We start from the raw sequence: 72,089 nt of genomic DNA on the forward strand, positions 1-72,089 counted from the left end.
TTTTGATAGATCATTCTAGTGCATGAACTAAAAACCGAAGCTGATCCAAATCAAAAGTGGACTACATTGCATCAAACGGTGGCGATTAAATGCCCACCATTAAAAACTTCGTGCGGGCCATAAAAGTTTTGGATCAAGCTACCTTTTGTATTTTCCCTTCATTCAGTTTTGTGTGACTTTATCAACAGATTGGATGGAAATAAACATCACGGTGGGCCCCGGTAAGTTTTTAACCGCATGCTTTCAATCACCACCGTTTCTTATGGCGTGGTCCACCTGAGATTTGAATCTGCCTTATGTTTGAGCCCATGCTATGAAATGAGTTGACAAAACGTACGGACTGCGTGGATATACAACACATATATCTAGGTGGGCCCCGCAGTCGTGGCCTAGCCGAAGTGGGTGTTTGGCCTGCCTCACACAATCTGCTTTCATCTTTCCCATCTGACATGTCAGCTGTGGGAATATCTAAGCCGTGCAAAAGGTCAGCAACACCAGCAGAGATCAGCTGAAGTGAAAAAACAGGCCGTTCCACTAATGAAAAAGGCTGCACAACCAAATCAATGGACGGTTGATCGTTTGACTTGATATATTAGCTGTGGCCGACATAATGAGTGGACCGGCCTGATTTTTGGGAAACATAACTTTTATTTGCTCGTATCCTACATGTGGGATACATTAGTGAAATGATGGGATAGGTTCTGTAGAACTTTTTTCTTAGATCATGTTTGGAAACCATGAATTCTATGCTGGACAATGGAAAAGGGCGAAAAATTCCTTTAGAGCCTCTTTGGATCATATCAAATCACAGCAATATAACGTGTAGTAAAAAGTAATAATAGCTTTTATTACTGTATTCAAAAGTAAAATTGAGTACTGAACCCATATAATACTTCTCTTCCATCTTCACATCCATTGTATAAAGTTATTTTCAATTATTATATGCACTTGGATGTAATTTCATTCTTGTGTATTATATCCACACCATCATCTATTTCATAATATTGCATGTCTCAAAAAATGAAGAAGATTTAACACTTTCGTGAACTTCAAGAAGTTTTCAATGGCAAATGTCCAGTCCCTACAGCGAGTTGTGGTCTCGTCTTTGTTGGATTTGTATTTATCTTATTTTTTTTGTTGCATTGTATAAATTGAATATACAAGATGAGTGGACCATGTGGATATAATATATACATTATGGTGGGGCGAAGAAATTAAGTGTAACATCCTGAATTTTCACAATTTTGGATTTAAAAAAAATAAATTTTAATATAATTAATTTATGTTATCATTTACTAACTAGTAACTCTCGATATTATTCTATACGCAGGTGGTACCAGTAAAGAACCACACAAACTTAATTAATCGGCTGTAGGAAGCCAGCAAAGCCGTCTAATAAAGTAAACGTTAAATATACTCTCGTGGTTTCTTTGTTCAGGGTCCAAATCTAGCCGACATATCACTGACTAATAAAGACCCATTTAAACCCAAAAGCAAATCAACACAGTTACTCCTTTGGCCTAAGAACCAATAGTTTGGAATGATTAGGACCGAATCACCTTTTTCGCTAATTGCAAATAGCCCACATTAAGAACTTGGCTAATCCACAACCTAATCATTGCGCGCAAGAAATCTCACTACCCAATTCATTCCATAAATGCCTTGATTATCTGAATAAGCTTTACACCGCTTGTTAGTGGCCCACTAAACCCAAAAATATAGAAAGACGTTCTTCTTAGTGGGCTTGACGTCCATCGTGGGACATTGAGTCGAAGTCGCGTCTCGAATCACTCAACTTAGGCCCATAAGCCAAGTGCATGAGATGTGCGAATGCTTTAAGTGAAAATTTGAAATTTAAGTGAAACTAGTCCATTGCTCTTTTGCAAAGTTGTAACTTTCAGACCGTCGATTTATGGCCAAAGTCGGGGTACCGACTAAAGACATTTCCCAACACATATTTGTATAACCACGGCATCGACTGATCATCGGTGACTGTCAATCTAAGTTAGGGCCTTCTTGGTTAATCAGCATGCCCGATCATCGTATGTTTGCGTCTAAACATATATCGCCTTGTGGGGCACCTATTCCATGACTTAGATTGCCCTATATGCCTTCCATTGGGTCCCATTAATGGGAAACAACCTCCCCTAGGGTTTATAAAATGAATAAATTAAGGGTCATTAGGGCCATCTGTGCACTTCTACACTATAAAACCCATTTTAGTTTATGCCCCCTCTCCCCATACGCATTTTCCTTTGCCAAATGAGAGAAAGATAGAGAATGAAGAAGAGAATAATAGTAAGAGTATGAGCAGAGAGGCTTTGGTGTTTCCCTTCATCGGTTTCCTCCAATCAAAGCTCTGACCTCGATCATTTTCCTCCGTCGAATCCACTGCACTCGTGATTGGGAGGTAAGAAACAAACATACTCCTAACATAGGTTTTTTTTATTTATGATGAATTTCATATACTTTTTGGTGTTCGTATATGCAATTGGATTTTTCCAAATCCCTAACCCCATGAGCTTAAAATCGAAAATTTATTCTTAAAGGTGTGGACCATTATTTGTATGTTATCTTTTATCGACTCTTGAGGGTCTTAGTCAATGATTATTACTTGCAGATGAATTTATGCATACTAATATGCTAACATTTTAATTTTGCTATAATATATGCTATTAGTTGGATATGGATGTTGCATGTTTGATGAAATGTTTAAGTGGTAGAATGTGTTGCTTTGTCGATTCTCATATACTTGATTTATTGCCAAAGTGATTGTATTACTTTATGTATGCCCACCTGTTTGATTTAATGCTTTAGTGAACGTAATACCTTATGAATGCTTAGGTGTCCGATGAAATGCTTGAATTGTTGTGTAGTGAAACTTATGCTACAATTGTGTGATGTAGAGTTTAGTCCATAGAAATAATTATGATTGCTAAGATGTTGGGTCAGTCGATAAATCACCCAAATTAAGGGTTGACCCAAGTTAGGTCGGCCACTATAGGCTTGTTCGATCGACGTAGGCCGAACACGGACAACCAACAGTAGTTGGACTACACAAGATACTTGCACCCAATGTCGGGGTTCTCTCGTGTCAATCAAATTAATCCATTAGTCGACTGATCATGTATGCTTACAATGTATGACACGATCAAATTGAATATAAAATACCCCGTTCCCGGTAGATAGTTCTATTCATAACCGCTAGTGCGATATGATCCCACAAAGACTCATGAGTAGGGCATGGTGGTATCAGATACTATGTTCGAGCTGTTGGCTTATGCCGGGATGACGATCCTCCCTATAGTTACCAGTGAGCACTGATAGAGGTGAAAGATTGTTAATCGAACGACCTCCGTCAAATTACTCGGTCGATAGTTCCGTGCCATAGTGCCATTTGAACGACCCAGGCATGAATAGAATTGAGTGACTGTTGAGGGTCAAATATTGCATATCAGACCCACAACTAGGAATTGAGTAATCAAACTTGGTGCTTGGGTGACGACTCATACCGGGTTGATACTCATACCTTTGGGTATAATGTCGTACATTTTGAATTATTGATTTGTAATATGAACGGGTGATACCTAAATTTGGATCAAGTGAGATTGGTGAGTAGTCGCTACATGCCGAACCATGTGATCCGGATAAGGACTTGAGATATAACGTCGGTATCCTAGCTTCGCCAATATGCTGGATAAATGGAACTTAATAATTATTCGACTAACATACACATTGCATTAGATAATATTTCGTGATTTGGTGTTGGATTCGTTTGTGAGGGAGTATTGACATTTGCGAAATAAGAGTTAAAGTCGCTCGTGAGGGAGTGTTAGGTTATAAGACGCATGTATCATTTCATAATCTTATTCATGCATTTAGTAAGGGTATTAAGAATTGTTTAATTTTTTATTTTATCATTACTTGCGTTGATTGAGTTGATAACATGCGTAACTTAGAACTAATGGAACCACTGAATTAGCTACTCACTCTTACATGGAACAGTGTTTTAAAACACCAACCAGGCATATAATTGATGCAGGTACTAGTGAGGTCTTAAACGGGTAGGTTTAGATCGGCTTGTGCCACCACCATTATGTTTTAGAGAATTGGGCTTAAACTAAAAGCTTTACACTTTAACCGTAATGGGTATGTATATTGTGGCTTATATAATCCTTATTTTGGGTGATCATCACTTTTGAAATTATATTTTTGACTGTTAGTCCTATATTTCTGAACATTTTGTTATCTCTATTTCGTTTTGGATCCGCTAAGTGAATTTTTACTTTGATTATCTGTATGTGGAATGAATATGAATTAGAATGAGGACACATGTGTATTTTATTAAATTAACACACGAAACTCATAACCAGAGTCTACGTACTTGGGTGCCAATTTTCAAGGCGTTATACTAAGCTACATTACCACCTTTTGCCTATTCATGTCATGAGGTGATTCCAAAGGATTCTAATGATTTGACAAGTTGGCAATATCCAATAGAAGAAAAAAAGTAATGATATGAGTTTTACTCCACATTATTGTGGTTTCTAGTAATCCAAATATACCTGTAATTCAATCGTTTGTATTGTTTGGAAAGTAGAGAAAATGATGTGTTGACATGTTTAGTTTCGTGTAAATATTGATAAATCAGCGGCAATAAAAGCATAATAATTACTTGTGCTTCTTGTTTATAAATAGTTCGAATTACACATTAAAAATAGGACAAAACTCAAACTTTTTCCAAGCCAAAACTCTATAAGCCCCACTATAATGAATGCATTCGATCTAAAGCTCAAGTGGACCATACCACATAAAAACAAAGGATTCAATGTCGGCGTCATTATTCCAAACTTCGTGTGGTGTGGTCCACCTGAGCTTTGGTTCAACTCTATTTTTTTCCTCATGGTTTAAAAAAATAAGGCAAAATGAATGAATAGTGTGAATATAACACATACATTCCCGTGGGGGCTATAAAATTTTGCCACGTGGACATAATACCTAAGGAGAGACGTCGTGCCTATCGACATCATTATTGGCAAGAAATTTCTAAATAAATAATCATTATTAGCAAGAAGTCTCTCTTAGATCACTTTGAAGAGATGATCTTAACCATTCGTGTGTTGATTTGAAGAGCAAATTCATGCTGCAAATTAAGGATGTCAATGGGGCGACCTTGGGCTTGAAAAATCAAAATTTTGAATAGTCCCGGCTTGAAATCGTTCAAAATTCGGGCTGATACCTACTGTAGGTCTAGCCTATTAGCAGCCCTACTATAAATGCACATGTCACACAAGAGCATGATGTGTGCAATTCATAAGGTGAGGCAGACGGTAAACATGCCCCCACTAATCAACCAGACCGGTTAGAACGTGGCTAAATACAGGGCTATCAATGGGTCAGGCTAGCCTGTTGGGCTTAAGCCTGGCTCACTTTTGATTAGTGGGTAATGGTAGCATGCAAGCATTTATACCATAACATGGACCATCAAACTATGTCGCTCACTTACATTGACAGGGCAACAATATATTCATGGCTCACTTCAAGTGTTGAAAAGAGGAGGTTCGAGATGCACTTCTCAAAGGCCACATGTGTAAGATCCAAACCATCCACCACCTATTCCAATGATGTCCCTCAAGGCCCGTTTGGCCGGGTGGATTAGAAGGGATTCCCTTGTCCTGAGTCTAAGCTCGATTGAACCCTAAAACATGTTGGGCTTTCAAGCTCAGGTTCAACAATCAGATCTGCCTACAAGTAAGGTACTCTAAACCTAGATGGCCCCAACTAGGGTTGCAATGCCCACCTTGACCTTGCCCTAATCTACCCTGGGCCTCAATCCTGGGTTAACGTATTAAAATTGTGACACCAAAATCACTATAGGCTTGTTTAAGAGCTTGGATTGGAGGGACTTGGAATTCTATGGTGAATATCTACTGTAGTTAAATTCGAATAATTAAATTAGCTTTCATATACCAAATGAGTGTGTGTGTGTGTGTGTGTGTGTGTGTGTGTGTGTGTGTGTGTGATATTTGATGTAATGATTGTAATAAGCTAATTAAAATATATACTTTCGCAAAAAAAGAGAAAAATTCCGAGTTGTAGGTGGGCTACAAATGCGGGGGTTACGAAAAAACGACTTAACAATATTTTTTAACCATCCATTTAGATGTTCAACATTTGGATGGTTTCGATCAATCTATTGATGTAAATTTAGTGTTGTCGCCGATAATTGAATTATTTTGGATATCATCATCTTGTCATATGTCCAATAAATTAGTAGTGTAGAGATATTTTTGTGACGTGTGCAACTCTCATCCCTTAAGAAGAAGTCAACAAATGCATTTCCTTTGGATTATCAAAGGAATCTTAGCATTTTGCTTATATTTTAGAACACACTAAAATGATAGATTTGGAATACCTCCAATTCCATTAAACTCCAAATTTAGGGCTGCCAAACTTCAAAAGGAAGTTATTTGGATTTGAAATACACTCATTTACCACCAAATTCAAGGTGCCAAACGGGGTCTATGGTTTTATTCCCTCTTTTAAGCCCATATAATCCATGTTTTAGGTAAGCAAAGGAGGCCTAATTACTAGTTGACCCTTGAAGAAGTATTTTTGATATTTTCCTCATGTAAAGATGGTTTTTAGGACATGTTATATGGGGTTAAGTTAATGATTTTGGAGTTGGGGTTTTTCTTTTTGCACAAGAGGATTTCAATGGGGAGGTTTTCTTCCTGAAAGCTAGATTCAAGGCTCTAGGAATTTTTTCTTAGGGTGTCCAATGTAAGAAGATCTATTGCTAGTATTACAATGGTGGGGGTTTTTTTTTTTGTTTTATTATTATCATTATTATTATTTTAAATTTAAATATTAGATTCATGAGTGCTTTTATTGTATTTTTTAAAAAGGTATTCCATTCGTCGCTCCTTTTTGTCTCTCATGGATCTAATGATTTTTTTTTGAACTATTAACCATAGATATATCCCAAATGGTGAATCATGTATATCTAGTGTTCTGATATGATTATATGTCAATCACAAACATTAAGCATCCGTTGGACAATAATTTTATGGGGAAACCTCTTGAAGAATCTTTCCCATTCACCAGTTTCACCGAATCATTTCAAGGGAGTGGGCCAAAATTTAAAGCGGATCCAAAACTCAACTTGGCCATTGGGAAGAAAACAGATGGTATTGAATGCTCACCATTGACTCTCTCTGACTTCTGTTTCAAACATTTCAGGAACCTTGGTAAAAAACGTGGGCCAATCCTAATGTTTGTGACAAATCCTTCCCTTCCATCGGTTTCATTTTGGAGGGTCCCACAGAAAAAAAAAAAAAAAAAAAGTCAAATCCAAAACATTCAATGATCACCATTGAATGTACTTGGTTTATCCAAGCCGTCCATCCATCTTTCCACCTCATTTTAATGGTTGATTACAAAATTAAAGTACATAAAAAGCTTAAAGTACATCACAACATAACGGTGGTCATAGCCATTCGTTAATAAGGTGCTTATGGTGAAAGAAGAGGCGATTCTACGATAATGGTTTAAAATAGGGGTTTTTGGTCGACGCGGCCATATATAGAAAAATCCCAGTCAGAAGACGAGTTTCAACGGATCAAAGGTTAGGATTATTCAACCAATCTTGTTTTTTTTTTTGGATGGTGGCTCAGCGACTGCGTATTAGGCGTCATACGTAGCCAGAGTATCAAACAACTCCTTTCACTGCTCTCTCTCACCGTCATTTCTTTAATTGGGTTTGCTGTTGTATGCATACCGTTTGATTGATTTTGTTTTTATATATTTGCAATGGAATTAAAAAAAATAAATCCTTACTTTGTATTTTGATTGGATCCGATTTTGATTTTATTGGAATCCCGAAACGGATTTCTAGTTGTGGGAAAAAAGAATAACGATCCGTGTCCTGCACACAACCTGTTCGATGGAATGCTCATGAGTAGATCTTCACATCAAGCTTCAAAGAGGAGGGATATATGCAGAGATGTTGAAGAGGTGAGCTTCAAAACGCGCAAACTCGGCACACACTTGTGTGATCTGGGCCATGCATCAGGTGGGGCTCAACATGAGCGTGCTCTTTACTAAAAACCAAGATGGTTCAATCGCCGGGTGGGCCTGAGTTTTTCATTGATTACAGGCCGTTGGTGATTTTATTTCTAACTGTCCATTGTCTTTATCAACCTGTAGTGGTTGTTCGCAGTCTCGATTCACCCCTTCAATCCCACCTCAAACAAATCATCACAGCATTGCTCAATAGGACTTACAGGATCCGTGAGCTGAGGCTTTCAACAGTGTACTTGGTTTTTTTTTTTTTTTTTTTTTTTTCCAGTTTTGACAAATGGGCCCAGGGTTAGTTAATCCTGACCGTTGGTCTGTTGGGCTCATACTGTGGATTGGCCATTGCCAAAGATCTCTTTAGCTGGAATATCCTTGCCACTTATCTTGGGACCTTTCCTTTTTTTTTTTTTTTCAGTTGAATGTGGAGTTTATGCTGTATTTATATTCTAAACCATCAATTTTCAGGCCACAAATCAAAAGGTTAGGATTGTCCCACTGAGGAGATTTTTGGGGCATGGCCTATCTGCAGTGTGACGCAACGGACCAATTGTCCACGGTCCCTACTTTCTAGAAATGAAACCCAATTATACTTAGCAAAGACTCGTCTTGAGGATTCTGCACTTCTTCCACATCAGAACTGAGTCAGATGTCCAGAGGGATCTTGGCACAATATGGTCTCGATATTGTTCTCAAATTCTTGTTAGCAGAGTAGATACGAATTAAACCATAGGCCATGTTGTAATATGTGCAGTGGGTCCCACAATTTGGATGATCTAGATCGGTGTCTATGGATGCCAAGTGTATTATGGACGAGGCATTGCGATTTGGTGAAAGAGAACTGAACACCTGCAGGCAAGGTACTGCGACTTGTGGTACCTTACAATCTTTCCCGCCAACATCCTGCGTTTGTAGGACACTAGAGCCATGAAAACAGCAGGCCCCACCATGAAGATCACCTGGCATAGGTGGGCAAACTGTTGGAATTAGTGGACAACTGATGGTCCAATCCAACGTACAAATGTGGCCCACCTAGTGAGCAAATCAGCTTGATTTTTGACTGATCTTCATGGTTGGGGCCATTGTTTCAATGGTACTGATTTCATAAACAAGTGGCATGCTAGTGAGAAAGATGGTCACTACCACTGTTGTGATGCTATTGCCCACAGGTGATCAGTCCTTGTGGTGAAGTCGGATATATTTAGACAACATGATTCAAAGTTTTGCTGGTGTAGCTGAAATTTTGTTTCCTATGATACCCAGATGCTTAGAATTGTTATTCTGTTTGTTCTGCATAGTTTTTAGTGTTATGTCAACTATATATGTGGTGAACTGTATGGTGATCAAGACCATTAACCTGGTGGGCTGCCTTGTGGATGGGTATGCGCCCTCTGTGCAGGGCCATAGGCATGATAATCCCATAAAAGGCTGTTTGGATGCACCCTCTGAAGGGGTGTTTGAGGTTAAATGCTGTTTTGATCCAAAAGGCAATTGATGTTGTGCATTTGTAAGCACTTTGCAAACCCCCATATCATCTCCCGCTTGACAAAATAGGTGCTAATATGTCAACTCAGGATTTGTCCGAGTCGATCGAAGAAGTAGGCTTGAAACCCCCTTTCGAGAAGTGCATCCAAACACACCCTTTATTGGACAACTCTGACCATTTCCTTGTTGTGGGGTTTTCAGGTTGCATTTGGACCAATGCACTTCTTTCTTTCTTTTACTGTTACCTTTTTTATTTTATTTTATGGGACACAATGTTGGTGGTTAAAGAACAACATGTTCTCATAGGGTGAGCGTAGCTGAAATGAGGATGTCAAGGTGGATGAGTGGCAAGACGAGGAAGGATATAATTAGAAATGAATGCATTTAACTTAGGAGTAGTACCGATAGGTAATAAGATGAAGGAAAGTAGACTTAGATGGTTTGGTCATGTGCAACGGAGACCAACACTTGCGTCAGCTAGGAGTGAGTTGGTACAAGTTGAAGGGTCTAAACTCTAAAGAGCTAGGGGAAGGCCGACGTGGATGTAGGTTGTAAGAAATAGATTTGATGACCTATGGTGTAACTGAAGGTTTATCCGTTGATAGAGTGGAATGGTGGAATTTGATTCATTTGGTTTATTCCAATCAGTTAGGATAAAGCTTAGATGATGAAGTTAATTGTTTCCTTTTCAGGTCATTAATCAGATGGCTGCCATGGTCCCATTGCCCTGGTGGATGGGCTATGGCCCATTCATGTGTTGCCCTGCCCAATCAATGTAGTCTCTAGAGACGAGTGCCACTCATACAATAGAGATGTTTTGGCACGACTTCATGGAAATAAATGATGCCTGCATGTGATAGCATCATTCCTCTTTATCAAAGTTACCATTTAATTCAAAAGAATATTGCCATACTGTATCCTTTTTGATACTTCGATTTCAACTGAAAATCCATGCACTATCCAAGTGATATCCTTGCCATATCTAGGTATTTTAGCATGCTATCCATTGGTTTACAAATCTAAGAATCAAAGCTAATTACAGCCATAAAGAGGCAAGTCACATTTTTCATGCAGAATGCAAATATAATTTCTGACCTTTCCATGCCTTTCATCTACTGTCTTATTCTATGTATCTTTCAACAGGGACCAGCTTTGCATCCTTGATTTCATGATCTTGTTGGTGGATTAAGAACAAAATGCCTCACCGAACAAGGCCTATGACTGCACTCTTGGTTTTCATGGGAGTTAATGTTGTCTTGGTGTCGACAATCACTCCGGTTTATGATTTTGTGTGCTTCCATCCTTACTGGGAAAGAAGGGTATGTTCATCACCTCTATTTCGTTGGTTAGTATGATTTTTGTTGTAATGCTTCTATTCAAGCTAGACTACACCTTACTTTTGTAAGGCACTTGTTTTTATTTCCTTCTTAGTCTCATCTGTTGTCTATGCTATTCCCTCTTCTCATACCAACTACATAACCACATGGTAGTAGAGCTTTTGAGGTATTCAAGACTTAGAGAACGGTGTTCTTTTGTTTGACCCAACAGTGGTGCAGCTAGGACCCATCTTTTGGTAACCGAAGCCTTTGATCTAGTGACTGATGTCATGATACGGATCGTGCTCTAATAGCTCTCCTAATAATTAGATGATCCTATCCATCCAATGAAAATGGACAGTTACAAACAACTGTTCACATTTGACGGGACTGGACAGTTTAAAGTTAGTGGGGATTAGATGGTTATGATAATCTGATTGGGGAAATTTTGGGTGTTCCTACATCTGCCATGGGGCCCACAACTAGAGTTGGGCATCGAGTCGAGTCGGATCGAGTTAGGGCTGATCCGACTCGATCCGGTTTTGAAATAGGCCTGACTCGAACTCGATCCAACTCCGTACCGAGTCCAGCATGCCTAACCCGATTTGAGTTCGGTCTGGCCTGGACTAATTCGGACCAAGTCCGACCCGGGTAGAAGTACTGAGTCGAGTCAAGTTGGCACCGAGTCGGATCGAGAGATGAGGAAGGGAGGAAGTTGAGAGGAGAGAGAGAGGAGGAGGAGGAGGGTGGTGGCGGTGGTGGGTGGCTACGGGCTTGGAAGAGGAGCAAGATGAGGGAGGGAGAGAGAGTTTGGAATTGGGTCGGGGTCAGGTATAGTGGGTAAGGTTAGAGATGTTAGAAATTAGTTTTATTTATTTATTTATTTAAATTTTTTATTACACACACACACACACCCAAACCCGAGTCAAGTTGGGTTTCGGATCGAGTCAAGTCTGACTGGATCGAGTTACTTGGTAACTTGAACTCGACTCGGTTTGAGTTTGGATTGGGCGAAGCCTACTCGGTTCGGACCGACTCACCCATTCGGTTCGGGTTGAGTCAGGTCTGAACGAGTCGGACGAGTCAAGTCGCCCTGTACCTAGCTCTACCTACAACACAGACAACTTGGATAACCAGAAGGTGGGCTCCTTTTTGCAGTTTGTTGGGCAGAACAAAAGTTCGTCTAACATTGTATGTTTCCTCAATATGGTATATTGTGTATGCTTCTCTGTTTCATATCCTTACTCTAAATTTAGTAATGGAGAACAAATGAAAAGTTTGGTTTAATACAAGATATAATCTTTATATATAGTCAATAATTATTTTGTTGCATGCATGGTTTTACGGCTCGGAGACTCGGACAAACTAGTTTGGTCTTGAGTAAAAAAGTGTTTGACAAACCTTTTTCTCCAAATAAAAGGAAATACATACAAAACAGAAAAAAATTTAAAAATAAAAAAGTGATACTTGGACTGATTTTAAGATAAAATCTAGTTAACATGTGACCTAGAAATGCAATAAATATCAATTCATTTTGTTGAAATACTGACTAGTTATCTAATTTTTAACAAAATAATATTTTGTAATAACTTATTTTATTAAATTAATGCATTTGTGGGAGGCTCCTAAATCATCTCTAGAGAATTCAGTAACCTAGATGTTCGATTTGGAGGTGAAAAATGGGGAGGTCCGTCAAATTGCATGGTATTGACTCGTCCGAGTTGCCCTAACTCTCAAGCAACTCAAAGATGTTAGTGTTGTGTGACCCGAAAGTCCAATGCGATGATCTTATCCTTAGATCATGACGACCATGGGTCTTGTGTGGGCATGTTATTAATGGCATAACTAATATGCAGGTGTGTCTTAATCAAACATATTCATGGGTTATAAGGAGAGGGTTTCCTCTATTGTCCTTAGGAATTTGAGTTTGGGCACAATGACCATTGGTCAAGGGAGAGTTGTGTTCCATAGATCTCAGTGTCCTATTATTCCATCAACCACCCAGTAGGTTTCAGGACGAACCTTTGATTATTCTTATATGGTCATCTTGTGTGAAGGAACCGATGACGAATCACGATGGGAGTCTTTACCATCAGGCTTGATGATGAGTCGGTCCCTCCACCCTACCCCATATAGGAGTGTTAGTATTTATTGATATGAGATTTTGCTATTAGACACGTTGGATACTTATATTGGAGGATCACTTAAAAGTCTCTGGGTCGGGAGACCCGTCATCCCTAATGTTATCAACTTGTCTATGTACTAGCTTTGACTAATCCTTAGACCTAAGGACATACGAGAAGTTCTAGTTCTTGATGTAATGTGCTTTGGCCTGCTTCGACGAGTCAATTGTAGTGGCCCATATGTGGTGTTGCTAGGTTCATGCATTAAGATATGGTTGAGGTTCATATGATCCAAAAAGGGATCCACTGGTAACATTCTTATGGCTGAGATTTGGTAGATCGGACCATCTATCAAGTGATTAAAAGAAGAAGAAGATGTCCATCAAGTATTTTTGTTGGTACTGGCACTCAAAAAGGTCTTAAATGGTTTGATAAATGTTTTTAATCATTGATCTTTTATTTTAATTGTCAAAAGGTTTTAATTACGCTTGATGGTAATTCCAAATGTTGAGATCTTGTGTTTCACTAAACTTGCATGGGTATTGGATCGAGGGTGGATGGCCATGATAAGTGGAGTGATTTGTTCACTTTGGGTACATGGTTAGGCAGGATCACAGACCTTAGATGTAGTAGGGCATGCCAAAGTTTGTATGGTAATAGAGCACCATACTGGTGTCTCTCAACCCTCTCCCTACAACCTTAATTCCTTATAAATAGATCTAATGAGGGATTGGAAAAAGAGCCTTGAACGTTTGGGGGAAGGGAGAGAGAATTGAGGTCCCTCCTTTACATCCGTACGTTCTTATGTGCGGGGTCCATCTTTGGACGACTTTCATGCTCTGCCCCTACATTGCTATAGGGAATGATGTGTTGGCTTTTATTTTCTCCTCATTTGGGATAGATTTGGGAGAGAGCCTTTTCGATTGAAGAAACAACATCGACAGTCTACGTGGTTTTGAATGGTAGTAATGTACAAGTAAATCACAGCTCTTATATTTTTTATTCGTAGAAACTTGAGAATATCTAGATGGGGATTTGTGGAATTAGGTTATTAAAAATATGAAAATCTTAAATTATGCTTCGTGTGTCAGAAACTCTAGACTTGTCCGAGTCACCCCGATTCTACGCATGGTGTATACTTGACCCAGTCCTGACCAAGTACGAGTTGACTAAGAAGAGTCTTCAAACCAGGGTCTCGTGAACACAGTTTTAAGAGTGGGTCAACCATTTTGAAAAACATTTCTCGAGGTAGATAAAATACTCCTGTTGGTAGGAGTTTTGCATCTAATAAGAAACTCGTGTGGTACGTAAACTTATTTGCTAGGTTGAGAGTTGTGTATAGGAGTAGGCTTGCATGGCTTGATAATGCATGGTTGGAATAGTTTGCACGTGGTTAAAATTGAGGATTACATATGCGTGGAGTGCAACCAATTAAGAGAAATAACTGATGCTTGGGGGCTGATTTTAAGGAATACCATGAGAGGTTGGGCTTTAATAAATTATCATTTTCATTCAAAGAAAGGGTGAAAAGTTTTAGGAGTCATGTGGAGGAGGAATAATTAGAGGTGTAACCTATTGAAAAGGTAATGAAAAATGTATCTTGTGTGCCTATTGCTGTATTGCACATAGGAGGTCTCAAACTGGAAATTACTAATAATTTTCATCTTCTTGGTTGTGAAAAGCAAATTGTTAAATGAGAGCAAATGAAACTAGGCAACATAATGCTACAGGGGAAAGAGAGATGGAGATGAAGCAGTTGATAGAAGGGATTTGAAACTGTTGAACGGTAGTTCGGAGAAGCACACCCATGTTCTAGAAGATCTATAAAGAATGATAGTTGCAGTTGATTTGAAGCAAGATTAACTGTAGGCATCAATATCTCACAGTGGTGAGAAGGCGTCAATGCTTGGACACGTGATCAAAGGACCAAACCCGAATATCACATCAATGGTCCAACACAACAATGCAAATGAAATGGCACAAGCTAGAGTTATCTGGCTGGAGTTTCCCTTTTTTTAAATAATAATAATAATAATAATAATAATAATAATAATAATTTGGAAGTCCCAATAAAATGGAACTATTGTTGGCAAAGAAAACCAGATGTTGCATCCTCATAGATTACGAATTTAAAGTTATCATGGTGGATGAAGGCTCTGTGGTGCATGTAAGTATTAGGATTTACACTTAGCCATGCAATGTTTCAGTTTTATGACAGCTCTATGTGCGACAGCTTGGTGGGTGTTATGCTGTCTTGGGAAGCTACGCATGCTAGGTCCCATACTAAGGGATGTCACAAAGTTGTGGATGCAGTCACATAGAAATGTGTCTAGCACACCTTCAATGGATCTGGAGCAAGAGAGAGAATCCTCACAAAGATAATCAACATGCTTTGGTAGAAGGAAAGGATTAATAGGATCTTTGATAAGAAGTACCTTTGGTGGAATCAATCAAATGAAGAATCTTGCTTTGCTAGACCATAGTTTTGGCTCCATTAGGACAGTTTGAAAGGAAGAACTCTAAGATTAAGTGGGAGCTGCCTCGATCTAGGTCCTTTGGGGGCTCTTTGGAAAACTTTGGCCCCTTTGGGATCAAGAGCATCTTGAGAAATGAATGTTTGGAGGTGATGATGGCTTTTTCTGGGCCTTAGGTGAGGTGGTGTCAGATCTTGCAATGATTCATATGCTAAGAGAAGGGATTTGCATTTTCTCCTCCTATTATGGGAAGCTTCTCATTGAAGGAGATTCTTCTCATATTTTAGTGGGTCAAGAACGATAAGTTGGGGAATTGAAAAAAGGTTCAATTTTTAGTAGCTAGATTGGGAGCCGTTTGTTATATTGTTATGAGGGGTGTCAATGAGTTGGTCAATAGGCCTATTGAAGAGGGAGTGAAAAAAGGGTCACTTGCTTTTGGTCCCTTCATCATCATCGTCTTTGTCCTCCTCCTCCTCCTCATCATCATCATCTTAGCCTTACCCCAATTAATTGGGGTCTGCTTCATGAATGTTTTTCCGCTACACCACTCTATTAAGGGTTGTAACCTTACTAAAACCATAAGTCATTAAATCTTGTCTTACTACAACCACGTGGAAGAATCCCTTGAAAGACAATTTACTGAGGAAGAAATAATGTCTGCAATTGAAAAGTTGGGTGGAGAAAAGGTGCCGGTCCGTATGGGGGTCCGGATGGGTTCCCAATACTCTTTTATCATAAGTTTTGGGATTTGGTTAAAGGCAAGGTAATTGGTTTTATTAACAAATTTTATGAAACAGTCTCCTTGCTCCTGAAGTTTGTTGCCACGTTCATTGCATTAATCCCAAAAATGCAAGGTGCGGAAAGCTTGTAGGACTACAGACCGATAAGTTTATTGGGAGGGCCATACAAAATTCTGTCAAAAGTTCTAGCCACAAGATTTAAAGCGACCTTAGGTGGAGTTGTCTCTAAATCTCAGAGTCCTTTGTAGCGGGATGACAAATTGCGGATAATATCTTAGCGGCTCACGAAAATATAGATATATGTAACAGAAGCGGAAGGAAAGGTGTGGTTTATAAGCTAGACGTAGGGAAGGCGTATGATCATGTTGATTGGGGCTTCTTAGATTATATACTAGGTTGGTTGGGGTGTGAAAGGAGATGGAGAACGTGGATGTGTGTCGCATCTCCAAAGTTTTCAATTCTAGTAAATGGCTCTCCAAATGGCTTCTTCTCTTCGTCTAGTGGGTTGCAGCAAGGGGACAAAGTCAGTGAAAGATTCGAAAATAAACTATCACAGTGGAGAAGCAGGTATTTGTCTCTAGGGGGAAGGATAACTATGATTAAGGTGACTGTCCAACCTTTCAATTTACTTTATGTCCCTTCTTAAATGCCCAAAGTCAGTATCGGATAAATTTGAAAAAATTTGGATGGATTTCTTCTGGAAAGGTATGGAAGAAAAGAAAAAGTTCCATAGCATGAAATGGGAAGACGCATGCAAGTCAGTGAGCCAAGGGGGTGTGGGGTTGAGAAGTTTGGAGGTGGTTAACCAAGCCTTGCTAAATGGGTATGGAGATTTGGGGTGGAGGGGAGTCTATGGAGGGAGGTAGTTCGGAGGATGTAGGGTTAGGTTCCGGGGGTCGGTGGATGGACGTGGTCTTCTTCTCTCTATAGATCTTCTTACCTATGAAAAGTGGTTAACTCGATAAAAAACAAGGTATGGAAAGGGGTGGGTATCTCATTGGGAAATGGGCAAAAGAGTAGGTATTGAGATGATATATGGGTGGGGGAGCAGAAATTGGGGTTTATATTTCCTAGGTTAGCAAGTCTAGCAAGAGAAGAGCAGATGGTAGCTGCTAGTTGCTATTCCTTACAAAGAGGGTTGGGCTCCGCAGTGTAGAGGAAATTTAAATGATGACGAATTTGGGGAATTGGTGAATTTGTTGGACCTTTTATCCAAGGTAAAGCCGGTATCTTCAGGGCAAGACTCAATGGTGTGTTTAAAAGAAAGTCAGGAAAATTCTCGGTTAGGTCACTCTTCAGAATGCTTAGTGGAGGTCAGTTGGTTTATGGGCTTTCTCCGATTGCTCCAGTTTTGTATTACGGGGCTTCAACGAAGGTGGCTATGTTAGCTTGGTTAGTGGGAGGTAACAAGGTGCTCACAGTGGATAACCTTCGTAAAAGAAAAAATGGTTCTTCTGAATTTTTGTATCTTGTGCCTTAAAGATGAGGAATCGGTGGATCATTTATTTTTCCATTGTGAGTTTGCTTGTTAGGTGTGGACAAATTTTTTTCATATCTTTCAAATAATTTGGGTATGTCCAAAATCAATTGGAAATTTCTTCATGATGTGGCATGGGGGAGGGTCAAGCAGAGTAGGTTCGAAAGTTTGTCGATCATGTCTTCTGGCGGGTATTTGGCCTATATGGTTGGAACGGAATAATTGTTGCTCTAGGAATTGTGAGGAGGGTCGAGTAGAGGAAGTTTTTGGTAAAGCAAAGGTGCTAGTGATTGAATGGCTTAAAGCATAGGCAGATATCCATTTGCCCGATTCGTGGGCTGCTTTGTAGTTGCTTCCTGTGTTTTTCGTTTATTTTTTGTATATTTGTAATTATGGCTGTGGCCAGTTTTATTTATTGAAATACATTGTTTAAAAAAAAAAAAAAAAAAAAGACCACATCCTTTTTGGTCATCCACTTGCCCTTTTGTAGCATTCAACTTGAAACAACCAACTCCCAATTGGTGTAGTTCATTGTCTCCAATGCACATGGCCAAACTGTCTAAGTCTACTTTCCACTGTCAAATTACCTACTGGGGCTACACCCAAGTTTCTTTGAATGCATTCATTTATAATTCTATCCTTCCTCATCCTGGACTCGTCCATTTCAAAGTCCTCATTTTAGCTATACTCTAAACGACTAGTGCTTTACTGCCCAACATTTCCATAAAGCATGGCTGGTCTTATAACCATCCTATAAAATGTCCCCTTTAATTTGATTGGTATGTGGCGATCACATAAGACTCTAGAGGCCTCTACTTCATCTGCCTAGCTATAATTCTATGAGCAATATCCTTGTCAATCTCTCCACTGTCTTGAATTATTGACCTAAGATATTGGAAATGGTCTTTTTGGGGTACTTGTTGGCCATCAATCTAAAACTAATTCCTCATTTCCGCTTCTATTGTTAAAGACGAGTATAATGACATATCCACCAAAGAAAAAGTCTAACTTTAAAGACGAGTTGGGTCTGCAAACTGAGCTTATCAATGCGATGAATAAACAATTTGGCTATGCCACATGAAATTGCGGACTACAAAGCCAACCTGATACAAAGTTGGATTTGGATGCACCATCGAATCGTATTGCAATTATTAGGTTCATGAAGTGGGAGGTTCTTATGCTCCAAACAGCAATTTCATTTCTTTCAATTTGGACTCGAAATGAATGCAACTGAAATTTGAGTGCTGTTTCAATATGAATTTGTCTTCACTTAACTGAATCCATGGCCTGCACTGACAAGGCAGCTTGCTGGCTTGGCTCTCTCCTGGATCAAAGCAGACCAGCTCGCCCCATTGTTTGGTCAAACTGGGCGGCCCCTGCCACATAATGTCGACTGGATGAGTGGCCTGCTTCTCTTCACACAACCCTATTGATATGATAGGCCTCGCCACCTTTGCTCTATCCCTCGTGTTTTGGAGCGGGATCTGCCAAAGAATAACCAGCCGTGGTGGTGGTATGGAAAGTAAGGATAAATTCACTTGTACATCCAAATGCACCCTAAGAGACTGTGCATCTGTCCACTTAGAATGATTGAATCTGGAGGCTTTTTTGGCGAACTTACCTGCCTATTGAAGACTGCCTCTGAAATCAAAACATTGTATTGCAAAAGCATATCCGAGCAAGCAAACCATTGCCTATGGCTGCATTTGGTTGCATCAAATATCGCGAATGCAACCAAATGCAGCCTAAGTTAAATTAATTAATTTGTTTGTATGTGCTTAAATATTCTGCATTAGCCATTACATTGATTTGCTTATATTCGGTGTCTTAGAGAGAACGTCGTCGCCAGGAACATGAAGCTGCCATGGCAAAGGGTCCCCAGTCAAGTTAAAGGGGTGGTGTTCAGACAGATATTCTTTCATACAGCTCGAGGAAGAAGAAAAGAAAAGGCTTTTTATTGTTGTTATGGTGTTTGTTTTCACTCCATGGGGGTGTGATTGTTTGTTGATGAAGAATGATATGATCTTCAACCTGAGAAATGCACATCCTACTTTGGTTTTCAGTTTCTACAGGTGAGGCTATGGTTCCATGATCCAAACCATTCTTTCGTTGGCCCCATTTGTTGATGGACCATGGCCCTCATCAGGATGATCGCCGTTACCTTTCAATTATTTGGCCAACAAATAGATTTTTTTTTTTTTTTTTTGTTTTGTTTTGTTTGCTTTTGAAGGATGATCAGCAAATAGATAGTCAAGGTGACAAATACTACAGTGATCTGCGTTCAAGTGGAAGAGGACCAAGATTGGCATCTAGCATCTTTCATTCCAAGAGTTCATCTTCATGATCAATCCAATGTGGGGTCCAGCCGATCAATGATCCGGATCATTGAACCATGCAGTGTAAATATAGACATTTTTTCCCCTTTTAATGGATTATATATTTGATGGAAATCATATCAGGAAGAATGCTCCAGAGGTCCTGAATCATGGACACTTGAAGTAAATCCAAACCATTTCTCGTGTGTCTAGTTGTAGGTGACTGGTCACAGGGTTAGTGTCTATTTCAAGGCATCCCCTGTCCACAGTGGGGCCCATTAAAGGAATGGTTTGGATCACCCAAATCATGGACCCCCCATTTCCAAAATCTGGTCCACAACACCATTTACATCCTGATGCATTAAGGTTTATGACTCTCTTTAGGTCCTCAGCCACCAAAGTTGATCTCTAATCATAAGCATGATATGTTAACGGGTTAATTGGATGGTCAGGATGTTTTAAAATCAGAGACATTCATCAGGTTAGGCCCTCCATGAAAGCCTAAACCAAAAGGAAGGGAGATAAGATCATCAGGTAGGTCTTTCAAATGTACATTGATATGGACATTCATAGCCATCCTAGGGACGCGGATTCCCTGCGAAGCCTTTGGCAGGAAGTTCCTGCGCAAGGATTGTGGGTGGGGCCCACTGCGATGTTTGTGAGAAATCCAATCCGTCATCCATTTTTTCGAGCTTATTTTAGGACATCCAACCAAAAATAAGGTGTATCCACAACTCAAATGGGCCACAGGAGAGGAAACGGTGGGGATTTAGTGACCACCGTTGATATATTTATACGGCCACAAAAGTTTGTTATCGGTGTAAGTTTTCGGTGTTTTCACTTCATCCTAGTGAAAATGACCTTATAAACGGTTTGGTTGGCATATAAGCATCAAGGTGGAGTCTAGGAAGGTTTCCCGGGTAGGCTTTTCCCACTGTTTCATCTAGTATATCTCCCTCGAGTTTTGGATCCTCTTCACTTTTGGTTGCATGTCCTAAAATGATCTCAAAAAACATGGATGGATGGGTTGGATTTCTCAAAAACATCGCAGTGGGCCCCACCCAGAATCCTTGCACAGGAACTTCGTACTCCTCCAGTTAGGGCTGTGAACTGGCCGGTCCTATCGTAACCTTCGGCCAGGATTTTCAGCTGATCAGATCCAGCCAATGGTCGGGGCACAGAGGTAGCAATGGGCCAAGCAGTTCACCCGACTAGGGCAGGTTCAGACAGGCCGGTCCAACTTCATATGTTCTCGAATTCATGTGGTCCATCTTCCAATTATCCATTGGACAACATGCTTATGTTAACCAACCCAAGGATTCATTTCTACAAGTGTCCATCTCTTTGTGCATGTGGTCCACCTGATCAATGGATGGATTAGAAATAGGGATTTGATTAATTTTCAGGCCAGGGTGTGTCATCTTCAGGCCCAACCTTTGTTGGCACGGGCTTGGGTCTGCTATCAAGGGCCCATTTGGACTATGCATGGTTCCGGGCCTTCAGGCTGGGCTTTGTGCTTTGCTATTCGAAATTTGGAGTTTGCTAGGCTTGGGTCCATTCCATTGATAGACCAATTTCAGCCATATGATGGGTCTGTTAATAGGCCACGCTGGATTATTTGGGTTTTGGGTCAGACTTGGGCTAAAAATGATTTCGCTGGCTTATTAATTGGCCTGACTTGGGTTGTGGATAAGAGCCCATCGGCTCAGCCTGTTTACGGTTTCAAGGACATTCTGATCAATATCAAGCCTGATTGGCTCACCTCATAAACAGCCCGGATCTTGAAGTAGCTTGGCTTTGGTTTGGGTCCGCTTGGGGTTAGACCATGCATAATCATCAAGGGCTCAGAAATGGATCGTTTATGAGCATGTACTCATGAATTGCACATGTAACATATGTGTAACTCTAATAAAAGGTCAAAATGGTAGACCCCAAGTTACATGGGGTTATTGGATTAGGTGTTAGCCGGGTAATACCATTGGACCATGGGGCCCACCTTGATGTCAGTGTTGTATATCTATGCCCGTATAGGAAACGGTGGTCATTTAACACCCACCGTTGAAGAGTTCCTAGGGCCCACCATAATGTTTATTTCCCATCCAACTTTTCGATAAGGTCTGGAAGACTTGGATGAAGAGAAAACACAAATATCAGCTTGTCCCCCAGGAAAATTTTAATGGTGGGAATTCAATCCCATTGTGTGGTCCACTTGAGACTTGGATCTACTACAATTTTGAGACCATGAGCTAAAATTAGCTGGAAAAAGTGATGGACGGGGTGGATATATAATGCATACATCAAGGTCAGCCCCACAGTCAAGACAACACCCACTAACGTGTTACCCGAGTAACACCTAATCCTCTCCCAATTTTCACGGGTCCATCAATGGGCCGGGCTTGCCGACCAGCGGCTCGGGCTCAAACTTCAACCCTGTTTCTTACGGGCTGGGTTTGGACTATATATATGTCTAAAATCTAGTCAAGCTGTCCCGTTTCTCTCTTCCATGGCTTCTCCAATCCCATTTCTCGACCTAAATCTCCTTCTCCTTCCCATTTTGCCCCAAAATTGAACCGAAATCCTAACCACATGAAGAAGAACTCCAAAGCCTAACCCTAACCCTACTCCAAATATGAACGCCGTTTCTTATTCTTCTTCAATTTTTTTTTTTTTCGTTTCTCCTTTGGATTCGGCGCCAACCATAGGTTTATGTGTGGTACCATCATGATGTATATCTTTCATCAAACCCGTTCTTCATGTGTGGCTTAGAAGAATCAATGGAAAAAAAACAAAAATCAGCCTCATACAACACTCAGGTGGGCCACGCTGCCCAAACGTAGAGGTTTTATGAGTAATTTTACATTTTTTTTTTCATTGGTACGACTCATGTGATAATTTTATCAAGATGATCGTTTGTCTGCACGGATAAGATAAGGGTTCTCACATAACGGACAGAGTTGATTTCACATATAAGACAAGAAAACATGCATGATGTTGACAAGAATAGCCTTGAAATCTCACCATATACTATCATATAACTGTTGTATCCAAACATTATTACGAAAACAAACCCTCGAAAGAAGAAATTGACTGAAGATAGATAATTTTATTGACTACATACTTATAAATACCTTTAAATAACCATTTCTCAACTTCTAAGATGAGAGAGGAAGCTTCAACTTGAGTGCTAGTCCAACATAGATCAACAACGTACCCGTAGATATCATCCTTTTAGCAGTGATATCTGAGATGGATGATAGGAATGCCGCAGCCAGTAGTAGCACCAATCCCATCACCAAAATGCCGTTCACAGCAATATTGGAAAGAAATCCTTCTTGAAATAAACCAATTCTTGGGGGGTTTCCGTTCTCAGCTGCTTCACCTGGATGTTCCCCAACGTTTAGGTGAACCTCTAAAGGCGCTTCGATTTCAGTGTTGTCGATCTCAGCTTCAACAGGTTCCTCTACTTGGACTTGAACATCTGGAACCATTTCGATTTCAATGCTTTCCATCTCAGAATCTGCCATTGTAGAGACTGGGCTCTGATACGTTGTTGGGAGTGTTTTTGGGAAGAAGGAGGTGACTCGAATTTGCATGCCAACATCTTTGTTTTATTCCTAACTTCATTTTACACATGTCGCCACACACATAGCTGCCATCGTATGCATGCAGCTAAATCTGGGCCCTACCGTGATTTTAATTACTACATACACACGGTTCATTTGGTGGATCTCCTCTAGGTTATGGGATATCCCAAAAGTCAGCCGTATCCAGAATTCAAGTGGGTCACACCATCATAAATCATGACTAAAAGATCTAAAATCACTTGATCGGTCACATCTGAGTTTTGGACGTAAGAATCCTATAAGATAGGCCTCATTGATCAACAGCCTAAATTTGCCTAAAGGATTGGATAATGTGACCGGGTGCACCAGTATGTCCCACTAAGTTGTGATATATACAAAATTCCTATAATGGGTGGTATGCTCACTATTATCGAACGCTTGTTTTCGTATGGGCGAAATCACTTTCAGCCCGGTGGGTAAAGTCAAGCAATGCATAGTACTGGAATTGCATCCTAACGACTGCATTTTATTTCAGCATCATTTTGCATGCATGTGCCGCGACACTTGTAGCTGCCATCATATGCATGCAGCTAAATCTGAACCCTATTGGGATTTTACTACATACACACGGTTCATTTGGTGGATCTCCTCTAGGTTATGGGATATTCTAAAAGTCAGCCATATCCAGAATTTAAGTGGGTCACACCATCATAAATCATGACTAAAAGATTTAAAATCACTTGATCAGTCACATCTGAGTTTTGGACGTAAGAATCCTATAAGGTAGGCCTCATTGATCAACAGCCTAAATTTACCTAAAGGATTGGATAATGTGACCGGGCGCACCAACATGCCCCACTAAGTTGTGATATATACAAAATTTGTATAATGGGTAGTATGCTCCCTATTATGGAACGCTTGCTTTCATACAGGCGAAATCACTTTCAGCCCGATGGGTAAAGTCAAGCAATGCATAGCACTGGAATTGCATCCTAACGACTGCATTTTATTTCACCATCATTTTGCATGCATATGTCGCGTCACTTGTAGCTGCCCTCATATGCATGCAGCTAAATCTGGGCTCTACTGTGATTTTACTACATACATACTGTTCATTTGGTGGATCTCCTCTAGGTTATGGGATATCCCAAAAGTCAGCCGTATCCAAAATTCAAGTGGGTCACACCATCATAAATCATGACTAAAAGATCTAAAATCACTTGATCGGTCACATCTGAGTTTTGGACATAAGAATCCTGTAAGATAGGCCTCATTGATCAACAGCCTAAATTTGCCTAAAGGATTGGAAAATGTGACCGGGCGCACCAGCATGCCCCACTAAGTTATGATATACATTCAGAATTCATGTAATGGGTTGTATGCTACTAACAGTAGCATCCCAACCCCCTAATTCTGGATGTATATGCCAACTAAGATGACATGGGTTGCTGGCAAAATCGCTTTCCGCCGCGCGGGTGAAGCCAAGCTATGCAGCATATCATTATAAAATATTAGAAATACTGTCGGACCGGTAGCGTGGAAGCGGATTGGCTAATGAAGTGACGTTATCAAGTTCTGTGTGTCCCACCATGATGTATATGCTATATCCACACCGTCCATCCATTTGGAAATATGATTTTAGCGCATGATGCAAAGAATGAGTCAGATCCAAAGCTATAATGGACCACACAAAAGAAAATAGTAGAGAGAGTGACACCCACCATTGAAACCTTCCTAAGATCCACCGTGACGTTCATTTGAGATCCAACCTGTTCATAACTTAAAACAGACATTACTGAAGGGAAAAAATAAATATCAGCTTGATCAAAAATTTTTGTGGCCCTTAAAAGTTTTTAATGGTGGGCATCAACCTATCCACTGTTTTTTTGGTGAGGTCCACTCGAGCTTTGGATCTGACTCATTCTTTGGATCATGCCCTAAAATGGTCTCTCCAAATGGATGGACGGTGTGAATACAACATATATCATGGTGGGACCCACGGTGATGTCACTTCAAGTCTCCCTATTCAACCTGTGAATATCATTAGCTAATCCGTTCAACCGCGTCCATGAGGAACCTCTAAGTAGGTGAGGAACTTTTAAGCAGGTATCTAGAAACATTTGTTGGTCCGACAAAATATGGACTTGTAATTATTAGGTTCATGAAGTGGGAGATTCCAAGCTATGATTTGCTTTGCTTCGTTAGGTGGGCCCCACAATAGGAAAGGTGTAAAATCGTGCCCTAGACCTCTGAATTCACCTGGTGTGTCCCACACGAGTCTTGCAATGTCCTGGATTTTGGGGAATCCATCCATCCTTGTATTGCACGTCAGATGAAAGGATTAGATGGTATATACACATCATGGTAGGCTCCATGCACATTTGGGCTACTTTAAGTGTTGTCGGCCGGATTCTTGGACCCGGTCCAAATACAAGGTGTTGCACCTGATGGACGGCATGGATCCCATCTCCGTTAAGTTGTTCCATCTACATCAACGAATGTCACACCCCCATATGCCGCGCAGATTGCATAGATCAGTGACTACGGGGCTCACAATGATGTATTTGTTTTATACGACTCATTTTAGAGCATGAAGCAGATGCAGGTCTCAGGTGGACAACACCATAGGAAACAGTAGTGACTGAGGCCCCACGATTAAAAGATTCCTTAGGCCCGCTGTAATGTTTACTTGCCATCCAACTTGTTGATAAGGTCACACGGACCCGGATGAAATAAAAACACAAATATCAGTTTGATCTAAAACTTTATAGCCACGTGAAGTTTTTAATGGTGAGCATTCAATCACCACCGTTTCCTGTGGTGTGGTCCACTCGATATTTGGATCTGTTTCATTTTTAGAAACTTGTCATAAATTGAGCTGAAAAAATGAATGAACGGTGACATATATCACAGTGGGCCCTACACTGACAGATCCTCCGAGCTCGGTGGTCTGCCGGATCTCCGGAATTGGCGTCCATCATCTGGCTACTAAAATTCGCAAGCGTCTTATGACTCTTATACAAAACCTGTTACATGCAAAGCGTGCGACAATAAAACTCTTTGGTTATACCATGTTAAAATCAGATCTACAACTCAGGTGGGTCACACCACAGAAAACGATGGGGATAGATGCCAGCAATAGGTTTGTGTTTTTGATATACTCATGATGGTCCCACACGCGGACGCGGCTAGTGGTCGGTTCTCTGTAAGCCCCATCATGATGTATTTGTTTTATCCACACCGTACATTTATTTTTACGGATCGTTTTAGTGCTTGATCCCAAAAAATGAGGCAGATCTAAATCTCAAGTGGAACACACAGTAGAAAATAGTAGTGATTGAATGTCCACCGTTAAAAACTTCCTGGGGATCACTGTAATGCTTATTTGACATCCAACCTAGTCATACAGACCTAAAGGGGAAAAAAAAAAACAAAATATCCGCTTGATCCGTAACTTTTGTGGACTCCAATCTTATTTTTATTTTTTTAATGATGCACATTTTATTAACATTGTTTCATGTGATGTAATGACGTACCTTATTTTCAGGCTCGTACCATAGCATGATCTGAAAAATAGACGGAAGGTATGGATGAAACACATACATTATGGTGTGCCCACGGAGCACCGACCACTAGGCATTGGCTAGTGGCATGGTCACTAGTGAAACAGCGTCCATAGCTTTCATCAAACCCGTTCATCAGGTGTGGATTAGAAGAATAAATGGAAAATTCCAAAAATTGGCCTCATCCAAAACTCAGGTGCGCCACGCCGCCCAAATTTATAGGTTTTAGGCGCAATTTTACATTGTTTTTATTGTTGTGGGTCATACGATATTTTTATCAAGATCGTCGCTATGTATGGCTAACATATGTATTCTCACATGATGGATGGAGTTTATTTCACATATACAACATGGTGATGGAGCTTGGGTGTTTTTACACTAACCTACAATCTCTGGTCCCACAGATGGAGCTTGGGTGCTTTTACACTGACGCATTCTCGCGGGGTCTAAAAGACGCAATGTCTCTGGGTCCCCACATATAGAGTTTGGGTGTTTTTACACTGACGCATTTTTGCGAATTCTGCACAACACATAAATCCACTTTGCCCGTCAGGTGAGAGCTATTAGTTGGACCGTTCAGCTTGATTAAAGACTTACATGGGCCACACCAATGAGAACAATGCAAAATTGCTCCCAATACCACTAAGTTCATGAGGTGTGGCTCGCCTGAGTTCTGAATCAGGTGATTTTTTGCATCTTCATTTCATCCTGATGAGCTGCACCTGATTACCGGTTTTGATGAAAGTTAAGTACCATGGCACCTATGATGAAAGCTACTTACCATCGTGGTCCCACACACAAACCTTTGGTTGGCGTCCCATAGCCATTCTTCCTTGTAGTGTGACCCACCTGAGTTGTGGATCTTGCTGATATTTGACCTCAGAGCCCGGAATTAAAGATAGAAGCTGATAGACGGGGTAGATTTTACGTATTAAAAATGGTGGGCTTAATAGAGTGTAGGTGTTTTTGTAAGACTCTTATCAGGTGGGCCACATGTGATCATCAGTTTAGATTTGACAGTTAGATTATTCATATTGAGTGATTCAGTATGCTCCACTATAATTATGATCATTGTAAATAGGTTTGGTGCAAGATGCTTGAACCGTAGTCCCTGTACATGATTATTAAGCCATATATGGAAACCTATGGTGTGGAAATCCTAAATGGAGAAGTATGATGGCTAAGCTTTTAGCCCTCTTTCTTATAAATACGTGTTTTGTTCTCTTCACCAACATAAGCAAGAAAACTTTAGTCACATGTAACGTCCCGAATTTTCACTATTTTAAATTTCCAAAAATCCTTGAAAATTTTTCTATTAATTAACTTATAATATCACTTAATGACCATTAACACTCAATGTTAGTTTATACAAGGGTTTACCAGTAAAGAATCGTACAAGTCTGATTAATCAGCCGTAGAAAGCCAATGAATCCACCCGATCACTTGAATATCAGGTGTAGTATAATGTCCCGCCCAACCAGAATAGTGTCTTGGGGCGTCCACGTAGGATTTTTCACAAGACTGTTCGTTTAAGCCACTCATAGTGAGGTATTATAAATAAATTAGACCAAAAATAGCCCAATTAAATAAACCAAACGGGCCCTGATAGAACCTGGTGCGGGCCTCCAAGCCAGATGACCGTTTACACTTAGTAATGGCTCGTGCGGGCTACACCGCGACACGGGAAGGTCAGAAAATTATAAAAATTCAAGGGATCATAGATCTCATTGGGCTTGGGGACCATCGTGGACCACGGACCCAGTGGACACCCAGAAGTGGAATCTGGCACTTGCCAGATACGCCCCACCAATGCCAGAATTGAAATCTGGCACATGAAAATAAAACTAAAATGTAAGACATTTCGGCCGTCGGATTTCTTCATAATTTACAATGAGGGTCTAATGTATTTTTCTACACCCAACCATAAAAATCTGGGACCCGATCGTGAAACGGTGACCGTTGATTGCAAATCAGATCGTTGCGGTAAAACCCCGCATCCGTTTGTCTTCAAATTTTGTATTGCCCTTCATCAGGCCATGGAGCACCTATTCTATAAATTTCGTGACCAGGGACCCATCAGAGCAACCCCGTTACTCTTTTAGCCTAAAACCAACGGCTTAGAGTAATCATGATCATATCTTCACTTTCACTAGTTATAAATAGACCACATTATGAACATAGTTAATCCAAACCTTAATCATTGCCCTCGAGAAATTCAATACCTAATTCATTCCAAAAATGCCCTGATTTTCCTAACAAACTCTAAACCGCTTGTTGGCGGGCCACTAGTTCCAAAACTATAGAATAATGTCCGTCTCATTAGGCTTGACGTCCATCGCGGGAGTCGGACCTGGGTACTGCCCAGAACTGCTTAACTTGAGCTAAAGGACGAGTGCATGAGAAACGCAAATACCCCAAAGAAAGGAACTGGAATTTAAGTGAATTTGGTCATCCACTCTTATGCAAAGTTGAGGATTTCGGACTGTCGGTTTAAGACCAAACTTCACACATGGAATGAGGATATTTTCCTACTCATATCCGTATAGCTGCGGCCCCAATCGACCATCGGCGACCGTTGAACAGACTTCTCATCATATCTGTCGATCGGCGCATCTAAATGGCGGGCTGATCATATCCATACGTAGATCATCATTAGGGCTAACTATCCTACGGTGTATATTGACTTGTACACCTCATAGTGGGCCCTAGAGCTTAGAAAGACCTTCCCATAGGTCTAGTGTAGTAAAAACCCAACACTTGGGGCCATTTCCACCAAATTTGACATTATAAAAGGGCTTCATTTGGGTACCCCCTCTCCCCATACGATTTTGCCCTAGAAGAGAGAGAAGAAAGTAAGGGGAGAAGAGAAGGAGGAGAAAGAGAGAGGAAGAAGAGAGTGAAGGAGGGTGTTGTTGGTGGTGGGGCCTAAGGAAGCTCAACCTTGCAACTCTCTACCCTTTCTCCAAGAAAATCCCTACACCCCAACCACAAGAATTGTTCTGTTGATTGTCTAGGTAAGACCCCTTATCCCTTTTTCCTTAAAACTCTTGTGATGAGAAGGGATTTCATGGATTTCTAACATACAAATGGTTGTTTTAGGGAATCCGGCCATCCGACCCCAAAAGCCCTCATTCCTATGTCGTTTTCTAAGTCTCCAACGAACCATAGGTACAGACTATTATCCTTAGGTGGCTTAACACCAATTTTAGTAGAAGTTTAATGATTTTGTTTGCTTGATATGTTGTATGGAAGAATCTAGAGGAACCTAGGAATGGTGTGTTGTTGGGATTGTATGAAATGACATGTTTAGTTCTTCTTGATGTTAAATCTTGCCTCTCACAATCTAGTGTATGGATGATTATATGCTCATGTTTGTTTGATTTCTTTTTCTCACATGTGTTGCTTCATGGTGTACATGATTCACTACTCTTGTGTATTTGATCCCTTGAGGTGTAGGAAGTGCTTAACTTCCTCGCTAACCTACACCACTCATATTCACCTTGTTCATGTTGTTGTAGCATGCTTGTTAGGAATAATTAAACCGTATGTTGTGATGTATGTAAACATAATACATTATGCTAGTTAGTAATATTGGTGGTTGGTATGTTATGAATTAACGTTAGACCCTTGGTTGGTCGGGAACATGAGGAGAATGAAGGTGGTTCCGTTCGTAGAACCGCCTTGAGGCTACACCCAAGGATTTGGGCGAGTGTGTACGAGCGGCAGTAGTTCGATTATATGGGTCCCTTGTACCCGATGTTGTTCATCGCATGCTCGCCTGACTCATGTGGTTTGACCTATTTACTGTCCAACCCTGTTTGTTAATCATGTTTGATCACTTATGTATGGAATCTAGAACACCCTACCACCGTTGTAGCCCATCGATACTGGATGAAATATTGATCCACAGCTCATGAGTCGGGCATGGTGAAATGGGACACTGTGTCTGAGCTGTCGGCCTACACTGAGGTGACGCTCCTCCCCGTAGTGACCGCGAGCAATCCCTTTCTCTCAGCACTCCCCGTGTGCTTGAAGTCGGGGACGGAAAATTCGACGGGATCAAGGATCGCGGGGTCTTGGCCTCATACGTTGGTGGGTCTTGGCCAACAACTAGTTTAGGGCATTTGATACGTGAGGTGTATTAGATTCCCAAATCTGCAAGATGAATGGACTTAACTAAGAACCCGGTTAACATCATCATTGCACGGCATTAGCTAGGTTGGCGACTCGGCAGTCGAGGTTGCTCTGAGGGAGTGCTGACATATGCGATCGTTAGACGAAGTCACTCGAGGGAGAGTTGTGGTGAGGGAATACATCATATCATCTACCATGCATGTGCCTTAATAAGATTAGTTAGGTATTTGTAAATGATTACTTTTCATTAAATTCTTATTATAATTGATGCTTGTTGCAACTTAAGACTAATATCACCCACTGAGTTGATCACTCACTTCCACTCTGGGACGGTGTTTTAAAACACCAATCAGACCCGCTCGTAGATGTAGGAGATACAGATTACGTGGAGCTTGGTTATGCGAGTCTCGAGGAGGAGGACGAGTTCCCTTACTTCCAGTTGATGAGCGGGACCCCGTCGGATCAGTAGATGGGTCGTTGGATCGCCGAGCAGCGGCTCAGCTTTATTCTTTTTGGACATGCCATTTTTTGTGATTTTGTTGGGCGACACCTTGTGCGCCCGTTTATATTCTTTTGGACATGTATATATAGGTGTAGTTGATTTTCTTCCATTTCAGTAGACTAGTGTGGTTGTGCTTCATGTTCCAGGAAATTTCAGAATGCGCATTTAGACTGAATTAATCACATATTAATGAAAACCGATTATAAGTGACCCCAGGAACTCGAGAGTCGAGCGTATGCATGACCCTCGATTTTCAAGGTGTTACATCACATTGAAAAGTTCTCCCAAGGGTGTGCGAAAGATTGATATTTATGTTGGTTACGTTAAGATTATTGTGTTGAATCTCAGTTATTAATGCACAGACGATCCGTCAATTTCGCGATATAGTTATAACAATTTTACCTGTTGTGATGAAATTGATGTTACAGAAGAATTTGGTCCTCCTTTTTCCTTATTGCCGTTAATCGTAAAAAAATCATTTCATTACTTTTTCTTATGTATTCTTAAAAAAATTTTCGCCTTCAATGAAATCCATCCAATGCTTCATCACTCCCACTTTTTAACGATCCCATGGTCGTTTCTGAGGTGGGCCACCCACTGGGGGAAATTGTTTGTTTTTCGCTCTTTTGTGGGGCATTCCACGATCAATTCTCAATACCTAGATCATGACTTAACTCATCATCTTGACCTTCCTTTCTAGGGTCATCAGTGGTGGACCATGATGATAGAACTTGCATCTTTCTCCACCGTGACAGTAACATCTAGCAAAGTACTTTTTTTTTTTAAACAATCCACTTAAATTTCATAGATGAAATCTGAAATTTACAGACATTCAGGTGGGTCCCAACAAAAGTGGACCGCACCTATCATATACCGCTCTACACCAATTCAAACAAGAAGGAAAACACAATAGCCAACCAATTTGGGGAGAATTGGGGATAGGCCAGCGTCACCTGATGCACCAGGCATCAGGTCCCTACCAACCCGAAAGGAAACCTGCAGAGAAAACAGAGGTTGACCGCTGCCTCCACCGAGAAAAAACCAACACCCTAAGCTGAAATAGAGATCCACAGACAACTTCTCAGCTCCAGAACACAAGGGGCAGCTCAACCGGAGAGAGAGAAACTCCAAACTGACAAACAAACTTGGGCTAGCTCTGATGGAGGGCTAATAGAAATTGAGAGCTGCAGACTATCCCGAAAGGCGACTCCCAGTAGAAACAAAGACAACTGCTGGGAGAAAAGGAGTAGAATAACAAAGAACAACTAGTAGAACCTGCTCCCAAAGGCCATCCGGATTGCCCCAGGCCCCACGGAGCCCATGAAGAGGAGACCACGAACCTGGGACAGAAGATCTTCGGGCAGAGGCTAGGGACAAAAGGGCCTGGACTGCCTATATATCCTATACAATCGGGACTTTTTTTTTATCTTCCTAATAGAGCCCACACCAGCTTTGTCCAGCAGAAACCTCCCTCTCGTCAACCTAGGAAGGTGAGAAATCTCACAGAAGGTCCGACCTTCATTTGACCCACTGCCCAGCCTAGCCAAGCTATCAGCCGGCCCAATGGCCTCCCTGGGGATGAGGGAAACTCTAAAGCAACCCTTTTGGAGAAGAGTTTTTATCCTAGAGAGCCAGTATCTCCATTTCCAAGTAACCGACGCAATCTCAAGAATGCAGTCCACGACCCACTTAGAGTCAGATTCGATTAGCACATGCGAGAAGCCAGCTCTGACACACATATCCAAACCATCGTGAAAGGCCCTAAGCTCTGCCCTGTTATTGGAGGATACTCTATAGCCGTTGCAAAAGGCAAACAGGAGTGAACTTGAGCAGTCTCTGCAGATGCCCCCTCCACCAGCTGGCCCTGGGTTGCCTAACGCGGACCGGTCAATGTTAAGTTTATGCCAACCCTTCGGGGGCTTAGACCAATTCACAACCACACAGTTAGGGGATTGACGGGGGGAAGAAGCCGCGGGGAGGGAACCGGATGAGCTGGGGCTGGATGAGTTGGACGATTAGGCTGTGACGACAAGGATAGAGCTTCCAACCACCAGCTGACGGAACAGAAGGTAACCTGGATAGACGCCCTTAACCCGTCAAATCTTGCTCTATTCCTGGCCTTCCAAATTTCCCAAAGGAGGAAAATAGAGGCTAAACGAAGGGAGGCAGAGGAGGACCTGCGGGAGGAAAGCGACCACCACCACAGAAGACGATCTTGTATGGAGGCATGGGCCGACAGCGAGATACCAAAAAGACAGGCCAGCTTGTCCCACATTTTGCTAGCAAACCTGCTGTGTAAAAGAAGGTGAGAGAGGGTCTTAGAGGAAGGAGCATCTTCGACCAGACCGCAGCAGATACACATAGAGGCTAATGTGATACCTTTCCTTTGGATATTGTCGTCAGTAGGCAAAGCGCAGAACAAAACTCGCCATAAGAAGACAGAGATCTTCGGGGGAATAATAGGGTGCCACACCCAATGAGCCCAGGATTTCCATTGACTAGCTTCCCTAATAACTTCCCACGCTGATTTAACTGAGACATACCAGAGGGGCCAAGAGGCCAGATGCACACATCATCCCTATTAGACGTGAAGATACCCTCTTGCTAGATATGGGCTCGAATCCAGTCCGGGAGGGGGAAGGGGGGATTCTGCGTTAGCCCTTTTGCACCCAGGAAATCAGCCACCACTAGCCCTCTAAGATCGGACGGGATCAGGATAGAATGGATATTCTGTAAAGGGCCCAGCCCGGTCCAGTTACATTGCCAAACGTTACAACCCCCTCTACCAACTTCCCACTGAGCATTTCTGTCAAGGATAGGAAAGAGTTTCACTAAATTATTCCAGAGAGGGGAACAAACAGCGCCTGACCTGAACAAGCTCCCAGCTGGGCTTGAAATTCGATACTTAGAAGCCAAAAATTTAGCCCAAAGACTGTTCAAACCGCTGTATTTGAACCCCCAAGCCATCTTAAGATGAAGCGCCTGCAACATATTCTTCATTTTTCTGATGCCAAGCCCACCTTCAGCCTTTGGAGTGAAAATGAACCTCCAACTTCTCCAATGTTATTTTTTCCGACCATCACTCCATCCCCAAAGAAAGGAGGCAAAAGACTGCTCGAGAACATGCAGGGATTTCAACGGAATAACTGAAGTAGCCATGGTATGCAGCGGCATGCTGCTGAAGACAGAGGCAATCAGTGTCAGCCTCCCAGCCTGGGAAAGAAGGCGAGCGCTCCAACCCTGAATCTTGGCTGAAATTCTACTAATTAACGGGCTGAAATCCCTACACTTAATCCTCCCTTGAATAATGGGGACCCCTAGATACGTGAGCCCCCCAGCGGCCTTCCGAAACCCCAACGTTTTCTCAATATCTCTGACTCTGCCCACAGAAAGCTTGGACGAACAATAGAAAGAACTCTTATGCATGTTTACTCTTTGGCCTGACGCCCGCTGATAGGAAGATAAGAAGACGACGACCTGAAGAAGCGAGCGACGAGATCCGTTAAGGAAAAGGACTGTATCGTCAGCATAAAGGAGGTGAGTGATCTGATGACAACCCTGCTTCAACTTGAAAGGAGAGCACAACCCACCCGCAACCAACCTAGAGAAGCCCCTACTGAAAGTCTCAGCCATCAGAATGAAAAGGCTGGGAGATAGGGGGTCGCCCTGCCTTAAACCTCGAGAAGATTTGAAGAAGCCGCAACTTTCACCGTTGATCAACACCGAGAACTAGTTGTTATTTTAGCAGGACTCCACCAACTTAACCCAGGCCAGGGCGAAACCAAATTGGGAAAGGACTAGCTTCAAGAAGTTCCAATCTACTCTATCGTAAGCCTTCTCCATGTCCAACTTCAGAAGAAGGTTCCCTCCACGCACCTTCCTGTTAATATCTCTTACTGCTTCTTGAGCTATAGCAATGTTCTCCGCTATAGACCGCCCCCTAACAAACGCGCTTTGCTCTGACGATATGAGCTTAGGGAGGAAGGATCCTAACTTATTCGCCACAATCTTAGCAAAAATCTTATATATGCAGTTACACAAACTTATTGGGCGGTAATCAAAAAAGGATTTCGGCCCTGCGATTTTGGGCACCAAGACCACCAGGGTGGACATGAAAGCTCTAGGAAGGACGCCACCTTTGAAGAAATCCACTACAGCTGCATGAATATCTACGCTCACAATATTCCAACAACTATTGAAGAAAGCGCCAGAAAAAACCATCGGGCCCAGGCGCACCGATCTAGCAAAGTACTTGAACATTGCATTCATGTCTATCTGCAAAAGCATCATCATGGACATATGTGTCTATTGACCCTCTTTAACAGCATTCATTGGACCAGTGTACATGGCTCTCATGTGCCAACATATAAATGGCTTGGATCACAAAACATCGCCAATGTATAGATGGTTTGGATCCTTGAGCATGGGCTCCACTTGTCGAGCCAACATGCAGACAGTTTGGATCGGTAAGCATGGCTCCAAGGGCCATGTGGTAGAGCAAAAATGGTAACAGATGGGCCATTTCCGAATCAACGGCTACCAATAAATCTCCTGAGATACAGAAGAATCTCAACGCAATGGTCCAATTTTTAAGAAGACATCAAGTATCAGAATTTACAAAGGTATTTCCCACTTTCAAATAGAATTACTGTTATCCATGGTCCAGGTTTGAGTTGGGCCGATGTCTAAACCAAGCGTCACCCACAATTACAACTCAAACCCGAGTTTGGCCCAACCCTAGAATGAGCCAAAACAAACAGGCTTGAGCCCAGCTTACAATGATCTTGCACAACCAGGTTCCAAGCCAAGCCACCCTCTTTTGTATGACCAATCATACATAATATTGACAAAAATGCCCTTGAAACCGTTAACCAGTTAGGCCATTTGGGAATTATTCAATACTTATGCCACGTATGGATGCACATGCAAACTCAATTGCAAATGATCAGTTTAAATAAAAAGAAATGCCATAAACTAAGGTAATAGTAGGCCTCCTTCAATTTACAGTTATTTCAAAAACTAAAAAGCTTTTATTACAACGAGAATATCCTTCAAATGCAGATGGAACCCAACCCATTTATTATCTTCATTAAGATTTGCAAGTAAATACAGATACGCAATTCAAAAGTTTCTAAGAATTTTGTTTAGACACCATGTATGTAAAGTGGCACATGTGAGTGAAATCTAATCCATCATCCCATGGGCCCAAAATCAACTCAAAACCTATATGCAAAGACTTGATGAAAACCCAACCTGAAAGGATCTGGGTCCAGTGTTCAAGAACTAGACCCAGACCAAGCAAGACCAGAACCCAGTTAATGTGGGTACGGTAGTATAGGAACCAACTCAAACCCAACCTGTTGACAAGCCTAGTGGGCCCACATGGAATACTTGTATAATAGCTTATTCAACAAGAACCCGCAGAGGAACCTACATCTAATCAACATCATTATCTAGGCCTTATCCCCGACTAACTAGTCTGCTACTACTTGAAAATGGTCATTTTGGGTACGTCTTACACAAAAATCATACATCTAATCAACATCATTATCTAGGCCTTATCTCCAACTAACTAGTCTGCTGCTATTTGAAAATGGTCATTTTGGGTACCTCTTAGACAAAAAGCATAACTTTTTATTTTATTGTATTATTATTATTATTATTATTTTATTTTTCACTCACACCCACACACACAGCACATAGAATTTCACCACAATGAGTACTTGAACACATGACCTCGTCTTGAAACTAATTTTACACACATGTTCCATCTTGACACGTGTGAAGGATGTGAATCAGCTGGGCCTAAGGTAACCTTTGGACTGGCATTTCAGCTGATATGGTCCGTGCACAGGTGATAATGGGCCAGGTGGCCCACCTGACTTTCGACAGTGCTTGTGCTTAGCGTGCATGGCCTGAGTAATCCCAACATATTTCCTCTTCATATGATTAAAATAAATTGGTGTATTATAATTACTAATGTATTAAACATTCATGCCTTGCATTGTTAATACTCTTGTACTATTACCTGTGAGACAACTCATTGTACCCATTAGAAGCTCACTATATGTGAAAGCCTGTCCAATGGGAGGGGATGCGGGCCTTACCCATGCCTACCAATGGTAGAAGCATACTGAGTGCAGATGCGGGTTGTCAATATCCAACTCAAGCAAGTGGACGATTTCTATTTATACCCACTTAATACATCATCAACATCATTCACAGTATTCACATTAATTACATTAGTTGCATTGTATTTCTAATTTTTATGCTTAACTGTTATGCTTTACTTATATGTATTATTTTAATGGTATCGTGCACGAACCGTGATGGGTTCACTCACTGGGCCTGACTAGCCAACGGTGTATTTTTGAAAAAACAGTACAAATGGAATTGAAGTAGATACAACAACTCAAGAGTAAGAATATGAAGCCAAACAAGTATACGATCCACATGAACAATGATCATATTTAACAGAAGACGAACTTACTTCACAGTATCAGTAGAATAATTAAATGGACATGTGTTTCCTATTACTATTCTCATTTCTGTTTCAAAATTATTTTTAACAATGATTTAATAAAAATCCTAAATTGGTGGACAAAAATATTTTAGCTTGTATTGTTAATTATTATGTATGTGTAGTGGTGAATGTTTATAAATAGATTAGTGGTTGGTATGAGTGTATTGATAGATGTTAATAAGAATATAAAATTCAGATTATATTATGCATCTATTAAAAAGATGTGACTCATTGATTTAAGTACATTAAGCATACGAGTTATGGATCCTAACTCAGGTCTGAAGGTGCACACTCAGTATCTGACTTTCGAGGCGTGACACAATGCAACCTAGGCATAGAGAATTTGAGGGGAAAGCTTTAAACCCTAATTCATCGACAAATATATCGTTAATAACTTAAATTCTAACATAACTTATCCATCTCGATTTAGATAATCCTTTATCGATTCGGCAAGAGGAGCTTAAGGTCAGTACTGCAGATCCAAAGCTCACATGAAGCCGCACTCGAATACAGCTCCAGGTTGAGAATGAGCCGTCATAAATTGCTTGCGAGGACCCCAAGCTAATCACTGACAAACCCTAACATAAAAAATTTAAAGATTTACTTGAACATGATGAGTTTCCAAACCTAATAGCTTCAAATTACTAGAAATTAGGAGAAAGATGCGTATACACCGCGAGAGAACTTATCTGCTAATCAAAGGCTTACCTGGCTGGGGAAGATGCAGGATGGCTGCAGGGTATGGATCCGAAGGAGAAGGGCCTCGGTACGGCGATCTGCACTTGATCACCTGATCTCTCTCTCTCTCTCTCTCTCTCTCTCTCTCTCTCTCTAGTGGGGTCCAGCAGATTAACGATCTGGATCATTGAACCATGCAGTGTAAATATAGACAATTTCCTCCTTCCAATGGATGATATATTTGATGGAAAGCATATCAGGAAGAGGAGATGGTGCTCCTTAGAACTGCTCCAGAGGTCCTGAACCATGGATCCTTGAAGTTAATTCAAATCATTTCTCGTGTGTCTATTTGTAGGTGACTGATCACAGGATTAGTGTCTATTTCAAGGCATCCCCTGTCCACAGTGTGGTCCATTAAAGCAAAGGTTTGGATCACCCAAATCATGGACCCCCATTTCCAAAATCTTGTGCACAGCACCATTTACATCCTGATGCATCGAGGTTTATGATTCTCTTTAGGTTCTCAACCACCAAAATTGATCTCTAATCATAAGCATGATATGTTAACCGGTTAATTGGATGGTCAGGATGTTTTAAAATCAGAGACATTCATCAGGTTAGGCCCTCCATAAAGCCTAAACCAAAAGTAAGGGAGATCAGCTCATTAGGTAGGTCTTTTTAAATGTACGTTGATATGGACATTCATAGCCCACCTAGGGACAGCGGATTTCCTGCGAAAGCCTTTGTCAGGAAGTTCCTGCGCAAGGATTTTGGGTGGAGCCACTGTGATGTTTGTGAGAATTCAACCCGTCCATCCATTTTTAGAGCTCATTTTAGGACATCCAACCAGAAATAAGGTGTATCCAAAACTCAAATGGGTCACACGAGAAGAAACAGTGGGTATTTAGTGACCACGTTGATATATTTATATGGCCACAGAAGTTCGGTATCGGTCAAACTTTTTGGTGTTTTCACTTCATTCCAGTGAAAATGACTTTATAAACGGTTTGGGTAGCATATAAACATCAAGGTGGAGCCTATGAAGGTTTCAACGGTAATCATTCATTTCCCCCACTATTTCATCTAGCATGGCTCACTTGAGTTCCGGATCCTCCTCATTTTTGGTCGCATATACTAAAATGAGCTAGAAAAATGGATGGACGGATTAGATTCCTCACAAACATCGCAGTGGGCCCCACCCAGAATCCTTGCGCAGGAACTTCGTACTCCTCCAAGTTATGGCTGTGAGCCTATGGTAACCTTCGGCCTGGATTTTCAGCTGATCAGATCCAGCCAATGGTCGGGGCATAGAGGTAGCAATGGGCCAGCAGCCTACCCGACTGGGGCGGGTTCAGACAGGCCGGTCCAACTTCATATGTTCACGAATACATGTGGTCCATCTTCCAATTAATTGTATGTTAACCAATCGAAGGATTGATCATTTATCCAAGTCTCCATCTCTTTGTGAATGTGGTCCACCTGATCAATGGATGGATTAGAAACTTTGACGTCCAAAATAGGGATTTGATTAATTTTCAGGCCAGGGAGTGTTATCTTCAGGCCCAACCTTTGTTGGGACGGGCTTGGGTCCGCTATCAAGGGCCCATCCGGGCTAAGCATGGTTCCGGGCCTTCAAGCTGGGCTTTGCACGCTGGTCTATTTGAAATTTGGAGTTTACTCGGCATGGGTCGATCCCATTGATAGACCAATTTCAGCCATTGATGGGTCTGTTAATTAGCCAGGCTGGATTATTGGGCTTTTGGGTCGGACTTGAGGGACGAGCCAGGCCCCAAATCATTTTGCTGGTTTATTAATTAGTTGGACTTGGGTCGTGTATAAGAGCCCATCATCACGGGTTTGGCAGTTTGGGTGTCGGTTTGAGTCCTCTTGGGGCTAGACCTCGCATAATCATCACAGGCTCAGAAATGGATCGTTTATGAGCATGTACTCATGAATTGCACACCTAACATATGTGTAACTCTAATAAACGGTCCAAATGGTAGACCCCAAGTTACATGGGGTTATTGGATTAGGTGTTATCCGGGTAATACCATTCGACCATGGGACCCACCTTGATTCCAGTATTGTATATCCATGCTGTTTATCAGTTTTTCCAGTTCATTTTAGTGCATCCAAATCTCAAGTGGACCACAGTATAGGAAACACAGTGATCATTTAGCACCCACCATTGAAAAGTGGGCCCACCATAATGTTTATTTTCCATCCAATTTGTTGAAAATGTCTGGAAGACTTGGATGAAGAGAAAACACAAATATTAGCTTGATCGAAAACTTTTATGTTTTTTAATGGTGGGAATTCAATCGTACTGTGTGGTGCACCTGAGACTTGGATCTGCTTCATTTTTGGGACCATGTGCTAAAATTAACTGGAAAAAACTATGGACGGTGTGGATATACAATTAATACATCAAAGTCAGGACAACACCCATCAACGTGTTGCCCGAGTAACACCTAATCCTCTCCCAATTTTCATGGGTCCATCAAAGGCCTGGCTTTCTGGGCCAGTTTCATGAGGCCAAACGGGTGGGCTCGGGCTCAAGCCTGTTTCTAATCGGGCTGTGCATGGACTAGATGTCTAAAATCTCGTCAGCCTGGCCCGTTTCTAGACCTATATCTCCTTCCTATTTTGCCTCAAAATCGAACCGAAATCCCAACCACATGAAGAAGAACCCCAAACCCTAACCCTAATCCTCCAAATATGAATACCGTTTCTTTTTCTTGAAATTTTTTTTTTTCCTTTTCATTTCCCCTGGGCTTGGGCTGGGGCCAAACACTGCATAAACATACGGGCTGGGCTTGGACAGAACTTGGCCCGCCTAACCCGGCCCTTTGACACCGTTACTCCTCAAGTAGTACATGATTAACGTGCATATAAGCCATGTATACTGCACCATTATAAATAAATACAGATATGGTACTCCTTCAGAAAATGAAATAACTGTAATAGATGATATCATGAAATCTCAGTATATAACTGTAATATATGATACACACTCAACTCTGAGTATCGTAACAACAACAATAATAAAACAGGACCTTAGTAAAAAAGAAGAAGAAGAATAAATCAAGATATATAATCAACTTTCTAAGATGAGACAGAAAGCTTCATTTTGAGTGCAATTTCAACATATATAATGAATTTGGTAATAACGATCATCCTTTTAGCAGTGGTTGCTGAGAACGATGAGGGAAATGCGGCTGCCAGTAGCAGCAGCAATCCCATGAACAAAATGCTGTAGATTACAAAGTCGTAGAGTCCTGAGAGTGGCTTAAACGAGAGATAGATGAAGGCACCGCTCACAGATATGGCAGGAAATCCCACCTGAAAAAAATTCATTCTTGATGGATTCCGGATCACAGATTCTTCACCTGGACCTTCTTCAACGTCCAGGTGAAACTCCACAGCTGCTCCCATGTCAGTGTTCTCTGTCTCAGAATCCCCCATCAGAGAGAGAGAGAGAGAGAGAGAGAGAGGTTGTGGGAGGGAACGGAGAGACATGGGGTATTTATTAGGAAGAGGAAGCTTCCGAGTGATTGTGTTTTACGCTGTTCGATATAGATGATGGTGAAATTGGATTGCGTACTGAGTGACTCAGTAGGCTTTTATGGTACTGAGTAAACTCAGTTAGCGTCACTTTAAACGTATATAGTTATCCACGCCGTCCATCCATTTTTTCATCTCATTTTATTCGTTGAGACCAAAATCTAAGAATATAAAAATCTCATCTGAACCACACCACAGGAAAGAGCGGGAATAATGACTTACACCGTTGAAACCTTGCTAAGGCTGACAATGATGTTTATTTTTCATCCAACCTGTTCATAATATCACATAGACATGGATGAAGGGAAAATACAGATTATAACAGCTTGATCCAAAATTTCTTTGGGCCCTAAAAGTTTTTCAATGGTAGAATTTCAATTCACAATGTTTCCTATGGTGAGGTCCACTTGAGCTTTCGGTATACTTCATTTTTGGGCTCACGCCTAAAATTATCTGTTAAAATTGATGAATGGAGTGGATGAAATACATAAATCGTGGCGGACCGCACAGAGTTTACTCAGTACGCAATCCGCTTCCGATCATGGTGGGGCCCACACAGGTGGATCCTATTTTAGGTAAATACCATTTACGCGCGAGGAGTTAAGCGGATTGTGTCCGCCGTCGCTGCCATGTTGATTCGTCGTCAGGTCTCTTTCCGGTTCCACCGTGATTTAAATGTTTTGTCCCCGCCGTCTAATCCATTTTTCCATATCATTTTAGGATACTAAAAAAATAATGAGTTATATCCAACTATCAAATGGGCCACACATTGGGGATTAAACGGTCACCACTAAAAACTTATTGAGATATACATAAGTTTTGAATCAAGCTGATATTTGTGTTTTCCCTTAGTCATAGTCTATGTGACGTTATGAACAGGTAGGATGGTAAATAAACATTAGACGGGCAAATAAACATTAAAATGACTCTTAGAACGGTTTCAACGGTGGATGTCTGCTTCCTCTTGTGTGATTTACTTAAAATTTGGACGTCCCTTTTTTATGGTTATATACTCTGAAATAATGTGAAGAAATGGATGGACGGTGTGGATAAAACCAATATATTAGTGATCCCACGGAACAAATGCCATGGACAGATTGACGTGCAGCCGGCTTAGGACTCAATCAGTTTAATGGAAATGACACTTCCGAGCCTGGGCTTTTGGTCAATCATTTTGCACTTTGTTTTCAATTTGTCACGGTACGATTGCGTTGGATCCTCCAACTTGGAACGGCCACCAGCTTTGAGTGCCACATGATGTATGTTTTATCCATGCCGTCTAATCCAGTTTTCATATCATTTCAGGATATAAAGAAAAACGATTTATATCCAAATCTGAATTAGACCACACATTAGGAATTAAATGGTCACGCATTAAAAGTTTATTGAGCTCTGCGGAAGTTTTGAATCAAGTTAATATTTGTGTTTTCACCTCATCCTAGTCTATGTGAGTGTTTCAAACAGGTAGGATGGCAAATAAACATTAGACTGAACCTTAGGACAGTTTCAACGGTGGATGTCTGCTTCCTCTTGTTTGATCTACTTAAGCTTTGGACGTCCCTCATTTATGATCATATACTCTAAATAATGTAAAGAAGTGGATGGACGGCATGGATAAAACCAATATATTAGTGGTCCAATGGAACAAATGCCATGGACGGATTGAAGTGCAGCCGGAAGGACTCGATCAGTTTTTTGTAAAAGGCACTCCCCCCGCTACCTTATGCGTTTGCGCGGATTGTCTCCTACTCCCGCCCGTCTCTACCGTAGAGCCTAGACTTTTGGTCAATCATTTTTCACTTTGTTTTCGTTCCGACCCGTCTCCTACTGGGAATGGCCAGGAGCTTTGAGTGCCACCATGATGTATGTTTTATCCACACCGTCTAACCGATTTTTCCATATCATTTTAGGATATAGAAAAAAAATGAGTTATATCCAACTCTCAATTGTACCACACATTAGGGATTAAATGGTCACCGTTAAAAATTTATTGAGATCTTCAGAAGTTTTGAATCCAGCTGATATTTGTGTTTTCCCTTCATCCTAGTATATGCGACGTTATGAAGAGGTAGGATGACAAATAAACATAAGACTGACCCTTAGAACGGTTTCAACGGTGGATGTCTGCTTCTCCTCTTGCGTGATCCCCTTAAGCTTTGGATGTTCCTCATTTGTACTCATATACTCTAAATTAATGTTTAGAATTAGATGGAGATGGATGGCGTGATAAAACTAATATATCACGGTGGTTCCACAGAGCATCTGCCTGGACGGATTGATGTCCAGCCGGGGCAGGACGAAAACGATCCCAAAGGTACACACACCGTATCCAATTTCTACTTGAAGCTTGGTCAATCATTTTGCCCATTGAGGAGGAATTACAGAAATATCGTGTTCGCTGGATGGATTGCGATTTGCCCGTCTCCGACTCAGAACGGTCAGGAGCTTTGAGTGGCCACCATGATGTATGAGTCTTATTCACACCGTCCATCCATTTTTTTCGTATCATGATCATTTTAGGAAATACGCCCAAAACTTAGGTAGATCCTAGATATATGTGAACTACACAATAGGGATTAAACTCTTACCATTGAAAACTTATTGGGGGCCACAGAAGTTGTTGATGGAGCTGATATTTGTGTTTTCTCTTCATCCAGTTATACGTAACTTTATGAATAGGTTGGATGGCAAATAAACATCACGATGGGCTCTAGAAAAGTTTCAACGGTAAGAATCATTATCACCGCTGCTTCCTATTGTGTGTTACACTTGACCTTTTTATCGCCTAAATTTTGGTAATATATCGTGAAATGATACATAAAAATGGAAGGACGGTGTGGATAAAACCCATACATCACAGCGGCCACTCAAACCTCCTGCCAGTTCCCAGCTGGAGACAACAGTAAAGCTCCTTGATAGTATAAAATCAACTTTGATGTGGGCCCAGCAAACAATGAGTATGGATGCCACACCACATCGACACTTGATCTCATGATCTCAATGTTGAGATAGTCTATTTACCACTGAGCCGTGGATGATTGATTGTGCGGTCCATATGATATTTTCATCAAAATGATGATTTGTATGCATAGCTAACATAAGATTTCCCACATGATGAGTGGAGTTTATTTCACATATACAATATGATCCTCTACGGATGGAGCTTGGTTGGTTTACACTGGCATATTTTCCAAAGTGGTAAAAGACCCCATCTCTCTGGGTCCACATGTATTGTATATGCAAAATCTACTCAGTCCATCAGGTGAGAAGTTTTATTTGGACCGTTCATACCGTAGAAATTAATTTACATGAGCCACACCAATGGAAATAATGTAAAATTACTCTCAATACCACTAAGTTCATGCAGTGGCTCACTTGATTCCTGAATCATGGGGATTTTTTGCATCTACATTTCATCCTCATAAGTTGCAACTGATTAACAGGTTTGATGAAAGTTATGTACCATAGCACCCCTGATGAAAGCTACGTACCATGGTTACGTCACACACAAACTTATGGTTAGCATACCATAGCCATTCTTCCTTGTAGTGTGGCACACTTGATTTGTGAAACTTTCTGATATTTGACTTCAGGACCCATAATCAAGGATAGAAGCTGATGGACGGAGTGGATTTTATATATTCAAAATGTTGGTCCCCACCGATCTTACATGTTTTAACGGTTGTGTTGAAACAGATATTGTAGAGGAATCTGGTCATCCCTTTTCTATTTTGCCGTTAATCATAAAAATACCATTTCGTTACGTTTTCTTGTGTATTCTTAAAAGATTGCACGTGCACTTCTCAGGGTCCACCTTCCGTGAAATCCATCCAATGCCTCACTCTATTTTCTGTGAAGCGGATTGTAGGGGGCGCCACACACCACCACTTGTGACGTCTGTTGGCTATCGTCTACTTTTTTCAGATTCTTTTAGTGCATGAATACAAAAATGAGGTAGATACAAAGCTCAAGTAAACCACACCACAAAAAGTAGTAGGGATTGAATGCCATGAACAGGTTACATGGCAAACATAGTGATGGCCCTTGAAAGGTGATCAACGGTGGGGTTCATTGTCCCCATTGCTTTCTATGGTGTTGTCCACTTGAGCTTTGGATCTTTTTTTTTTCCTTTATTTTTTTTCATGCCCTAAACTGATATGTAAAAATAGATAGACAATATGTATATAACACATGTATTATGGTAAGGCTCATAGAACTTGGTGACATCAACACACTGCGGCATGCAATTCACATTCCCTTGTCCGGCTTCCTACACGGCCAGTTTAGAACAGTGAACATGGTTCCAAGTGACAACATAAAGACGATTTAAATCACTCAAGTGGGTTATTTCATTTCTTTTGCCCAACTTTAAATTTTATGAGCAACGGCCTTCTCAATTTCTCTATTAATGTGAACTATTGACTCAAGAAATTTAAAATGATCATTTTGTGTCTATAATACTAATTAACTCTTCACTTTTGCTCCTATTATTACTAAAATTGCATTTCATATATTCTGTTCTAGGTTAAAACCTTTGAATTCTAAAGCATCCTTTATAGTTCTAGCTCTTCAGAAAAAAGCCTTTGCCTTAATAGAGAAAATTGCAGATTTTGTCACCATAGTCCTTTCCTATAAATGGAAAGAGGTATTTCCTTATGAATGTGAAGATGTCCTCTCATGAAAATGATATCAAGCAATAATAAAAGGATATAGAGGAAATTAAGAGAATAATATTGTCCATATATCTTGTCCCTTAAATAATCTAAGCCGTAAATCATAATTCGATGCCATCTATACTGTAGAATCAAAGGGGTGATTAGACCAATTTGCTCCATTAGTGATTAGGTGGACTGCTATACCTGAATCATTCATCCTCGGCTTTGTGGAGGTCTCATATTGTATACACTGTCAGATCCTGAGGGCCCACTCTTCCACACAAACTTTCGACTAGTACAAAGTTTGAAGGTCATGATGAAAGGTCCCAAGATAAGTTGATTCATGATTTGGGTTATCAAGTATCTGATAATGGGATGACCTAAACTAGTGCCCCTAAAAAATTTCTATAAATTTCCTATGTGGAGCAACAATGGTGATGGATGGGGTATTTCATAATCAGCAGCTACCAATAAACTCCTCATGCAGGCACTTACGGCATAAAGATGGAAGAATCTCGATGCAATCCTCTAATCCTTAAGAAATAATCCATCAACCAAGAAACCTAATTTAGCGAATGCAAATATGTTGTGGCAAGGGTTTATGCTCAGAAAATCAACACCTTTTAGTGGTTACATTTTCAGAAAACACACACAAATAAAAATAAAAATAAAAAAGGTCCTTGCAAATGATCATTCATGCCGCATTTGAATGCACATGCGAACTGAATTGCCAACTATCAGTTTAATTAAGAGAAATGCCATAAACTAATTAGGTTAAAGTAGCTTTCCTTCAATTTACATTTCTTTCAAAAACTAAAAAACTTTTGGTGCAATGAGAACATTCCTCATGCAAGTAATTGTAGATGAGAAAATCATGCAGTTAGTCATGTATGTATATGGATCCCAAACCATTTCTTATCTTCATTAAGTTTCACAAGTAAATACAGATGTAATTCAAAAGTTTCTAAGAGATTGTTTACACACCATACAAGTGTTAAAGTGGCACATGTGAGTGCAATCTAATCCATCATCGTGTGGGCCCAACCATGAAAACGCTCTCAGATGTCCCAAACTCAACTCAAAACATATATTCAAAGACTTGATGAAAACCCGAACCTAAACGGATTTGGGTCCAACCTTCAAGAACTAGACCTAGACCCAGCAAGACCAGAGCCCAATTAATACGGGTATAGGTAGCACATGACTTGACCTGAACCTAACCTATTGACAGGTTGATCCAAGACAATTAACCACTAGCGCTAAAAGTTCAAACTGATAGAGAATGGCGAATTAAGCCTTTTATCTCATAGCCCAGGCCTCAAATTCATGGGTTAGATCATCGGCGAAACCCTCCTCATGAGCCCCAAATCTATGAGTGCCGCCTCACACAAGCCACCCGTATCACATAGCCCCTAAATCCATGGGTTCCATTAGCTGCCCACTTTGAGGGTGCCCCTGCATCCTATATGTCACCCCACTCAAGCCCGGTGTGAAAATGCCCCCACATTACAGTCCCAGTGGGCCTCACATGGAGCACTTTTTATGATACCTTATTCTACAAGGACCTAAAGAGGAAACAACCTCCAATCAACATCATTGTCTAGACATAATCCCCAACCAACCTGTCTGTTACTATAAAATGGTCATTTTTGGTACTTCTTAGACAAAAATTATAAGTAATTTCTAATTTCTCAATAAAGAAATAAAATGCATTAAACGGTCCAACCTAGAATCAAAGAAATGGAATCTTTTTCTTTAAAAAAAAAGGACCCAAAATCTCATGTTTGATTGTTACACATGTTTAGTATGTGTGTGCGAGGTGCGGACATTCATTAGGTGCTGTGAACCAACTGATCCAATAGTCAGTTCAGTTCCACATCCACTAAAAAAATGGGGAAGTCTACATTCAAGCCCATCTGATAAATGGATCGATTTCAATCCACGTCGCATACATGGAAAAACCGATTCGATCAGCAACTGAAATCTTGCACTCATAAAGTGAGTATTGAAACTCTAGTAAGAGTTAGTTCACAGCTCAACGTCTGGCATGCTGAAGAAGGCATAGCTTTGGATTGCCTAATCCACAGTGATGGAATATACTCAGGTCACAGAGCGTCTACCTCGGGCCCAACCATTTTTGGGCGGGCTTGGGCCTCTTAAATAGGCCCATGCAGGCTACCGTTCAAGCTAGGATTTGTGCGTTCATCTATTCAAAATTCAAAGTTTGATTGGCCTGGGTCCATCCCATTGATAGTCCAATTTCATCCATTAATAGGTTTATTAATGGGCCAGCCTCGATTATTGGGCATTAGGAGAAAATAGTGCATCAAGGGGCAAGCCTTAGCCTAAATCATTACGTAGGTATATTAATTGGCTGGGCTTGGGCCATGCATTAGAACCCATCAGCACGGCCTATTTAGGGTTTCAAGGGCATTTTTGTCAATATCAAGCATGAATGGCTCACCTAATAAACAACCCAGATCTTGCACTAAAGAGGGTAGCTAGGCTTGGGTACAGGTCTGCTAGGGACCAAACCATGCATAATCATCATGGGCTGGGTTTAGCCTGTTTTTGGTCATGGGTCTAAAATTTACTTTGTGGGCTGGGCTAAGACAGCCTTGGTCTGGTCCATTGGTAGCCCCACCCAGTGAGGTTTTGGGTCGAAGCTGGTGCTGGTTTGGGCTTGGACTTATTAATTTGGCCCGTGGGGTAGGCTTGGGCCCAGCTCGTGTGGACCAATCTATTCTGAGCCCGGGTTGGGTTACTTTAGTGGGGCCTCGTGTGATGTGATTTCATGTCTACGTGTGGCCACTGATGCATGCATCTTATTTCAATCTTCTATTAAGCAACGGACGCGGATTAGCTAATGATAGGTTGAGTAGCAAGGCTCGCTACTAAAGTGACGTCACTAAGTTATGTGGGATCCATCATGATGTATGTGTTGTATCCACACCGTCCATACATTTGAAGAGATCATTTTAAGGTATGATACAAAGAATGACTCATATCTAAATCTGGAGTGGACCCCGCCACAGAAAATAGTGAGGAGAGTAATGACCACCGTTGAAACCTTCCTAAGGTCCACTATGATGTTTCTCTGAGATACAACCTGTTCATAAGTTATCACGGACATAAAATAAGGGAAAGAATCAAATATCAACTTATCGAAAACTTTCGTAGCCATTAAAGTTTTTAATGGTGGGCTTCACTCTCTCCACTATTTTCTGTGGTGGGTTCCACTGGAGCTTTGGATCATGCCCTAAAATGATCTCTACGAATGGATGGACGGTGTGGATACAAAAAATACATCATGGAGGGACCAACAGAACTTGGTGACGTCACTTCAGTAGCTAGACTGGCTACTCAACCTTTCAGTGGCTAATCCGCATCCTTAGGCAACACATGCATCTACCATATATACCTTGGTTATCATTTTTCTAAATTTCTATTACTTTGTTGATGGGTGGCCCACCTGATCAAGTACTGTATTAAGGAACATCCACTGGCCCACCTGTTCAAGCATTGGATTAGGGACACGGATTGCCTGCTGACGCTGCCAGTAGTGAAGTGGCTACCGGATAGCTCTCTGTGGGCCCACCATGATATATGTGTTTTATCTATGATGGCCATCTATTTTTCTAGATCATTTTAAGATATGAGCCTAAAATTGAGATGGATCTTTATCTCAAGTGGACCACACTACAAGAAAATAGTAGTGATTTAACGCCCACCATGAAAAACTTGCTAAGGTCCACTACAATGTTTATTTGCCATCTAACCTATTGATTTGGTTATGTAGAAGTGGATGAAGGTAAAAGAACAAATATCAGCTTCATTCAAAACTTTTGTGGCCTATGAAGTTTTGAATGGTCGGAGTTCAATTACGACAGGTTCCCGTGAGAATTGGATCTGCCTCATTTTTGGGCTCATGCACCTCATAGTCAAAACACGACTACGTGCTTTGATTACTTTGGTAAGCCCTTAATCCGAGCGAGTAAACACGGTTAAAATCACAACAGGAAGGCAAACAGCGGTTCAAAGTGTCAACTTTGCCGATGTGCCGGCTTTTTGCACAAAGTCGTTGCTACCAACACTAACTTTGCACAAAACTGGTACCAACACTGCTTTTTTGCATCGGACCGGCCTCTTCTCAATTGGATGTGGGTTTAGCTCGATTTGGCCTGACTTATATATTGGACCAATCCCTGATTTACACCAATTTATGATATGCTTCGGCTTGCCCAAGCCTGACATTGATGCCACGGCTTAAGGCTCGAGAGAACCGAACCTGCTCCATCTTACTCATTTATGTAAGACTTCTATCAGGTGGGCCACACATGATCATCAGATCTGACCGTTGAATTATTCAAATTGAGCAATTTAGTGAGCCCCACTACAGTTGTGATCATTGTAAATAGGTTTGGGGCGAGACACTTGAACCGCAGTCCCTATACTTGGTTATTAAGCTAGATATGAAAACTTGCGATGTGAAAACCCTAGAGGGAGAAGTGTGATGGGTAAGCTTCTAGCCAATTTTCCTATATATAGACGTCTTGGTCTTCTCACCACCACAATAAAGAAAACCTAGTCCAATTGAATGTTCTCCTAAAGGTATAAGGTATGTAAGATCAAGATTTCTGTCGGTAGAATATCTTTCCAATCAGGTACGCTTTTAGATTATGGTTTTGAGTCTCTATTGTTGATGCATAGACGATTTGTCGATTCCACAATACAAGTATAAAAATTTACCCTTACATGTCCTTACCTTGAACGCCTATAAAAGAGGGTTTCACCCCCCATAACCACACAAAAGAGAGTCCTCAGGGATAAAGAGTGAGTCTAGTGAGGGGGTCTAGAGAGAGAAAGAGAGTTGAAATAGAGAGAGAAAGAAAGTGAGAGATAAAGGCAGAGCTTTTGCCGCTAACCTATATCATCCAAAAGCCGAAGCTCGGCTTTCTGTCTATTCTCTCAATCTCTTATGTTCTTTCATTCTCTTTTATTCTATTTCAACTTCATAGCTAATGTTGTATTCTCGATTTATCTTTTTTCAGTCTGTATATTTCAATCTCACTGCTTTAAACACCCGAGGTAGTAGGCTCTGATCTGACATCATGTAAAGTATGTTCTACAGTTGCCCCTCTTGAGGATCTTCTGTATCAGAATACACAACTTGAAGGAGTAATCGAAAATTTTATGTACTTTGTCTTTTCTGTACTTCTATTAAAAAATTAATTTTCTTTTCTACCATTATCATTTCATTTTTAATTTATCTTTTGTAATTTAGACATATAAAGCTTAGTACTTTACTAGAAGTTATTTGAATCCCCTTTGAAAGCATACAATATTGTAAAGTAGATACCGTGTTTCACACAAGCGGTAAAAGGCTGCCTAACCTTTTCTTTTTTTTTTCTTTTGTGAAATTGAGGCCCTTATTTAAAATTCATAACCCTAATCAAAATAGGGTTACTCGAGTTAGGAATACTTTACTTTTCCATATCTCTAGAAATTTCACGGATTCTATCCAACCGTGAATTATGAAGCCATTTTCTGACTACTGGAGACTTTTAAATAGTGCTAAGTTGAGTCATTCTATTAATCTTGTGAGCCTAAAATCATTGGGTTATTTTAAACCAAGTGCAACCCCCTGGGTCTAACATCTGAGGATATGAACATCTTGCATAAGGGGTTACGAACGGGATAAGTACAATTATTAGCTTTTCTTCTTAACCCCTCCGCGAGGTTCGGGTATGGAAGTCTTAACGATGAGTTTTACTAGATCTAGATAGACTTCGGATATGGGCCTTTATACATTGCTACACGTATCAATCAAGTACCTAAAACTCTCTTATCAACCCCACTGATCCGCGTCGACGCCCCCCCACACACACACACATGCATTGTTCAACTCATGCAACCATCGAGACGATCAAACTCGGGCGCCTAGTGGGCAGCTTGGGGAAAGTTTTCCTAAGTGTTCATAGCCCTAAAATGATATAAAATATGGATGGACAGCATGGATAAATCATATACATCTTGGTGAAGTCCACAGGCACCATCCAATGGCTATAAGCTATTGATAGCGTCAACATGCAATCTGCATCCTTGAATTGGGAACATCTATTGTGGGAGTACATAGGTAATCAAGTAAGACAAACACTTCTATGGAAAATAAACAGTCAGAGAGATCATTTATCTATATTCAATGTACATATGTTACTCACTTAATGGGTGGGCCAACATAGTTCTTTGGATGTGACATGTGTTAAAGTTGTCATCCAGTAAATATCTCAAATCCTACACATGCATTCGATGTGGTATTGGGGATCAGGCAAATCCAAAACTCAAGTTGGGTGAATAGAGGAATGGGGATTCCCACCATTGAAATTGTCCTGGATCCCACCGTTTTGTTTGTATGCCATCTAATCCGTTCATAAGTTAAGTGACACGAAGATAAAAGTACAAGCGAAATATCAACCTAATCCAATACTTGGGTGGGACACACTAAGGTTTCAATGGTAGGTATCTCTATTCACATTTCTCCCCATGGTGTGACCTACTTGAGCCTAGGATTGGCCTTATTTTTGGGCTCATGTCCTAACTTGAGCTAAGCCAAGTGATGGACAAAGTGGATGTTAATCTGTCTCTCTCTCACACACACATCACAGTGGGCCCTACAATTTCGCATCTTAGAGACAGATTGTTTATGAGCACGCCTTCATAAATTAATAACTATATATGTCCTAGAGATGGATTGTTTATGAGCATCCATTTATAAATTATACACATGGCACACTTTTAAATTTAATAAATGGTCAAAATGGTAGACCCCAAGTTACATGGGTCATCAATCATGGGCCCCAAGTTTCACGGAGAGCAGATTTGATGTTACTCAGGTAATATGTTAGTGAGTGTTTCCCTGACCATGGTGCCCACCTTAATGCTTGTGTTGTATATCCACGCTATCCATTGGTTTTTCCAGTTCATTTTAAGGCATGGTTACAAAAGTTAAGAAGATCCACATCTCAAGTGGACAACGACACAAGAAACAACAGTCAATTGAAAGCCCGCCTTTAAAATTTTCCTAGGACCCATTATAACGTTTATTTGCTATCAAACCTCTTAATAAGGTCACACAAAACTGGATGAATAGAAAACACAAATATCAACTTGATCCAAACTTTTGTGGCCCCCAAAAGGTTTTTAATGGTGGGCATTCATTCCCCTTTGTGTGGTTCACTTGAGATTTGATCTGCTTCATTTTTGGAACCATGTGCTAAAATGAGCTAGAAAAATTGATGGGTAATGTGGATATAAACACATATATTAAGGTGGGCCCATGAGTAGGGAATAGGGTAACACCCAATCCGCTCCCAGTTTCATTGGTCTTAACTCCTAATAATGGCAGCCAGACTTGGGCTGGAGCATTAGGCCTGAGGGTAGGTTTGGGCTTAAACTTAAAGTCTAAAGCCCATCAACCAGCTCGATCATTTCTGTCTTCCACTCTAATATTAGTTTTACAGCTAAATTTTCTTCCCAACATTCTCCCCATTTACTATTAATCTCCCAAAATTCGGCACCGAGTATAATGCCTTAGTCCCGAGTTTGAAGGTATGATGTATATGAATTACACAATATTCTCTTTTCATAATTACATTAAAACTAAATCTCATGAAATATAATAAGAACTTCAATCACATTAACTACTGAAGGATATTAAACTTATGTTTACAAATAAAATAAGAAAACCGCAACTACAAACTAAAGTAAGAAATCCACAATCATAAATAAAGTCTTACTAATCACCAGACTCATTATATAGTTCTTATTACAAGGCTTTCTTCACCAAGCAATTGTTCCAGAACAGAATGTAAACATAACTAGTTCGTTCTTTAAGGTAATCTTTATTCTTATGATCACTATCCTCCACGACAATTCCTGCAACTAAAATGTCCCAAACATAAGTGAGTTGAAAAGCCCAGAAATAATGATCTCAATTAGTTTCCAAAATAAGTACTTATAAAAAATACTAGAGATACAAAAATAATAAATTTTCAAATACAATAATAATAAAATGTATATCAACAATGATAATAATCCAAAATTTATAAATTTCAAATAAAACATGTTTCTAAATAAGAAAAGTTTCGTAATGATGATCAATTTAATACGACAATTTTCAAATATAATAGTGAAAAAAATCTAGCATTTTCAAAAATAACAATTTCATATATGACAGGTTTTCTACTATAACATTTAATTAAAACAATTAATACAAGTGAGTTTAAAAATATAAATAATTATAAAGTGAACAAAATTTTATTGTTAATATAAATTATAATACCAAATTACGCTAAGATGCATTATGTAATGCACGAGGGGTGTACTATTACCCACTTAAACAAGTCATTGGTAACATCGGGGCATTTTATCACCATTAGGCCACAATTCTTTACTAATACAATACCTATCTAATATGTGGCCTCTTAAATTAATTCTCATCATATCCATCTATGTAAACCATGGTAAGAGATGTGATCAGGTTGGTTGGGAAAAAACCTATATGTCATTTCTAGGTAAGTGACGCCTTATCACATTACACTCAGGCTAAGGTAGGCCAAGAGGATCCAATTAAGATTTAAGGTAATTTCAACCTAATGGGTCTAAAAAGCTCTTATATTTTACTTTTCGAAACTTGCAATTAGAGGAAGGGTGTATCACCCTATTATTTCCAAAGCCAGTCAATGAACACACACACACACACACACACACACACACACACACACACACACACACACATATATATATATATATATATATATATATATATATATATATATATATAAATAGAATTTTTTTTCTTTATAAATATAAAGGAAATAGATTGAAGGCTCAAGTGGACCACACCACAGGAAACGGGGTATTGAACTGCTTATGTTGAAAACCTGTTGGGAGCCACAGAAATTTTGGATCAAGCATATATATATATATATATATATATATATATATATATATATATATATATATATATATATATATATGGATATAATTCTATTCCATTCAAAGGTTATTGATCTAACTGCTTGTATAAACTACAAAATCAATTCTGATAACTCAATAATTAATGAAAATTCAATGAATCTCAAGGATCCTAACCATTACATGTATATTTTTCAGTACAAGTCACATGGTTACAGATCTTAGCCAAACATACGATTACTTACATCTAATCATTAAAAAATAAATAAAGAAGTAAATAAAAATGTTCACAATACTATTATAGAATGTACATCATTCCAAAAAAATTAACCAAATAATCATGTTGAGATAAAATGCATGATTTTCATACATCGGTAAATTCTGATCTAAATGGAAAAAAAATAACTTATTTAATTCAAAACCTCATAATAAGATAATTGATTAAGATATAATCTAAACATTTATGGTTATCTATTTTAAATCAAAATAATATACACACAAGATGATAACTATGATAGCATATAAAAAAAGATTTAAACAACTACAATGTCGGGACAAACGAATGATTATACGTAATATAAAATGTGAAAGTTAAACTATGGTCAGATTTATACACGTTCATGTAAAATGCATATCTATATTTAATCAAAATTTGTGTATCCAACTAATGGTTAGGTTTATACAAATTTACATATTAATCAATATCCTGATTTGTATATATTTGCACATCTATTGATGACCATATTTATATACATTTACTCATCAAAACTAACGGCATAAGGATACAAATTTACACATCCAATGGGTTGCTAGCTTTAGACAAAATCTATATATGCTTAATGGCTAAAAGAAGGTGGTTTGATAACCCAATCTAATGAATAATACACATGGTTTAATGCTTTTTATTTCTTGATAGATTTATTCAAGATGATTCATGTGATCAAAAGACAACCATGTGCATGACTATACACTTGATCAGTAGACAAATCTGCATGTTTATTCCTAGCTAGATTCAATCCAAATAGATTTATGCATCTTTCTACAGTTGATCAGTTGACAGATTTCCACATCCATATATAAGTCCAGTTTGGACAAATTTACGGATCTTTTTAATGTTTGAATTTAGACAAATTGGACGTCCAAACAATGATCATTTTTTTAGTAAATTAGATGTCCAATCAACAGTTAGATTTTGAGTAGATTGGGTGCCTAAACAACTGTCAAAATTTTAAAAGATTGGGACACCCAATTCGGTCCAATATTCATGCGATTTGGACCGTCTAAATCTATCCAAAATTCCTATCATTTATCCCATACAAAAACTATCCAATTCCATGCCAAATTAAAGTATCCAAATCTATATTAATCAAACTATTTAAATTTATCCAAAAATTCATGCCAATTAAACAATTCAAAATACTCTACAATTTATGGAAATCAATTAATCAAATTTGTGTAAAATTTTACTCCAATCAAACCGTTCAAAAAAGTGTAGATCTGACATGAATTAGGTCATTCAAAACTATCCAATTTTAAGCACGATGAACTGCTAATATTTACGGACAAAGAATATACAAAATACAAAAAGATTCAAACAAGAAAATGAGTGCATAAATTAATAAAAGAAAAATAAAAAAATGTACTGAAATTTCACTCACATGTTTGTCCGAACAATGCAAAAAGGAGCGTCTCTTGCCACCTTTTTTCTTTAATCTCTCTCTCTCTCTCTCTCTCTCTCTCTCTCTCTCTCTCTCTCTCTCTCTCTCTAAACCAGCAAGGAGTCATGGATGAATGCTAGACAACAACAGGGCTACTCGATTTTCTTCTTTTTTCTCTTTGTGTATATATATATATATATATATATATATATATATATAATGTTGCTGCCTCACAACTATGGTTGAAAGTCGGGCAGGTTGGGTCAAGATGGTGCTCAACCCTAGCCCAACTCAAGGTTCCTATGCCTTAACCCTAATCCAACTCAACCTTGGGTTGAGAATTCTCAACTCGAGCCCAACCCAAGCGGGATGAATCAAGTTGATCGGGTGGATACATGCTTATATTTTCGTTATTACATTAGTTTATTATATTTTAATATATATCTTATTTTTTGTATCTATGATTTTATATATAGTTATTTATCGTAAAAAACTTCAATTTTTCTAGACAAACAATCTAAAATACAGGATAACTACTCTAAAAGTCGTGTTGTGTAACACACAATCTATTTGGGAGAGAGAAATTCGACATATCGTGGTAGCTTGAGTTATCGCAAGTGGCGTGGACCAATGAGACCCGACGACATTGGAATTTCATGTGCCCTCAACACATATGATCCATACTCAATTATAATTTATAAGTATAATTTATATATATTGATCGGATTAGAGTTAGGTTGGGCAACCCGAGACCTCAATCTGAGCCTAACCCAAGTTTTATCGGGTTGGTGTATATATAGCCCAAGCTCCTGAACAAACCAGATACATCCTGCACAAGCCCAACCCAATGATGGGTCAGTCATGGGTGGGTCGAGTTGAACCTACCCAACTTTCAGCCCTACTCACAACGTGTTGTACATGCTATATATTGACAATGGTTAGGAAACTACTCTGGAGTCGTATGCACGTGTGACCCATGCTCGCGGTGAGATTAAATTTAAATTTAAATTACAAGGATAAAAGGAAATTAAAATATTTGGTTTTGCTATAGTGTGAATGGTGGATCTTTCTCATTTTTCCTATAGAGAACTAAAATTAGCTCAAAAAACAGATAGACGGCTTAGATTTTTTACAAAATGGCCCAAACTAAGTTTTCTGCGCAAGATCCTCTTGATAAAGCGTTTCACAAGAAATCCCGTCCAATGCGGATTGGACAAGTATGGGTAGAAAAATGAGCCGGATTCAAGACTCAAGTGGGATGAAAACTTAGAATTGAACGTCCACTTTTGAAATATTCATTGTGGATAATTTTTTGTGTTTTCAATTCATCGCAATAGTAATGACGTTATGAACTGTATGAATGACATGTAAACATCACTTTCGACCCCCCGTAGGTTTCAATGGTAAGAATTTTCCTAACCACCTTTTCCTTTAATGCAGCCCCCTGAGTCTTGGATCATGCTAAATTTTGGTCTCAAGTCTTAAAATGAGCCCCCAAAACGGATGAACGGGGTAGATCTCTGACAAACATCACGTTTGCCCCACTTAGGTTTGCAGCGCTGGAAGTTCCTGCCAAAGGCTTTCCCAGGAAATCCACGTCCGCGCGGATTGCGCCCTACTCGGAAGCGGATTGGCTGGTGTACCACACACCACCGATGTGGCTGATGTGTCAACGTCACCAAGTTCTGTGGGTCCCATCATGAGGTATAAGTTATATCCAAGCTGTCCGTCCACTTTGTGAGATCGTAGTAAGACCAAAAATAAAGATCCAAAATTCAAGTGAACTACATTGTAAAAAGCGGTGGAGGATTGATCGCCTGCCATCGAAACCCTTTCGAGTCCACATAAGTTTTGGATCAACATGATATTTGTTTATTTTTCTCTTGGTTCAGGTATGTGAGACATTATGAACAGATTGGATCGAAAGCAAACGCTACGATGGCCTATGAATGTTTTAACGGTGAAAATCATTATCCCAATGCTATTTTTGGTGGGGTCCATTGAAGCCTTGGAAATTACTTATTTTTGGGATAAAGATTTAAAATGATCTCTCTAAATGGATGAATGATGTAGATATGATAAATACATCAATGTGGGGCCTATGTAACTTTGATCTACTTTAAACCGTTCGTACAAAACGGAGCTCGAGGAGCATCAGCGCTCGTCTTCGCACGACACGTACCCACATCAGCTAGGTTGCTGGTGTGCGGTACACCAGCCAATCCGCTTCCGCCCTACCCCCGCTTGTCTCCAGCTGGGAATGGGCAGGAGCTTTGAGTGGCCACCGTGATGTATTTGTTTTATCCACACCGTCTATACATTTTCCTGTGGCATTTTATGAGTTATGACCAAAATTTAGGAATATCCAAGCCTCAAATGTACCACACCACAGGAAGCAGAGGTAATAATGATTCTTACCATTAAAACTTTTCTAGGGTCCACACGTGATGTTTATTTTCCATTCAACTTATTAATAAAGTTTGGTAAACGTAGAAGAAGAGAAAACACAAATATCAGCTCGATCCAAAACTTCCATGACCCCATAAAGTTTTCAACAGTAAGAGTGGAATCCCCATTTTGGAGCCATCTATGTCCGGGAAATATCTACTACAATTTGGTGCTTATATAGTAGAATGATTTGAAAAAAATGAATGAACGGTGTAGATTAAACCCATACATCAAGGTGGCCACTCAAAGCTTATGTCCTCAAATGATATATTTAACTGGATCGACGGCGTGGATAAAACACATGCATCACGCTGTCCTCACAGTTGATCGGCTTCCACCTGTACCTACCTGGGACTAGAGGGGCCACTAAAGAAATCGGCGCAAACTGACCGCTACTATGGCATATATGACATACATGCCTTAGATTCGCCGCTACATCTCGACCATGCATCCTTAAATATGACTTACACCATGAGAAACGATGTAAAATCATGCATAAGACCTGTAAATTCATGGTGTGGCCCAAATGAGTTTTGGAATGTCTTAGCTTTTGGGAAATCATTGATCCTGGTGTAGCGGCGTCTGATGAAAGGATTAGATGTTATAAACACAGCATGGTAGGCCCACGCAAATTTTTAACTATTTTAACGGTGGGATAACTTCACATCTCAACTGTTTCCCATCCCATGGTGCAGCCCACCTGTGTTGTCAGCCTGATTTTTGGGCCCCGTCCAAACACAGGATAAAGCACCTGATGGACGGCTGGATCTCATCCACATGAAGTAATTCAGTCCACGTCATTGAAAGGCGCACCACCATCTCTCAACTAAAGTCACGCCAGCGTCCACTACAAAACCTGTTTGACGCAAAGCTTAAAACAATAAAGCCATATATGCCCACCATGTAATCTGAGTGACATCTACACCGTCCATCAGCCAAATCTACAACTCAGGTGGGAGATACCACAGGAAACGATGGAATGGACACCAACCATAGGTTTATGTGTGGGGCCATTACGGGGTTTATCTTTCATCAAACCGGTTCATCAGGTGTGGCTTAGAAGAATGAATTGAAAAAAAAAATACAAAAATAACCTCATTCAACACTCAGGTGGGCCACGCTGTTTGAGTCCGTGATCATGGTGATATTTGTATCTTCAATTCATCCTGATGAATTATACCTGATTAACAGGTTTGATAATGAAGGCTACCTACCATGGTGGCCCCACACACAAACCTCTAGTTGGTATCCCATAGCCATTGCTATTGTTGTGTGGCGCAGGTGAACTATTGGATCTTGCTGATGTTTTAACTTAGGACCAGGATCGAGGATAGAAACCGATGGACGGAGTGCATTTCACATATTCAAAATGGTGGGTGCCATAGAGCTTATGTGTTTTACGGGTTAGGATGAAACAGTTGTTGTAGAATCCAGACAGAGGTCCAACCCAGGCCCCTGATGGGCCGGATTTCAACTCATAGATAAGTAGACAGTGTGTCAACACTGAGGGAATGGGTTCGAGTTTCCACGTGGTGTGTGTTAAAAAAGAAAAGAAAAAGAAAAAAGCTCGTAATGAGTCGAAACAAACAGGCCCAAGCCTGGCCCCTGATGATTTTGCGGAGCCAGGTTCTGAGTCCAGATCAATCCTTTAGTGGGCCGAAACAAACAGGCCCGTGATGATTTTGCAAAGGCCAGGTTCTGAGTCCAGCTCGAGAAACGGGCCAGAGATTAGTCCGTGATGATTTTGCAGGGCCAGTTTCAGAGTCCAGCTCAAGCCCATGATGGGCCAAAACAGACAGGCCTGAACTTAGCCCGCGATGATTTTGCAGGGTCAGGTTCCGAGTCCAGCTCGAGCTGAGCTTAGGCCGTGATGGTTTTGCAGGGCCAGGTTCTGAGTCCAGCTCAAGGCTGTGATGGGCAAAACAAACAGGCATGCCCGTGATGATTTTGCTCGGCAAGTAATCCAGCCCGAGTTCGAGCCGGGCCACTCTCTTTTGTGCAAGATCTAGGCTGTTCATCAAACACAGGCCCAATCATGAGATGTTGACGACAAAGCATGAGAATGAGAATATGAAATCTCACCATATAATCAGTTTGAGGAAGATATTACTATTGTATTCATACGTTACACCAATAATAAGAAGAAGAAGAAAACAAGCTCTGAGAATAAGAGATTTCAGTAAAGATAGATAATTTTATTGAATTACTATAGTTGAAAACTAATAGAAAGGATGGAGAAGTACCAATCATCGACCTGACTTCTAAGATAGAGAGAGGAAGCCTCATCCTGAGTGCTAGCCCAACGTAGATTAGTAACGTGGCTATAAACATCATCCTTTTAGCAGTGTTCGTGGAGATTGAGGGGAATGCTGCTGTCAGTAGTTGCAGTAATCCAATGAACAAAATAGCATAGATAAGTGATTGCTTGCCTCCAAGTGTAGAGGTTCGTACGTAGTATCCCGTGAATACAGGGTCGATCCCACATGGAGATGAATTGTGAGAAGGAAAAAATCAAATGTAAAACAAACTAAGTAATAAAAACTGTTGGAAAAAAATATGACAAGTCCGGAGACTTGGTTATGGATTAGACCAACTCTACGGACACAGCCCAAAGACCTGAGGTAACGGGTCTAACCGAGGCAAAACAGTAAAGCCTAAAGGAGAGACTTAGCTCGGATTGCAGGAAATGAATCCCGATCGAGACTTAAAGAGTCAAGAGCCATAGGTAAAATATATAATACGTATTAAGTTGACTCGGCTAATGAGCCAGAAACGTTTAAAAGCAATCAACTAAGGTCCCAAGGCTAGAAATCGCCCGATCGATCATAAAATCGACTCATATTGAGTCGGTTGTAGTATTGGTTATCGGAATAAGAAGGAGCATCAGTTACGAGCGGACTTTGTTTCATCTGATAGAAGATAAAAAGCTCTGTCTTTACAGCCAATCGAGACTCATCTATTTCTAGAGTCGATCAAGGCCGAGCCGAGCGAGGAAGAGACGGTGTAAGCGTAAATACCGTCCCGAAAATCTTGTAAAAGGATTCCCAACCCCAGTAATCTCGGGATCAGGAATTATCCGTAAACAGATTGCGATCAAATCAAATCTCCTAAGATTGGGGAGAGAATCTCTTAAGATTGGAGAAAGAATCCCTGTACAACGGGACCTCTCACTCCTATAAAAAAGGATTTCTCCAAAATCAAAGGTACGCAGAAAATCCTTCTAAAAACCCTTCATATGCTGTTTAGTCACTGACTTTAGCATCGGAGGGTCCCCGGCTCTAGCCAGGGTCTCCTTTGTCTCATCCTTGGGCAGGCGATAGATCAGAAGGAAGGTTCACCAGTTTTTTGCATCAACAGTTTGGCGCCGTCTGTGGAAAGTGGTACAAAAAGTCATTTTCCACGCTCTATCCAAAAGCTATAAACGTGCTCTAATGGTGATAACCAGAAGAATGGTCCAAGAAGAGCCAAATGAGGCCACTGTCGCTAAACGACCGGGTGTGAGCGTAACCCGAGGGACTTAGAATCAACCCAACAACCGTCAGAATTCTGCTGGTCATTCGGCAGCCTCTGCTGTGACGAGAAATACCAAGCGGAACCGAGGTAATGGGCGACTGGATAAAGAAGTCCAGGAGCTCAGATTCAACATAAACTTCATGAAACAAATGTTGGAACAGATACATCGGCAACAAGTTCAAGCTGGTACCCAGACGACCAACGTCCCACAACAAGTTGCCAATCCTGATCCTGTCGCTTCGCAATTGGCGATCCCTTAGCGAAGTCAGCCCCACGGTCCGTCCGAACCAGCACCCGCTCATTCCGAGACTGCCGTGCTACCCTCCACTGATCTCCGACATGAGATCGATCGGTGGAGGCGCAGTCGGCCTCCCGTTGAGGGAATGACAGAAAGTGACGAACCTTTAAAAGCCAACTTTCACGACTTCAGGAGACAAATGCGGGAAGAGATTGCGAACATGAAGCAGAGTCGGGATGCTCATCAAATTAGGCCCAAAACAAAGGCATCCCCGTTTGTGGAGGAAGTAATGCAGGCTCGGCTACCGGAACGGTTTCGTCTTCCGCAAATCACACCTTTCACAGGTAAAACCGACCTAACTGAACACATCGAATGCTTTCGAACATACATAGAATTGCATGATGCCTTAGATGCTGTGATGTGTCGAGCTTTTTCCCTCACTTTGGCCGATGTAGCTAGACTTTGGTTTAAGCAGTTGAAACCAAAGTCCATCAGCTCGTTTACGGAGCTTAGTGATGCATTCCTCACCAACTTCATTGGTGGGAAGAAGAAGTTGAAGCTCCCCGCGCATCTAAACAACATAGTTCAGAAAGAGGGAGAGTTACTAAAAGATTACATCAAACGTTTCAATTTTAAATCACTCCAAATTTGAAAACATTCAGAGGAGACGACACTCAATTCCATCATGGAAGGTGTTAGGGATAAGCCGTTTCTGGCATCCCTGGACAAGAATCCGCCTGAGACTCTGGATAAATTCATGACTCGGTCAGATAAATACGCGGACGCCGAGGAAACACGAAACTTGCATGAAGCCGCCCAGAATGCAAAAATCTCAGCCAAAGAGTCAGCCAAAAAGGAAGTTGACTCGGCTAGAGGAAAGAAGCATAAGGACGACCGAACACGCGATGAACGCAAGTCGGGCAAGCAATCCGACCGAAGATTTTTTACATACACCCCACTTAATAAACCTCAAGAGTAGGTGCTGATGGAAATCAAGAGTGAAGGATTTGTCAGTTGGCCGAATTAACTTCGAAGTAATCCGAACCGGCGGAATAAGGATAAATATTGCCACTACCATCGTGATCATGGCCAAGTACGAGTGATTGTTATCACTTGAAGGAAGAGATCGAAAGGATTATCCGAGAAGGCCGGCTCAGAGAACATGTCGAAAGAACCGAGACAGCGGAAGAACGCCCAGGTGATAACCGACCCACGGAGGAGATCCGGACTATTGTTGGTGGTCCCCGAGGCGAAGGCGACTCAAACAATGCTCGAAAAAATCACGCCAGAAGCATCAGTCGACCTGAATCCGAGATCCTGATCATAGCCCAACCTTCGAAAGAAAAGAAGAGAGAAAAATACTGTATCTCGTTCACCAATGAAGATACTCGAGGCATTCACCATCCCCATGATGATGCTTTAGTCATTACTCTCACCATCACGAACCGAAGGGTGTTCCACATACTTGTCGACACTGGATCGTCTACTGACGTACTGTTCACTCAGGCGTTCAACAAAATGGGTGCTGAACGATCGGTATTGCGGCCGGTTCGTACCCCATTAGTCAGATTCTCAGGAGGACAGATACTCCCAGAAGGAATCATCTCACTACCACTTACTGCTGGAAACCTTCCGCATCAGGCGACAGTGATGGTCGACTTTTTGATAGTCGATCAGTCATCCATCTACAACGCTATACTCGGCCAACCCTCTCTGAGTCTCCTTCAAGCTGTGGTATCCACATACCACCTCTCCATGAAATTTTCGACTGAGTCAAGAGTGGGAGTCATCAAAGGAGATTAGCAAGATGCACGATACTGTTATGCTACAGCCGTAAAAGCTCAACTCGAGGTATCAGTGATTGAGTCACTGGACCCTCGGGTCGAAACTCACAAACGAGGACAACCGGTGGAAGACCTTATCTCGATACCTTTGGCTGAGACAGATGAATCCAAAATGGTGCGAATTGGTTTGTCTCTGCAGTCACCCCTGAAAGACAATCTGATAGCTTTGCTCCGACGCTACGCTAACGTATTTGCACGGAGTCATGAGGACATGCCTGGGATCGATCCCTCAATAATGACTCACCGACTCAACATCGATCCGACCTATCGGTCGATCCAACAGAAGCGACGCCCGCTCGGCCCCGAAAGGTACTCTATAATTGAAGAAGAGGTTAGCAAGCTCCTCAAAGCCAAATTCATAAAAGAGATATACTACCTAGAATGGATAGCTAATGTTGTGCTTATGAAGAAATTCAATGGGAAGTGACGAGTCTGTATTGACTATACCGACCTAAACAAAGTCTGCCCAAAGGACAGCTTCCCTCTTCCGAGGATCGATCAGATAGTTGACAGCATTGCGGGGCATGAACTTCTTAGTTTTATGGATGCCTATTTAAGGTATAATCAAATTGTAATACACCAAGCTGATAAATCTAAGACCACCTTTATCACTGACAAAGGTCTTTATTGTTATCGAGTGATGCTGTTTGGTTTGAAAAACGCTGGAGTGACTTATCAAAGATTGGTGAACAAAATATTCGCTCAACAAATCGGCTGAACCAAGGAAGTTTACATTGACGACATGCTTGTCAAGAGTATACATACGGCCGATCATATAGCCAACTTAGAAGAAATGTTCATGATCTTACGCAAGTTCTAAATGAAGTTAAATCTGAGTAAGTGTGCCTTCGGCGCGAGCTCAGGAAAGTTCCTCAGATTCCTAGTTAGTCAATGAGGGATCGAGGCAAATCTAGAAAAAATCAAGGCATTACTCGACATGGAGTCTCTGAAGACGATCAAAGACATACAAAGGCTGACCGGACGAGTAGTCGCACTCAATCGCTTCCTCTCCCGAGCTACCGATAAATGCCTCCCATTTTTTAAACAACTGAAGGGACGGTAAATGGTGGATTGGACGGAAGATTGTGAAGCAACGTTCCAGCAATTAAAGTCTTATCTCGGATCTTTGCCTCTCTTATCGAAACCCGAACCGAGGGAAGCTTTACTGTTGTATCTTGCGGTGTCCGAGGCAGTGGTTAGCTCAGCTCTGATACGAGAACACGAAGGAAAGCAGCTGCCGGTTTATTATGTCAGCAAAGCATTACTATCAGAAGAAATAAGATATCCATTTTTAGAAAAAGTGGCCTTAGTCTTAGTAGTTTCCTCGTGGCGACTTTGGTCATACTTCCAAGCTCACACCATTGTCGTTATGACCGACTTCCCACTGCGTCAGATTCTAGAGAAACCAGAAGCTTCAGGCCGACTTACAAAGTAGATGATTGAACTCAACGAATTCGACATTCAATTTAAGCCAAGAGTAGCAATCATGGGGCAAGTCGTGGCCAACTTCATTACTGAAGTGACACCACGAGCAGATTCAATGACTTGGAATACCGAACCTACTGAAGAATCGACGACCGCTTCTCCCGAGTCATCGGCCCACCCAATCCCCTAGAAGTTGTATGTCGATGGCTACTCCAACTCTAAGGCAAGCGAGGCAGAAATAATCTTGGAAACTCTCGATCAGACCTACATGCAGTATGCCTTAAGACTTGGATTTCAAGCCTCAAACAATACAACAAAATATGAAGCTTTATTGCTCGGCCTCCGACTCGCGGCCAGTTTAGGCGTTACACATCTTAACTTCTTCAGCGATTCACAACTGGTCATCAATCAGATTATGAGCGTGTATTAAACACGAAAAGAACAAGTAAAAGCATACATGGAGAAAGCCAAAGAATTGATCGGCAGCTTTCAGCTATGCGTCGTCACTCAGATCCCTCGGACAGAAAATGCCAAAGCCGATTTATTAACAAAACTTGCCTCAGCCGACTAGGACGACACACCTAGGTCCATTCCGATCGAGTACGTTGCCAAGCTGAGTATCAATGAACCAATTAGCTCGACCATGCATACAATTGATTCGGAACCCACTTAGCTCGACTCGATCATCCGATATCTCGACAATGGAGAGTTGCCTGAAGATCGCTCCGAGGTTCGACGATTAAAGATCCAAGCTTCCTGCTACACCATTCTTAACGGGATACTATATAAAAAAGGTTTCTATGCTCCTTTATTACGATGTCTAAATCCCAATGAAGCCAATTATGTACTACAGGAGATCCACGAAGGGATCTGTGGAAATCACTCGGGAGGGCGAGCACTCATACACAAGGTTTTACGTCAAGGATACTACTGGCCGACCATCCAGTATGACGCTCGTAAACTCGTCCACAGATACGACAAATGTCAAAGGTTCACAGCCATTCCGAGGCAACCCTTGGATGAGTTGACTCCAATGACCGGTCCTTGGCCCTTTGCGCAATGGGGAATCGATATTATCGGACCACTCCCCATGGGAAAAGGCCAGACCAAGTTCGTTGTCGTAGCAATGGACTACTTCACAAAGTGGGCCGAGGCAGAACCTTTAGCGAAGATAACCAGACAGAAAATCACAGACTTTGTATGGAAAAACATTATCTGTTGGTTCGGGATACCCCAGACTATTGTTATAGACAACAGAAAATAGTTTGATAACAGAAGCTTTCGAGAGATGTGCGATAATCTCAGAATTAGAAATGTATACGCATTGCCCCATCATCCTCAGACGAACGAACAGGTTGAGGCAGTCAATAAGATCATCAAATAGCATCTCCGAACTAAGCTTGACCGAGCCAAAGGAGCATGGGCCGAAGAACTCCCAAAGATACTGTAGGCATACCGAACCACGATTCGAACCGCTACAGGAGAAACTCCTTTCTCCTTTGCTTATGGCTCGAAAGTCGTTACCCCAGTCGAGATCGAGCTGCCTTCAACCAGAGTTAGTTCGTTTAACGAAGAGGATAATGAAGAACTCTTGGCCCTCGAACTTGACCTTGTGGATGAAGAAAGAGAAAGAGCTCGGCTACGAAATATGGCTCGGCAGCAACAAGTAGCTCAGTTTTATAATGCCCTAGTCAAGGTCAGGCGATTTCGAGTCAGGGACATGGTTCTTCGAAAAACGTTCCTCAACACTAAGGAGGTTGGCGTGAGTACACTGAGACCCAACTGGGAAGGACCATATGTCGTCTTAAGCACCATCTAACCAGGAACGTATTAATTGGAAGACCTAACCGGACAATTTCTACCTCATCCATGGAATGCCGAACATCTAAAAGTCTACTATCCCTAGGTCAGCCTAACGAAGCGTTCAGAAAGACTCAAAATTGACAAGCATATAAACTGAATTAAAATGAAAAAAAAATCAAGAATATTCATTCATCAGTATGTTTGTTACATTGAGTTACATCTTGCTTCGGCATTACATTAATAAAGTAAAAGGTTTAAAAGTAAAAGGGAAGGTTGGCCGTGACATGCAAGCTTCTTCCTTGGCTGTGGGTACTCTCGAGCCTGCCTTGGAACTCGGTTGGTTTGGAAAGCTGGTGTGAGTACCAAAAATGGAGCTAATGATGGTACCAAAAATTCAGCTCCGAGGTTTGCCAAGAGTTGACTCAAGAAGTGGTTCAGACTCAGCTACCACCACTGGGAGAAACCTCAAGAGCTCCTCGGACTAGACCTTGATACCAGCCGCAGCCGCAGTATCAGCAGACTCGGCAGCCTCGGCCACCAGGCCTTCAGGACCAGCGGCATCATCATTGAATCCCGATAGATCAAGGTTGGGAAAAGATTGTTTCATCAATTGCATGCAAGCTGTATATCCACTCTGATACAAGCAATCCCTTTTTTCCTTAAACTCTTGGGATCCGAGAAATGCCTGTACGGCTTGATCCTTGGCCTCCTTGGCCTCATCGATGGCCCTCTGAATAGCCGCCTCGGCTTCAGCCTTGGTCCGAGCCAGCTTATCCGTGCTAGAGGCATGAGCCTGACGAATTCGCCGACACTCTTCTTAAGCCTCTGTTAGTAGCGAAGTCACGCGAGCACATTCAGCTTTGGCGTCACCGACAGCCTTCCTAGCAAGTCCCAATTCGCTCGACAGAACTCCAGCCCGAGTCAAGGCAGCCTCGACTTTTGCTCCCACCTCAGCTGCCTGCTTTTGAGCTGCAGTCAGATCTGAGCAGGCCTTAATCAAACAAGGGGCCAACTGCAAAAGGAGAACGTGAAGTTAGACTGAGTCACCAATGCAAGAAATCACTGACAAAAAAAAAGAAAAAGAAAAATCACCAACATTACCTCAAGAAGTATCTTCGCCGCATGACCAAGAGTTTGCAGCGAAGAGGCATTGTAAAGACTAACGAAGTCTCTCTCGCTCCCATGAGTGATGGCCCAAGGGATCATCCCTGACACGACTTGTTGGAAAGGCGAGGGCTTCTGTTGAGTCATCCCTCCTCCTGAAGTCTCCCCTCCATGCTCCTCTCTTGGTTCTGAGACCCGCTCTACAACGGGTCCTAACTCTAAAGCCACCTGAGACTCGGCAGGGAGTACGTTCACATCTTTCGCCCTTTCCTCGGGGTCAGAGAGTACGACGACAGTCGGGATGATCGGAGCAGGAGGGACTGGGGTGGATGGCTCCTTAGCCTTCAGAGCCGTCTTCGCCTTCTTTGAAGGCCGATGCTCCAACATAAGCACCGACCTCGGAGGAGCCTTCATCTTCGACGCTGGTTTCAGAAAGGGCCGAGCTTCAGCCATATCTGTATCAAACAAGGTAAAGAGTTAGGAAAAATCCAAGAGAAACACGTCAGAATGAATGGAGGATACCTGTCACGACAAAATCTAGGCCCGAGAGAAGAAGACGCTCTGGTTGAAGAAGATTCTTCCAAGACCGATCTTCCGGACTTAGCGCCTTCAGTTCCTTGATCCGAGATAAAACATTGGTGCCTAACTTCAGCCTTTTCTTGGGGATGTCTGAAAAAACGCGTTCAGCCAAACTTAGAAGAATCATAGCAAGAAAAGACACAGAAAGGACATGCCGAGTCACCTGCTTCAGAGAATGCCCGAGGAACGCGCCCAGAACCACCTCTCTCTCTAGTGCTTGTTAGAGGTAGGAGGGTCGGTTATCAAAGGACCACACTTGTTCCGCCAAGCGCATAGGAAGTATCAGCCGGGCTGTTGAGGGTTTGGTCGTACTTGGAACAAATAGAGGAATTCATCAATGGTCAGTAGGGGCTGCTCTGCCTCAACCCATAACACTGAACATCCGAATAAGTTCCTCCACTCATTCAGAACTATTTGTCCGGGAGCAATTCGAAGTCAGGAAAGGAAATCCTGAGCAATGGATTGAAGGGGCAAATGCAAGCCACATTGCATGGCGACTTGGAAAATCGTGACCATCCCAGGAGGAGGATTGTCGGGCAATTCACTCGGGAGAGGAAGGCGAAGAATAACTGAGTCGGGGACATGGTACCCGACTCGAATTCTGTCCAAGTCCGCCTCAATTAAGACTGAAGGGACCAAACCCCTTTGCTCATCTCCAGCCTTCCCTCCCTCGGCAGCCTCCCCTTCCTCGTCTGCCGACTCAGTGACCCGACCGACCTCCTGAGAGGAACCGACTCAGTGGTTTCCTCAAATTCCCCATCCTCTTCTTCCAAGTCATCCCCAGGAGGATTAGGTCACCTAGGGGCAGTCGACAGTGACACGCCTCCAAAAGGACTTGCCGAAGCAAGACGCTCCGCTGAAGTTCCAGAGACCCTTTCAGAAAATTGCAATGGCGCCAATCGCCATCTCCGTCAGCAATGAGGGTGATTCTGAGACATTCAAGAGATGTTTCGCTTCATCCTCATCATCGAAAATCTCCTCCCGGGGACCTGAAGGACCACACATTGCCATTGAAATTGAAAAGGAAAGGGAGGGAGAGAGTTAAAACTCATCGAAGAGGTGAAAAACACACAGACGGAGAAGCTAAAAGGAAAAAAGGGAATGGAAATGGCAGAGGAAACGGCAACATAGAAAAAGAGGAAACGGGGGAAGAAAGAGCAGACGTGCGAAAATGGGGGGAAAACGTCCCGCTCCTCCTTTTATAGCCCTGCCACGTGGCAGAGGCATTTAAGGAGGAGTCGAATCGACGCCTATTTCGACTCCCCCGCCCGACACGTGGCGCACGCTAACTGACACAAGTAACTTCCTCACCA

At 41.2% G+C, this 72,089-nt stretch overlaps 1 long non-coding RNA gene across 4 annotated transcripts; it reads left to right on the forward strand.

Moving 5' to 3' along the window:
- The first annotated feature begins 7,501 nt into the window (after positions 1-7,501).
- LOC131227835 (uncharacterized) lies at positions 7,502-39,194 on the forward strand. Of its 4 annotated transcripts, XR_009162527.1 has the most exons (5): positions 7,764-8,016; positions 10,705-10,880; positions 19,523-19,763; positions 19,922-20,021; positions 39,127-39,194. It is a non-coding gene; the product is annotated as an uncharacterized LOC131227835 (long non-coding RNA). The 4 variants fall into 4 exon arrangements; XR_009162526.1 differs by lacking the exon at positions 39,127-39,194 and having other exon boundaries at positions 19,922-20,144; XR_009162524.1 differs by lacking the exons at positions 19,922-20,021; positions 39,127-39,194 and adding an exon at positions 8,209-8,314 and having other exon boundaries at positions 19,523-19,756.
- The last annotated feature ends 32,895 nt before the right edge of the window (positions 39,195-72,089 follow it).

This window comes from Magnolia sinica, chromosome 15 (assembly GCF_029962835.1).
Source record: "Magnolia sinica isolate HGM2019 chromosome 15, MsV1, whole genome shotgun sequence".
NCBI lineage: Eukaryota > Viridiplantae > Streptophyta > Magnoliopsida > Magnoliales > Magnoliaceae > Magnolia > Magnolia sinica.